This window comes from Lithobates pipiens, unplaced genomic scaffold (genome assembly GCF_037356315.1).
Source record: "Lithobates pipiens isolate NorthernLeopardFrog02 unplaced genomic scaffold, aLitPip1_a1.2 Scaffold_8, whole genome shotgun sequence".
NCBI lineage: Eukaryota > Metazoa > Chordata > Amphibia > Anura > Ranidae > Lithobates > Lithobates pipiens.
Window position 1 is genome coordinate 149482687 of NW_027507903.1, and position 71936 is coordinate 149554622.

General features: G+C 45.0%; 2 protein-coding genes across 4 annotated transcripts in view; both read left to right on the forward strand.

Annotated features, from left to right (window-relative positions):
• The first annotated feature begins 2054 nt into the window (after positions 1-2054).
• On the forward strand, positions 2055-29008 carry ATP5F1C (ATP synthase F1 subunit gamma). 3 transcript variants are annotated; one of them, XM_077472144.1, is made up of 10 exons: positions 2055-2188; positions 8920-8954; positions 9063-9194; positions 12084-12288; positions 17168-17311; positions 17411-17475; positions 23176-23331; positions 23620-23716; positions 25243-25280; positions 28884-29008. In XM_077472144.1, the coding sequence occupies exons 1-9, from the start codon at positions 2148-2150 to the stop codon at positions 25247-25249; spliced, it is 882 nt and encodes a 293-aa protein (XP_077328270.1). In that variant the 5' UTR covers positions 2055-2147; the 3' UTR covers positions 25250-25280; positions 28884-29008. The 3 variants fall into 3 exon arrangements, with proteins under 3 accessions (XP_077328270.1, XP_077328271.1, XP_077328269.1); XM_077472145.1 differs by lacking the exon at positions 25243-25280; XM_077472143.1 differs by lacking the exons at positions 2055-2188; positions 25243-25280; positions 28884-29008 and having other exon boundaries at positions 23620-23720.
• A 26011-nt stretch (positions 29009-55019) lies between these two features.
• TAF3 (TATA-box binding protein associated factor 3) overlaps positions 55020-71936 on the forward strand; it is a 155164-nt gene continuing 138247 nt past the window's right edge. The window contains exons 1-2 of the mRNA XM_077472061.1: positions 55020-55338; positions 61825-62067. Coding sequence (XP_077328187.1) covers positions 55173-55338; positions 61825-62067 — 409 coding nt within the window. The 5' untranslated portion in view covers positions 55020-55172. The remainder of the gene's footprint in view (positions 55339-61824; positions 62068-71936) is intronic.

The following is a 71936-nucleotide window of genomic DNA, read 5'->3' on the forward strand; positions in this document are numbered from 1 at the left end:
ATCGCAAAAAGTGGTCTGGTCTTTGACCAGCAAATTGGTCCGGTCTGAAAGTGGTTAAATAACAAACATATCATACTTGCCTCCACTGTGCAGCTCGCTTTGCACAGAGTGGGCCCAAACATCCTCTTCTGGGGTCCCCCGGCAGCTTTTGTGGCTCATCCCTGCATCAGATAAGCGCTCTTCCAAGGGGGTTACCTTGCGGACACGCTCCCGAGTCCGGACACGAATGTTGGCACCTGCATCATGGGATTTTATTAACAGCAGCGGGAGCCAAGGGCTGCCCTGCTATCAACCTATCCAATCAAGAGCCGGGACCCTGTGGAGAGAGTGTGTCCCCGCCAAAGAGATGAAAGGGCTCAGGTAAGTAAAACGCGGGGGGGGGCTGGGGGCCGGTGGCTGGTAGGTGTTTTTTCAACTTTATGCATAGGATGCATAAAGGTGAAAAAACACAAGGGTTTACAACCCCTTTAAAGCGGGAGTCCACCGGGACTCCGCGTTTTTTTTTTTTTTTAAAGCCAGCAGCTACAAATACTGCAGCTGCTGACTTTTAAAATAGTGACACTTACCTGTCCAGCGCGCCCGCGATGTCAGCACCCGAAGCCGATCGCTAGGTCGTCTGTCGGGTCCTGCCGCCACCATCTTGGGTATGGAAATCAGGAAATTGAGCCTTTCGGCTTCATTTCCCGGTTCCCTACTGCGCATGCGCGAGCCGCGCGGCGCAATCCGAACTGTGTGTTTCCCAGCAGGCAGCGGGGCACTTGCGCAAAGGGGCGGGCAGTTGCGGAAAGGGGCGTAATTTACGCCCCTTTCCGCAGACAGCTATCCCGGAAGTGGGTGCAGTTACCTGGATTATCTAGGTAACTGCACCCCCCTCCCCCCTGAAAGGTGCCAATTGTGGCGCCGGGGGGGGGGGGGGATTCCGATGAGCGGAGGTCCATTTTAGGGTGGACCTCCGCTTTAAGCTGAAAAACCTCCTGTGATGCAGCTGCCCCCCCCCAGAACCCCCCTTTTACTTACCCGAACCCGGTTTTTCCAGCGACGGGGATGAGCACACCAGCTCCAGCCACTGTCTCAAATCTTTATTGGATAGATTGATAGCAGCGCAGCCATTGGCTCCCGCTGTTGTCAATCAAATCCAATGACGTGGGAGCCGGGGGGCGGGGCTGAGTCCTACTGTCTGTGTCAATAGATGCAGCAGCAGGACACGAGAGCATGCCTGCATGAGTGCCCCCTTGAAATGCGTCTCTCCATTGGGGCACTTGAGAAGACTAGGAGCCAGAAGCGCAGCTGAGGGACCCCAGAAGAGGAGGATTGTGCAAAACCAACTGCACAGAGGAGATAAGTATCATATTTTTGTTTGATTTTACAAAAAAACAAAGCTTTAGATAGCCTTATAATTTTTTTTGTATAATTCTCTATGAAGGGGACGTGGCAGGGGGTGTGTGCTAAGTCTGCATACTTTTGCTAATAGGTGTCCGACGTTCCCATCTGAGAAAGTTGGTAGGTATGAATACTTTATTGATAATTTCAAATATTATATTTTATATTATTATTATTAGATTTTATTATAAATAATACTTTATTAATAATTCATAATTTATTGTAATTTCTTTTTAAACCAAAGACATGTAGCAGAATACATTTTGGTCAACATTTATGAACAAATTCGATTTTTGCATTTTTTTTTATTGGATATCATTTATAGCAGAAAGTACAAATAATTTATTTTTTCCCAAATTGGCGGTCTTTCTTCATTATTGCAAAAAAAAATAAAAAATCAGTGGTGATCGAATCCCACCAAAAGAAAGCTCAATTTGTGTGAAAAAAATTATAGAAATTTTGTTTGGATACAGCGTAATGCGCAATTGTCAGTTAAAGTAGTGCAGTGCCGAATAGCAAAAATAGTCTGGTCATGGAGTAAAATTTTCCATAGGGCAAGTGGTTAATCCAGAGGCTGTTCAAGAATTGATTTTCTTCTAGCTGTAATTTACGACACAATCTGTATATGCCCACACCAAAGATGGCGGCCCTGCACAGGAAGTGCCGCTGACAGACAGTTCCCGCGTAGTCTCCGCCCTCTGTCCTCTCTTCCAGTCCTCGAACTACGCATGCGCGCCCTGCGCTGACTGACCTTGCCTGTAGTCACCATGTTGTCCCGGAGCAGCGTCCTCATCTTCCAGCCACAATGGTGAGAAGGCGGCTAGCGCCACATTCCTGGAGACAGGAGGAAGGGAGGCGAGGGGGAGAATACTGCGAGGAGGATTCCGGCGTGTAGTCCTGAGCGGGGTGTCCTCAGTGAGGTGTGGGGGTGTACTAGGCCGCAGCCGGCTCCCTGCAAATGGAGGTGTCCCAGTCAATGAATGACACAGGGAAGTGTACACTCCATAGACTTCCCCTATACTGTGTACACTCCATAGACTTCCCCTATACTGGGTCCTGTCATTGTTTGTGTATGGCGGGGAGAAGGTGACCTGTGTCTGTATGGAGGACATGGAGGGGTCATGGCCGTGGGACCCCCTCTTGTCGCTCTGGAGACCCCTCACTGACCTTCACATTTCCACACTGAGAGATCCTTGTGTTTTAAAGCAGGATCCTGATTCCTGAAGCTTTATCCGGATACAAGGGTAAAGTCCACCCTCAATCCTCTCCTATCATGTCTTCTTTTCCCTGGGATTTCTCATTCTGTCCACACTATTTTGTGATCTGGTCACTTCTAGACAGACGCATGGGAGGGTGACACCAGTTAGATTAAAGCGGTGTCACCTTCATACCTGTTGATTGATCAATACTCTGCTCTCTCCTCCTGTCTGCGCACTCCCTGTTAGCACACTTACAATGCATGATCCTCTCCTAATGCTCTCCCTCACCCATCTCAGTGTCTGATTGTTGGTATGACCACAAAAGTACTTCTAAAGTCTTATGCCCCCATACACACGGTCGGACATTCCGACCACAAAATTTGTTAGATTTTTTTTTTTTTTTTAGACGGATTTTGAGCCAAACTTGTGCTGCATACACACGGTCGCACAAAGTTGTTGGAAAATCCAATCGTTCGGAATGAGGTGACGTCAAACACGTACGTCGGGAGTATAAACGGGCCAGTAGCTTTTGTCTCTTGGTTTATTCTGAGCATGCGTGGCACTTTGTCCGTCGGAATTGTCTACACACGTTCGGATTTTAGATCCAACTCTCAAACTTTGTGCGTTGGAAAATCCGACGGAAAAAGTCCGATAGAGTCCACACACGATCTAATTTTACGACAGCATAATCCGATTGGACTTTTTCCGTCTGAATTTCCGACCGTGTGTATGGGGCATTATTGTTTTCCACCTTCAACGCGTTGTCTGCATCAGCCCTGGTTCACACTGCCGCTACTTGAGAGTTCAAAGTTGCATGAAGAGTCGTGCCCCATTAACAGCAACAGAACCGTTCTATTCGGTTCGACTCGGAAAAAGGTTCCTGCGGTTTGACTTCAACATGACTTGCATTGACGTCGTATGCAAGTTGTGATGAAGTTTCACAGGGATGTCGGATTCAAAGGTGCGTGACTTTGCCCACAATGTGTGGCTTGTTATAACATGTATTGTATGAAACAAAATAAAAATAATTTTTTTTTTTAAAGTGCGTGACTTTGAAGCAGTGGCAACAAGGGCTTTAATTCTCAAGCTCTCCCATGATTGGCTGCTCCACACCTCAGCATGATTAGACATGCTTAAGTCATGCCGTGCCTTTCCTGTCAAAGCTACCATCCAGGAATCCTCCACCGGCGCCGGATGCGGATGACACAGTGATTGGGGGCCGTGAGCGCGCTCTGCTTCTGCTGTGTGCGCAGTACGGACTAATCTGTGCGCACTTGCGGCACGTGGAGTGTAGAGGTGGGCCGGGAGTCTTGTCTCATCACGACTCCGCCCACCGAGCGCCAGTAAAGAGACCCACCTATTCTGGAATTTTGAGGGGTTCCTACAGCTGAAGGGGGTTAGAGGAAAGGTAAGGGTACATGCAAAATCCTCAATGTCTGCACAGATTAATATTGTGCCATTAGTCACTGGGTGAGCGGTGGGTTTACATTCACTTTAAAAAGGTTTGCCTTTAGTTATACTTTATAGTTTTGGATAGAGTGGAGAGGGATTAGAACCCCCGTCAGTTTTTATATGTCTGTGTCCCTGTTAAGAAGGTTAATCCTCTTTGCTATTATTGTTGCAAGTGAACGTAAAAGAAAATCACAAATTTTTGGTTGTCCCCTGAAAAGTTATAGGGTGTAAATCTTCGAATGGGGACACCAGTTCTGGTGACCTGGGGGTCCCCTAGGAATTCCCTTAATTTGTAGGGATTTCCTCTCGTGTATTGTTTGGCTATGGGACAGGAAGTGAAGGGAATTTTCTGTAATGGGTCACAGATGGCAAAAAAATAAATCTGACGGGTTATAACCATTCCTTGCTCTATTCAAAATTTAAATGTTTATAGTTCTACTTTAAAGGCAAATTTCACCCTTTTATAAAACAAATACATGCACATCTTTTTGCAGATAAAAAAATATATATAAAGCATTGCAGCCGCTATCAGCTGTTCCACGGGGCAATGCCAGACAACTGCAGACTGTCAAGTTTCTGTCTGCCACCCAACTCCCGCATGAGCAGACATTTACTGAACTGCAGGAAGAATCTATGTACTATGAGAGCGCTCACCAGTGCCCTCTCAGTTCATTGAGAAATACAAGCTATCTTCATGGCGGCTGATGGTACTTCTAGTTCATTCATTTACAGGAAACTGTGAAAGAATGACATGTCTGTGTGGGCGGAGCCCTGCACGGCCATGTAATTTACAAATTGTGACAGTGGGTGTAGGGAGAAGATCCCTTGCCTGCTGTCATGAAGCGAGGAGCGCTGGCAGCAGGAGGTGGGTGTGTAGGACCATGTTACACCCTAAATATGGGTGTAACATGCTCCTAAAGGTGAACTTGGCCTTTAATATCACTTTAAACATTTCCTCCCGTTGCTCTTATGCTTGCTGCACAGAGTTTGTGAGTCTTTTTTTTTTTTTTTTTTTAATCCCCTTCCAGTTAGTCATGTGACTGCAGAGCTCTGGTGCGGGTGTCTGTGTGGCTGGTGGGCATGAACTGTTTTAGGGGCCACATTACCTTAGAGCAATGGATGCTGGTGAGATGACATCACTGCTCTACTCATGCTGCGCTAGTTTTGGGGTTGCACAGATGGGCACACCCGCTGGAGCTTTGTTGTCGCTTGAAAATAGATTAAAAAAGGGAATTCCCATTGAGATTTCCCACAAACTGTATGCAGCAAATATAGAGCAATGGGGAGGCAACAATTAGGCTGCGGGTTATAGTGGTCTTTCCTTCTTCTAAAAAGAAACATTGTCACCTTGCCCATGTAGGACAGAGTGACATTGAGGGGAAACTACTAAGACTGGAGCAGATGTGCTTGGCAACCAATCAGCCTCTGTTTCATATTTAAAGCTAAGACTCCTTTCACACTAGCAAAACTCCAAAGTTGCATGATTTCCAGTGCAACTTTGATGTGACTTTGATCTCTGGATCAAAGTTGGTCCAATTTGAAGGGCTGTCATTGAAAAGAATGGGCTGTGATTTGTCATGCAATTTTCATGTCCAAAGGCATCTTAAAAGTCGCACAAGTGTGAATGGAGCATTACCTGAACAAGCTGAGCCTAGAGCTAATTATTGTCATGCACAGCTGCTCCGGATTTAAAATAAATGATCTCCATTGCGTTTAAAATAGGCCCCCCCACCCCTATTAACTACTTGCCGTCCAGCCGCCGTCTTACTGTGGCAGGTTGGCATGATCCCACGAGCCGTTGTAGCTGTACGTCAGATCCTTAAAGCAGGACAGCAGGCGCACGCGTGCCGCACTGCGAGGGTGCTGATGCTCGTGACCAACGGTTGCGATAACCACTGGCCACGAGAGATCGCGGGCACGAGAGGCAGAACAAGGACGTGTGTGTGTAAACACACAAATCCCTGTTCTGAGAGGAGATGCAGATTGTGAGTTCCTAATAGATGGGTACCACAGTCTGTTATCTTCTGTAGTCAGTCCCCTCCCCCTACAGTTAGAATACACAGTCAGGGAACACAGGTAACCCCTTGATCGCCCACTAGTGTCAACCCCTTCCCTGCCAGTGATATTTATACAGTAATCTGTGCATTTTTTTAGCACTGATCGCTGTATAATTGTTAATCGTCCCAAAAATGTGTCAAAAGTGTCCGATGTGTCGCCATAATTTCAGTCACCATAAAAATCGCAGATCGCCACCATTACTAATAATAAAATAAAAAAATAATAAAAATGCCATAAATATATCCCCTATTTTGTAGACTATAACTTTTGCACAAACCAATCAATACGCTTATTGCGATTTAAATTTTTTTTTTTTTTTTTTTTTTTTTTTTTTACCAAAAATATGTAGAAGAATACATATTGGCCTAAACTGAGAAAAAATAGCAAAAAGTACAAAATATATATATTTTTATTTTTTCAAAATTGTCACTCGTTTTTTGTTTATAGTGCAAAAATTAAAAACGGCAGAGATGATCAAATACCACCAAAAGAAAGCGCTATTTGTGGGGAAAAAAATACGTAAATTTTGTTTGGGTATGGCGTTGCATGACCGTGCAATTGTCAGTTAAAACGACGCAGTGCCGTATTGCAAAAAGTGCTCTGGTCATTGAGCAGCCAAATCTTCCAGGGCTGAAGTGTTTAAACTGGCTATACATTATACTATTGAATTGTCCAATTTTCATTGAGGGTCAGTTCACACCACATGCAGTCCAGTGTGTGTGTTTTTTTTTTTTTTTTCCCCTTCTGCTTCAAAAACAAACTATTTGTATACAGTCAGACAGGCCTCTGCATTACATAGTTTAAGGTAAATCTGAAGGCGGTTGTACAGGAGTAGTACAAGAAAATTGTACAATGTATACCCAGCTTCATACTTTACCAGCCTCTCCTTTCTGCGATGCAGCCAGCGCTAAATTTGAGTTGAATGCTGTCACATGGTAATCCATATGCAGAAGCACTATTCTTTTTCTGTTCATTAGTCGTGAGGGAGTGGCTGTGAGATAAGTAGTACATCAGTAGTAGTAGTACAGGGCACTGTACAAACATTCGTACTTTGCTGTGGATGGGTGAGGTGTCTTTATTAGGGGCTTGTTTACACTTCTTGCTGGTAAAATGCTGTTTTATTACACAGAAGTCTCTGTTCTGACCAGAGGTACCTTCTTGCTTGTAAAAAGAAAAAAAAAGAGAAAAATATGGAAACGCCAATGTGGCATTTCATTCATACCGCTGCAGAGAATCCAAGCTGTAGGTGCTGCAGTGCAGGATGGGAAAATGTTATCATTTCTGCGGTGCACAGCAGCTCACCTGAAGGGCACATAGAAAACCAGTGTTTCTTGTTTGTCCTTGCGGAAACATCTGTACAAGTGTGAACATGCCCTTAAAGGGGTTGTAAACCCTCGTGTTTTTTTTTTTTTTTTCCCCCCAAATAACTTTGCTCCACTGTGCAGTTTTTGTACCTTGTGGCCCCGATCCTGGTCTTCTGGGGTCCCCCAACAGCGGCTCCTCCTCCCATCAGTAAACCCCCTAGGACAGTGATGGTGAACCTTGGCACCCCAGATGTTTTGGACTAAATTACCCATGATGCTCATGCACTCTGCAGTGTAGTTGAGCGTCATGGGAAATGTAGTTCCAAAACATCCTTGCCAAGGTTCGCCATCACTGCCCTAGGAGAAGCGCTCTCCCTGTGGGTTACCTTACGTGGGCGCTCCCGAGTCCAGCATTTGCATCCATAGACACAGAATGGACTCAGCCCTACCCCTGGCACCTGCGTCATTGGATTTGATTGACAGCAGTGGGAGCCAATGGCTGTGCTGCTATCAATCTATCCAATCAAGAGCCAAGAACCCCGGGCAGAGAGGTACAGCGCGTCTCTGCTGAGGGAATGTACAGGCTCAGATGAGTAAAATGGTGGGGGGCTGGGGGGGGCGCTGGTCAGTGTCAGAAGTTTTTTCACCTTAATGCATAGGATGCATTAAGGTGAAAAAAACATAAGGGTTTACAACCACTTTAAGACCTTGTTAACTCGGGGTGTACAAAAGCGTACACCCATGGAGGGCCGTATTTACTCACACGGGGATTCCCAGGTGTTCCATGCATCACTGTGTAGGAAGGCATTTGGGATAAAGCTGCTGCATGGACACAGCTGCTGCTCCCAATTTGACATCCATGGGGTTAAAGATGTGTCTCCCCGAATGCAGATTGTGTGAATTCAGGGACACGCACTCACAAATGTCAAATTGGGAACAGCCGCTGCGTCCCAATTGACATCGGTGAAACTACCTGCAAGGAATACATGCGCATCCCCGTGCAGGTAAACATGGCGCTCCTCGGAGTGTACTCTTTATTAGTGCAGTCCCATGTGGATGAGGCTTAAAGCTAATGTCCTAGATCAGTGATGGCGAACCTTGGCACCCCAGATGTTTTGGAACTACATTTCCCATGATGCTCTGGCACTCTGCAGTGTAGTGGAGCATCATGGGAAATGTAGTTCCAAAACATCTGGGGTGCCAAGGTTCGCCATCACTGTCCTAGATTAACAATAGCCGCTATGAGTTTGTGTCTATTTTAATGCAGAAATCTGGGCAGCTGTAAAGCCACTTCATCAGCCCTACAACTTTAGTAGAGAAAGTGGGAAACTTGATTGGTTTTCAGGTAATTCTATTATAGATACCATATAGAGACTATTGTTAATGGATTTATTTGGCTACTTTTAGTAATGCAGCTAAATCTGTGTTTTGTTTCATTGCTTCATTTTAAACCATTGCATTACCAAACTTCTATATGTCTTGCATCTCTATTTTTAAAATCTTGTTCTGTTCTTTTTCTCCTGAAGGGGTCAGGTCAGGAACATGGCAACTTTGAAGGACAGTAAGTATTTCTATTTTAAATACCATTGATTTTCAAGTCGGCCACATTTTGTTTTGCGTTTGTATGCAAATGTGCTTTATATTTCATTGCTGCTCAATTGTTTTACAGTTACACGACGTTTGAAATCCATCAAGAACATCCAGAAGATTACCAAATCTATGAAGATGGTGGCAGCAGCAAAGTATGCAAAAGCTGAGAGGGAGTTGAAACCAGCTAGAGTATATGGAACAGGGGCTCTAGGTACTTCTAGATAATTTTTGTCTTTTTTTATTTTATTTTATTTTTTTCCAGGTTTGGAGCAGAATCATAACTCTGAACTCCAGGATGCAAAAAAAAAAACAAACCCTTGTAATAGGCTGTTGTAATAGTTGCCTTAATTCTGGCATGAGCAGGCTCTGGCGCAATCCTCTTTTCTTCAAAGCTTAGGGTTGTAGGTGGTCCTGTGCCATTATCGCATATGATACTAGGCTACTGGTTCCTTCATTGAATGTAACATAGTGAGACCGGTAGTCGGAGCCCCGAAGAAAAGGGGCTTTGGGCGACTTGGCTCACAGCGTGGAGGAAACCTGCTGCAGAGAGGGATAGGGGGGGGGGCACTGCCAGGGTCTTTTTATCTTTCTTTTTTTTTTTTAAGTCTGTGTAGTGGGGCTTAGTCAGTGTTTGCTGTCAATAGTCTTTTAGGTGGAGTATTCTTTATAATGGTTTAGAAAAGTGGATAATTTAACGAAAACTTTTAATAGCACTTAACCTAGGGTTTGTTTTAGGACTGCAGATATGGTATTCCTTAAAGTGGTTGTAAAGGCAGAAGGCTTTTATTTTATCTTAAGGCTTTTTATCTTAATGCATATTATGCATTATGTGTGCAGCAGCTCCCCTCACACTTACCTGAGGTCCCTCTCTGTCCAGCGATGTCCACAAGTGTCTCAGCTGTCCAAGGTTCTCCTTCTGGCTGAGGCACAGCAGCAGTGCCATTGGCTGCTGTCAAAGTCAGCTAGCCAATCGGGAGAGGGGGCGGGGCTCAGGGAGCTGTGACTCGACTTGGGTGCCCCCCATAGCAATCCGCTTGCTGTTGGGACACTGCAGGATGGAGAAGCCAGGAGCAGAGAAGAGGAGGATCTGGGCTGCTCTGTGCAGTGGATTTGCACAGAGCAGCCCGGATCCTCACCTTCTCTGCTCCTAGCTTCTCCAGGTAAGTATAACGTGTTTGTTATTTTTATAGGGAAAAAAATGACTTTACAATCTCTTTAACCACTTCAGTCCCAGAAGGTTCTACCCCCTTCCTGACCAGAGCACTTTTTACAACTTGGCACTGCGTCTCTTTAACTGGTAATTATGCGGTCATGCAATGCCCAAGTTAAATGTGTGTCCTTTTTTTCCCTACAATTAGAGATTTCTTTTGGTGATATTTGATCACCTCTGCGGTTTTTATTTTTTGCGCTATACACAAAGCGACAATTTTGAAGAAAAACGATTTTTTTACTTTTTACTATAATATCCCCACATTTAAATAAATTTCTTCATCAGTTTAGGCCCATATATATTCTAATAGATATTTTTGGTTAAAAAATTGAAAAAAAGCGTATATTGATTGGTTTTGCACAAAAGTTATAGTGTCTACAAACTATGAGACAGATTTATGACATTTTTTATTTCTTACTAGTTATGTTGGTGATCTGCAATTTTTAGCGGTGTTGCGACGGACAGATCGGACATTTTTGGGACCGTTGACATTTATACAGCGTTTGGTGCTATAAAAATGCACTGATGTGTAAACTGGTGGGGAAGGGGTTAACAATGGGGGCTATCAAGGGGTTAAATGTGTGTTCCCTCAGTGTGGTCTAACTGTATGGGGATAGGACTGAGTAGGAGAGGAGACATCACTGTTCCTACTTAGTAGGAATGAACGTCGCTATTTTGACGCTAAATACTGTGGCTATGGCAGCAGCTAGCTGTCATAACCCCAGTATTTTCAGGAACGGTGTGTGTCTTTGGGATAAAAGTGGTTTCCATGGTGGATTTGCTGCAAGATTACGTTTCTTGGCGGTGGGAAAGGTGCCCTCCCCCTCGTGCGCAGGAGTGAACACATACGTGAGTAGTGCTCGCATATGAAATTTTATATATATATATATATATATATATATATATATATATATATATATATATATATATATATATATATATATATATATATATATAAAATTTCGACTTTTTTATTTATAGCACAAAAAATAAAAAACCCCAGTGGTTATCGAATACCACCAAAAGAAAGCTCTATTTGTGGGGAAAAAAACATAAAAATGTTTGGGTACAGTGTTGCATGACTGCGCAATTGCCATTCAAAATACAACAGCGTTGAAAGCTGAAAATTAGACTGGGCAGGAAGGGGGTGAAAGTGCCCATTAAAGTGGTTAAAATTCCTTTCTATACCAAAGCTTTAAAACTAATTAAAAAACTTGTGCTGAAGTGCTAAATCAAAATAAATAGACATGAGACTGCAGCTGCTGCACAAAGGTGCTAAAACCTTAAAGTGATAGAAAGTAAAAGACAAATAGGCTAGCAGCCTATATCAAACAATATACATCCTAGTGAATGGTGTTTTATACATCAATTTATTTGTAACACAAACAGAATAATATGCACAAAAACTGTAAAGTGCTTCTGTTTTGGAACACCATTGCACTTTTTACAGAAGCACCAAGCACTTTACAGTTTTTGTATATATTATTCTGTTGTTTTTTATGTTACAAATACATTGATGTATAAAGCACCATTCACTAGGATGTTTCATACATTGTATACTAAAGCTTGTCTGTTGATGGAAATCCATTATGTTTTCAACTGCATATACCCTAACAGTATTAGTGCACTTCTAAAAAATACTACAGCTGACTGTTGCTGACTCTAAACAAGTGCGCAGCAAGTGAGATGGGAAATTCTTGTTCTGAATACTGGTGCTGGTCAATATTAAAACCTCTGGATTGGTATAACAGTCAAGCAGTTGGCATTTACAGAAGAAGTTGGCAGTGGCAGTCTGTATCTCTTTCTTAGAACAGTTTTGTTAAGGTAAATTTTTCCAAACAAATTGTCAGTTGAAAGTGCTAAATAATTTCTTTTTCTTCCCTTTTTTAGCATTGTATGAGAAAGCTGAAATTAAGACTCCTGAAGACCAGAAAAAGCACCTCATTATCGGTGTGTCCTCTGATAGGGGTCTTTGTGGTGCTATTCATACATCTGTGGCTAAAGCTATTAAGAATGAAATTTCCTCGCTTGCTGGTAGTGGAAAAGAAGTTAAGGTGCTTGGAATTGGGGACAAGTTGAGAGGTATACTGCAAAGGTAAGTCTCATGTTTAAGGGCAGAGAAAGATTGTCAAACTCAGGCGATCATTTTTTTTTCACCAATCTAGGAGCCAAAGGACAATTTATGTTGGCCAGGCAACATATGCTTTCATTAACAAAGAGCTTATAGTGGGGTCAGCCAAAAAGGCTACACAGTGCAGTACATGTATATTTACCAGTAATATATTTCTGCAAAAAAAAAAAGTTGTAATAAACACTTTATATGAAATAGAAAACATATCAAATGTTTAAACTGAGAAAATCACTTTAAAATATTAACTGCTTGCTGCCTGCTCGCCGTCAAATGACAGCAGAGCGGTGCAACTCTCGTTCTGGGATGCTGTCATATGGTGGCGTCCCAGAATGACCACTCTCACGGGGCATGCAGTGCTGTGGTCGTGGCTGCGCCATGTTAATAGGATGCGGCGCGACCCCTAACTCCTTAAAGAGTCCGCAGCTCTTTAACCATGTTATCGTCTGGGTCCAATCACAGCCGGTCACGTGTAAACAAGGAGATGCCGGTAATCTGCTCTCCCTGCCTCACAGTGGCAGAGTGTGAGGAGAGCAAAGACTCTGCGGCATCTCCTCACAGGGGGGCATGTAGAAATGTAATCAGGGCAGTGATCATCAGTGCACTGATTACAATAAATAGTGGCACAAAACAGTGCCCACCACTGCCAGTCAGTGCTGCCTATCAGTGCCATCTATCAATGTCCATAAGTGCGGCATATTAGTGCCACCTCCTCAATGCCCACCAGTTCAGCCTATCGGTGCCGCCTCATCAGCACACATCAGTGAGGGTGAAAAATGACTTGGTTGCAAAATATACTGACAGAAAAAAAGTAAACTTATTTAAATTTTCAAAATTTTTGGTATTTAAAAAAAAAAAAACAGCAGTGATTAAATACCACCAAATGAAATCTCTATTTATGTTAAAAAAATTATTAAAAAAATAGTTTTCAGCATTGTGTAGCAGAACCGCGTAATTCAAAGTGTGACAGCGCTGAAAGCTGAAAAATAGCTTGGGCAGGAAGGGGGTGTAAGTGCCTGGTAGGCAAGTGGTTAAAAACAAGTTTTTTGCTGTCTTTAACCACTTGCTGAAGGTTAAATGCAGGTTTAAGAGCAACATATGCTCCCATCCTCTTTCATGGAAGGCCTTGTCATAGATGCAGTTATGACACTGTCCTGAAATATACAACAGAATCTTTTTAGTATAAGAATTTAGGTGCTTAACTGGCCTGCCTGCAGACAAGCACCTGAATTATTATTATCCTGCTGAAATATATAAGGCCTTCCCTGAAAATGAGGTCATCTGGATGTGAGCGTATGCTGCTATTAAACCTGGATTTACCCTTCAGCATTGATGGTGCCTTTCCAGATATGCAAGCTGCCCATTCCATACACACATTAAAAATATTTGGAGCATCTTGATACAAAACATAAGACAGACAACCCAGGACTGTTTAACAGTTAGAATCCTATATCGGGCAAGAATAGGACAACCTTCCTTTGCAAAACTCCAGCAACTGGTCTCCTCAGTTCCCAGATGTTTACAAAGTGTTAAAAGAAGGGGGGGGGGATGCTACTCCATGGTAAACCTAACCCATGGCCAACTTTTGTTGAGATGTGTTGCCGCCATCAACTTCAAAATTACCTTGTTTTGGTTTGTTTTCTCAGTTTAAACATTTAATGTGTATAATGATTTCTTTTGTGAACAAAATATGGGTTTATTAGATATGCAAATAATTGCATTCTGTTTTTATGAAGATTTTACACAGCAGCCTACCTTTATGATTGACGTTTATTATTTTTGGGAAACTGTTTTTGAGAGGAGGGATTAAGTTTGTTCCAGTTTTTTAATGCCTGTTTTGGAAAGTGATCTTTTCTTGGTGAGATGTACACGCAGTCAGAGAATCGTCAGTTTTGGTAGATAAAACCTGACTGAATAGGTTTTTGTTGTTGTTGTCAGCGTCAAGTATTGGGGTTTTCCACAAAACATTTGGCGCTGAACAGTGCCTAACCTAAACTCTAAAAGCAAACTCTAACCCTGACACTTAACTTCATCTGTCAAAATGGACCTCTCCTGAACATACTATTTAATTTTTTTCTGGTGTCAACATTTGCTGAGACACCGACTTGGAACAGGAATGTAGTATGTACAGTGTCTTGAAAAAGTATTCATACCCCTTGACATTTTCCACATTTTGTCATGTTAGAACCAAAAACTTTAAATGTGTATTTTATTGGGATTTTATGTGATGGACCAACACAAAATTACACATAATTGTGAAGTGGAAGGAAAATGATAAATGGTTTTCCAAAACTTTTACAAATATCTAAAAAGCGTGGCATGCGTTTATATTCAGCCCCCTTTACTCTGATACCCCTAACTAAAATCTAGTGGAACCAATTGCCTTCAGAAGTCTTCTAATTAGTAAATGGAGTCCACCTGTCTGTAATTTAATCTCAGTATAAATACAGCTGTTCTGTGAAGTCCTCAGAAAAAACTGCATCATGAAGGCCAAGGAACCCACCAGACAGATCAGGGATAAAGTTGTGGAGATGTGTAATGTAGGGTTAGGTTATTTAAAAAAATATCCCAAACGTCGAACAATTGACGGCGCACTGTTCAGTCCATCATCTGAAAATGGAAAATGTATGGCACAACTGCAACCCTATCAAGACATGGCCGTCGTCCTAAACTGATTCATGCTCCCCCTGCCCGTCTTGTCAGAGAAGCAGCCAAAAGGGCCATGGTAATTCTGGAGGAGCTGCAGAGATCAACAGCTCAGGTGGGAGAATCTGTCCACAGGACAACTATTGGCTGTGCACTCCACAAATCTGGCCTTTATGGAAGAGTGACGAGGAGAAATCCATAAGCCCCGCTTGCAGTTTGCAAGAAGCCATGTGGAGGGCATGGCAAATATGTGGAAGAAGGTGCTCTGGTCAGATGAGACCAAAATTGACCTTTTTGGCCTAAAAGCAAAACTTTTGTGGTGAAAAACTAACACTGTACATCACCCTGAAAGTGGTTGTAAACCCTTACAAACCACTTTGACCTACAGGTAAGCCTAGATTAAGGCTTACCTGTAGGTCCAAGAAATATCTCCCAAACCTATACGGTTTAGGAGATATTTGCCCGAAAATGGGCACCGCTATCTACGGCGCATGCGCCGTAGACAGCGGGGCATCGTCTATGACGGCAATGCCGCGAGTCTCGGCTCCCGTGCGCATGCGCGGGAGTGACTTCATCGCTGCTCCGGCGAATCACAGCGCCGGAGCAGCGAGACCCACGGAGACCCACCAAGAAGATGGACGCTCCGAACTACAGGGGACAGCGGTGACTTCGCTGGTTCCTGTGTCAGGTAAGTGACACATAATGGACTACTATGCGATGCATAGTAGTCCATTATGCTTTGCCTCTACAGGGAATGAAAGAGGAAGTAAACTCATCAGGGTTTACTTCCTCTTGAACACACCATTCCCACTGTGTAACATGGTGGTGGCAGCATCATGATGTGGGGTTGCTTTTCTTCGACAGGGAAGCTGGTCAGAGTTGACAGAGTTACAATGAAATGCAAGAGCAAAACATATTCATGTCTTACAATGGCCCAGTCAAATCCAATTGAGAATCTGTGGCAAGACTTGATAATTGCTGTTCATAGACACTCTCCCTCCAATCTGGCAGAGCTTGAGCAATTTTGTAAAGAAGAATGGTTAAAAATGTCACTCTCTAGATGTGCAAAGCTGATGGAGACATCCCCAAAAAGACTTGCAGCGAAAGGTGGTTGTACAAAGTGTTAAATCAATACAAATGCACGCCACACTTCACATATTTATTTGTAAACTAATATGAAAATCATTTTCCTTCCACTTCACAATTTGTGTCACTTTGTGTTGGTCTATCACATAAAATCACAATAAAATACATTTAAGTTTTTTTTGATTGTAACATTGCAAAATGTGTAACATTTCAAGGGATATGAATACTTTTTCATAGCACTGTAAAGTCTGAGCGCCTGATTGCTTTCTGTTGGTTTCAACTTTGTGATTTGAGTAGTATTGAAAATATTGGATAAGCATTGACTGGTAAGGGAACTAGCAATATCTGGAAAGCAATGGTGCCCCCCCCCCCCCTTTTCTTTTTTTTCCCAATTACCTTTAAGTTTAAAAAAAAAAAAAAAAAAAAAACCTTAACCCAGTTTGGCAAACATGCAAACATTACCAGCACCCAACCACCCAAAACACAAACTGTCTTGTATATCTTAGTGATTTACGTCTCTTTATAAAACATAACTTGTCTTAATGTGACTTCTTTTCGTATAAAAGTGGATGTAAATCCTCACACACATCCAGTGAAGTGAACAGCCTTAGATGATACACAGAGATTAAACAAATCTCCCTACATAAGTTTTACATGTATATCTGTCTTCTGCTTTATATACTGTTTAGAAAGTGCACATTGTGTTTAGATTTTCTCTTCCTGGTTAGCACTGCATTGAAGCCTGGGCAGACAGCTGATTGGAGGAAAGGTGCACACACCCCCTCTCCTCATAGGTAGAGACTTTCAGCTCTGTTTGCTAAATCATTCAGGGCTCTGCTAATTTATAGCATCCTCCCCAACACACAACTCAGGCTGCTTTTATCATATGTGATGGAGAATTTGTCAGAAGTTCTCAGGCTGATAACAGACAAATTAAGCAGAAGACAGCAAAGAGATTTGAAGAGAGATAACAAAACAATGCAGATATGTGCCCAGTTCAAATTTCATGAATCAAGTTTACATCCACTTTAAGTCTTTTTTGCAAGGTGTTTTTAGTAAATTCTCTATTAGAAAAGGTATTTTAAATGTTGACGCTGGTTTCCTATTATTTAAGGTCTCATGGTAGCCACTTCCTGTTCACCTTTAAAGATGTTGGTAGAAAGCCGCCTACTTTTGGTGATGCCTCTCTTATTGCATCTGAGCTGCTGAACTCTGGCTATGAGTTTGACCAAGGATCTGTGGTGTTCAATCGATTCAGGTATAAAAAGATTTCCCCTTCCCTTTTATTTATTTTTTTTCCCCTTCCTATTTTTTGTTTCATATGATTGAAAACAAATGTTGCCATGTATTGTTGCAGGTCTGTAATCTCCTACAGGACTGAAGAAAAGCCAATATTTTCTCTAGACACGGTTGCCAATTCTGGTAAGGGCTGACCTGTTTTGCTATAGAATTATTAATCTGTTCTTTATCATTTTTAAATTTTTTTTCTTTTAACCACTTGCTTACTGGGCACTTAAACCCCCCTCAGTCCCAGACCAATTTTCAGCTTTCAGCGCTGATGCACTTTGAGTGACAATTGCGCGGCCATACAACACTGTACCCAAATGAATTTTTTATCATTTTTTTCCCACAAATAGAGCTTTCTTTTGGTGGTATTTAGTTACAGCTCGGAGTTTTATTTTTTGCTAAACAAACAAAAAAAGATGCAAAAAAAAAAAAAAAAAAAATCATGTTTTAATAGTTTGTTATAAAATTTTGCAAACGGGTCATTTTTCTCCTTCATTGAAGTGCGCTGATTAGGCGGCACTGATAGGCTGCATTGGTGGGCACTGATAGGCTGCATTGGTGGGCACTGATGGGCTGCATTGGTGGGCACTGATGGGCTGCATTGGTGGGCACTGATAGGCTGCACTGGTGGGCACTGATAGGCATAGTTAAGGCGGCACTAATAGGCACAGATAAGGCGGCACCGATGGGCACAGATAAGGCGGCACTGATGGGCAAAGATGGGCACAGATAAGATGGCACGGATGGGTGGCACGGATAAGTGGCACGGATGGGTGGCACGGATGGGCACTGATAGGTACCACAGATAGATGGGACTGATGGGCACTGATAGGTGGCACTGATAGGTGGCTCTGATAGGTGGCACTGCTGGGCACTGATGGGCGGCACTGCTGGGCACTGATGGGCGGCACTGCTGGGCACTGATGGGCGGCACTGGGGTGCAGCACCTGAGGCAGATTTTGGGTGGCACTGTGGGTGGCACTGCTGGGTGGCACTGTGGGTGGCACTGTGGGCACTGCTGGGTGGCACTGTGGGCACTGCTGGGTGGCACTGTGGGCACTATGGGCACTGCTGGGTGGCACTGACAGGGGGGCACTTACTTTATTTCAGGATGGCACTGCGGGTGGCAGGTGGGCACTGGCAGGGGGCAGGTGTCCTTTTAAATTGCTGGCCGTGATCGGGACTGATGTCCCGAACACGGCCGCCGGCGATCGGCTTTTTTTTTTTCTCCTCGCGCTGTCAGCGCGAGGAGGAATACTAGCCGATTACCGGCTCCGTTTTATCACATGATCAGCTGTCATTGGCTGACAGCTGATCACGTGATAAGGGGTCGGGATCGACCCCTTACACGGATCGGTGATCAGGCGAGTCTCACGGACTCGCCGATCACAGAGCGCGCCGCGCGCGCCCCTCAGGGGGCGCGCAGGCCGCTCGTAACCGGGACTACGTCAATAGACGTAGTCCCGAAAATGTGGGTCCGCGCTATTGCCGTCATTTTGCAATAGCGCGGATCCCAAGTGGTTAATATATATTTTCTGTTCTCCATTAAGAAGGCTATTTAGCAGCTAGTAAGGGCAGCCACTAGACCTGATAAGGGCGTAAGCATCCCGCCATTGGGAAAGTAAGCTTAACCTTGCCTTTTGACTGACGGCAGAGGGGGTTATCGTTCGAAAAAGGTGTCTCCACTCAAGCTTTATCACCAATTCTGGTTTCCGCAAACAACCCAAAATTTTCAAAATCAAATTGTCAGTGACAGAAAGTGAGGTGAAAACTTCTGAACAGGGGCACAAACCACAAAACGTACGTTACAGGGATGTTATCCCTTTCCTGTGCTATCCAAAAAATGTAAAAATTATTTTTTCGGCTCGCGTAACACAAAATGTATCTGTACCAACTTGCATACAAATTCACCTTCAAAACAAACCTACAGATCTTATCAGGGATTGCCTGTAGTAGGCAGGAGTTCAGCTGCAAATTGCTAGCAAAGAAGTGATTTGCCGGCTACAGCTAAATGCCTTTGTTTTAGTCATTGGTCATACTGCCATAACATGCACTGTTGCTGTATCCTGTGGTACATGGTGTCAGAAGTTTTCTACTTGTGCTATATGATACATTTCTCTGCATTTTGGGATATGTAGTTCTACAGTATGAGGTCAAAAGTGGTGGTTTGTCAACTTACCTGTAATGTAAGCCTCTTGTGTAAGAAAAGAGCTGCTTTTTTATTTTTATTTATCTTAATAAACTTTAATACTGTTTGTAAGATGGACAAGCCCCTTATGTGATGGCATAGTGCACATAACAGCTGCTCTTTAACCACTTGCCGACCGCCGCACGACGATATACGTCGGCAGAATGGCACGGGCAGGCATAAGGGCGTATATGTAAGTCCCTGCCTTCCCGCGGGTGGGGGGCCCGATCGGGCCCCCCCCCCCCCCCCGTGCCTGCGGCGGTCGGCATTCGTTCGGGAGCGATCCCGGACGAGGGGACGGCCATTCATTCATGGCCACCCCCTCGCGATCGCTCCCGACGAATGAAAATCCTCCGTGACATCACTTCCTCTCCTGTAATGTAAACACAGGAGAGGAAGTGATGTATTCTCTCCTCCGTGTCGGTATTTTTCGTTCCGGCACCGAGGAGAGAGCATCGGTGAGTTGCACCAACACACCACACATACAGTAGAACATGCCAGGCACACCCACACCCCCCCTTTACCCCCCCGATTACCCCCCCAATTACCCCTGCCCCCCCAGTCACAGTGACACCAATTGCATTTTTTTTTTGCATTGGTGTCATTTGTGACTGTAATAACTGTTAGGGCAGTTAGGGTTAGCCCCCTTTAGTTCTAATGTACTCCCCTAACCCCCCCAATAAAGGTTTAACCCCGTGATCACCCCCCGTCGCCAGTGTCACTAAGGCTGGGTTCACATTGCAGCGGTTTGAGAACGGATGTGATTCGCACTGCAGTGCAAATCACATCCGATCTCTGTGCGATTCGAGTTCAGCCATACAGATAGTATGGCTGAATTCGTGTCGCACCCGCCGCACCCGCCGCAAACTCGCACGGGACCCTTTTTTTGGCCCGCAGCAGAATCGGATCGCATGGGTGTTCACACCATGCGATCCGAGTTTGCAGATCGCACTGCGATATGCGAACTGATCTGGGGGTGTCATTAACATTTCACTGACACTCCCAGCAGTTCGCATAGGGCAGTGTGAACTGCCGCCGGGAGGCATGCGATGCGGGAACCCGCCGCGGATTCGTGGCGTTCCTGCATCGCTCCAGTGTGAACCCAGCCTAATAAGCGATCATTTTTCTGATCGCTGTATTAGTGTCACAGGTGACGCTAGTTAGGCAGGTAGGTATTTAGGTTCGCCGCAGCTTTTTATAGCGCCAGGGACCCCCATATACTACCGCATAAAGCCCCCTGATTGCCCCCTAGTTAACCCTTTCACCAGTGATCACCATATAACGGTTACAGGTGACGCTGGTTGGTTAGTTATTTTTTTTATAGTTTCAGGGCACCGGCCATTTATTACCTAGTCCCACTAGTGTACCCCTAAATTTAGGGGTGTCTACTTTCCAAAATGGGGTCATTTGGGGGGGGGGGGGGGGTTTGTGCCATCTTGGCATTTTATGGCCTTCAAAACTGTAACGCCCTTAGAAAGCCTGAAGGCGGTGCTTGGTTTTCGGGGCCCCGTATGCGGCTAGGCTCCCAAAAAGTCCCACATATGTGGTATCCCCGTACTCAGGAGAAGCAGCAGAATTTATTTTGGGGTGTCATTTCACATATGCCCATGGCATGCGTGAGCAATATATCATTTAGTGACAACTTTGTGAAAAAATAAAATAAAAAAAAAAGTTTGTAATTTTCCCGCAACTTGGGGCAAAATATAAAATATTCCATGGACTCAACATGCCTCTCAGCAAATAGCTTGGGGTGTCTACTTTCTAAAATGGGGTCATTTGTGGGGGTTTTGTGCCATCTTGGCATTTTATGGCCTTCAAAACTGTAATAGGTAGTGAGGAGTGAAGTCAAATATTTACGCCCTTAGAAAACCTGAAGGCGGTTCTTGGCTTTCGGGGCCCCGTACGCGGCTAGGCTCCCAAAAAATCCCATACATATGGTATGCCCGTACTCAGGAGAAGCAGCAGAATTTATTTTGGGGTGTCATTTCACATATGCCCATAGCATGTGTGAGCAATATATCATTTAGTGACAACTTTGTGTAAAAAAAAAAAAAAAAAAAATTTTATTTTTGTCATTATTCAATCGCTTGAGGCAAAAAAATAAAATATTCAATGGGCTCAACATGCCACTTATCAATTTCCTTAGGGGGTCTACTTTCCAAAATGGGGTCATTTGGGGGGGTTTTGTACTGCCCTGCCATTTTAGCACCTCAAGAAATGAGATAGGCAGTCGTAAACTAAAAGCTGCGCAAATTCCAGAAAACGTACCTTAGTTTGTAGATGTGACAACTTTTGCGCAAACCAATAAATATACAGTTATTGACTTTTTTTTTACCAAAGACATGTGGCTGAATACATTTTGGCCTAAATGTATGACTAAAATTGAGTTTATTGGATTTTTCTAATAACAAAAAGTATAAAATATCATTTTTTTTCAAAATTTGCGGTCTTTTTCCATTTATATCGCAAAAAATAAAAATCGCAGAGGCAATCAAATACCATCAAAAGAAAGCTCTATTTGTGGGAAGAAAAGGACGCAAATTTTGTTTGGGTACAACATTGCATGACCGCGCAATTACCAGTTAAAGCAGCGCAGTGCCAAATTGTAAAAAGACCTCTGGTTATTTACCAGCAAAATGGTCCGGTCTGAAAGTGGTTAAGGAGATATCAGGGGTCTATTAGAACCCTATTGTCACCTCTTCATGCAGAATGTGCTTAATCAGCCTCTTCCCCAGCTAGGGTGGCCAGGGATAAACAGCCTGTGGGTCTGGAAGTGCTCAGATCTGATCACTTCCATGTTCATACTACACAGGGGAGATATGCTCCAATGTCTGAGAGTTTTACATGCATAACAGTGGTGAAAAAGTTTAAGAGCATTCTTGGGTCAACTCTTGCTGTCTGAACACTTGGTAAATCTGTGATTTGCTAAAGCAGTTGTAAACCCCGGTTGGTAATTTTTACCTACAGGTAAGCCTATAATAAGGCTTACCTGTAGGTAAAATAAATATCTCCTAAACGTGCATCTTTCAGGACATATTCATCCAGCACACCTTGTTGGAAACTTCAGAGCTTCTTCCTGGAACCAAGGTCTCCTGCGGGAATGCATGGGAGTGACTTTGCAGTTCCAGCCAGTCCCGCAGGTAGCATAGGAACCAAGAAGAAAAACTTGGGGTTGGGGGGAAATGTCAGCCACCTTAGTGGAGACATTACTGCATTGGAGGGATTTTTTCCAAGTTGAGTATTTCATAATGTGCTAGTATGCCATTGCCTTGCAGGTGTTGGGTTTTTTTTTTTTTTGCAACATCCGCAGTTTACAACCACTAAGTAGAAAACATTTTTACTGTGATTTTGTGCAGCTCGAAAGGTCACCAATGTAAAAATCAGAATAATGCCTGTAATCTGCCCAAAAAGAACCTCGCACTTTTTTGAGCTTCAGACGTTTTGTTTCAGGTGACAAAACGCTTAATGTGAACAAGTGCCATTGAAATGAATGGGATTTTACTTGGCAATTTTTGGGCATTTTGGTGTTTATACAAGTGTTTTACGAGCTGAAAATGCTCAGGTGTGAATGCAGCCTTATTGCCAAGTGTGGAGAAAATTTGTTTTAGAAACCAATGTCCATAGTTTATATTTCTGTTCCTTTCCAGACAGTATCACTGTTTATGATGACGTTGATGCCGATGTGCTGAGAAATTACCAGGAGTTTACTTTGGCAAATATCATCTATTACTCATTGAAGGAGAGCACTACAAGTGAGCAGAGTGCTAGGATGACTGCTATGGACAATGCCAGCAAGAATGCTTGTAAGTAGTTAAATGCTGAAAATGCAAGAAATGATCCTGCATGTAACTTTACTTTATGGATTTCTAGTATTACTGCAAAATTAGTGAGCATGTATTGTGGACTTTATCAGTCTTTCTCAGTCTGGGATTTATTGGGGACTTGAAAAGACCCAAAGAACATGCACATTTATCCACAACATAAGCTCAGAGGTGTGGGATTTGTTCAGCTATTTGGTTAGTGTAATTGTGAAACAAACGTTATTTTGTTAACTTGACTTTGATTATTTTATTTTTTTGTTTTCCTGTTAGCTGAAATAATTGACAAATTGACATTGACATACAACCGTACTCGTCAAGCTGTCATCACCAAGGAGCTTATCGAAATTATCTCTGGAGCAGCCGCCCTGTAAGTACAAGGAATTACTGCATGGCCCAGACTTTTGATATAGGGCAAGGGGGCCAACTGAGCTTGTGCACCTAAGAATCCTTGAGTACTTTGTTGTGTTTTATATTGCTCCTCCACTTCAGGAAATTCCAAGATTGTGGTAGTAAAGTCATTTTTTTAATTTGTAACTACAGGTAAGCTTAAAAGAGAAGTATGGCAGCATCTGTCCCTCAGCACCTCTACATTGAAAACCAAGCGGTCCAACACTGCTGATCACTCGGGTTTGAGAGCTCTGAGCAGAGAGCTGTAGACACAGCTCTCTGTTCATCTCCCTTCAAGCTCATTGGAGCACTGAGGCATGGAGGTGGCAGAGCAGACAGTCTCAGCGACTCTCCTGAAGAGCTTAAAGTCAGTCCAGGCACCAGCCGGATCAACACTTTATTATTGTGGTGCCTGGATTGATATTCGTGACATCAGCAGAGAGAGCGGACCTTAGCCCGCTCTCTGCTGAAAGTGGGTCACAGGAGTGCAAAACGAATTGCACTCCTGTGATCCATAGAAGCCCAGCCAAACAAGCTTTGGCTGGACTTTTCCTTTTTAAAATAAAGCTTACCTGTAGGTTCCAGAAATATCTCCTAAATGTGCACTGCACTCTGAAAGGATGGCATACTGAGTGGCATCACTTTAGAGGGCTGTGCCACAATTGTGGCTTCTGTGCACATGCACAAGAGTGAAGTCATCGCAGCTCAATCAACCATAGCCTGCAAACCGGGAAGGAAAACCAAGTAAAGATAGAAGCCCTGTCAGCGGTGCCAGTGTGCCACTGGCAAGCTTAGTTTTGGGGTAAGGCTCTTATGTACTAGTATGCATCTTGCAAGTTTTTTTTTTTTTTTTTTTTAACACAGCCTATAACACCAAAGAATGTAATTGTGTGTGTATGTATGTATGTATGTATGTATGTATGTATGTATGTGTGTGTGTGTGTGTGTGTGTGTGTGTGTGTATGTATGTGTGTGTGTGTGTATATATATATATATATATATATATATATATATATATTACACTGTAGCTGCTAACTTTTTAATATAAGGACACTTGCCTGTCCAGGGTTCCTGAGCCCCTTCATCTCCTCGGCAGGGAAGAGCTGTCCCTCCCTCCACAGGGTCTCGACTCTTAATTGGATAGATTGATAGCAGTGCAGCCATTGGGTCCCGCTGCTCTCAATCAAATCCAGGGCCGAGTCTGGCACTCGTCTCTGTAGATGCAAATGCTGGACTCGGGAGCGTGCCCACAAGTAACCCCCCCGGGAGAGCACTTCTCATAGGGGGTTATCAGATGTGGGGAGGAGCAGTGAGAGACGCTGGGGGACCCCAGAAGAGGATGTTTGGGGCCACTCTGTGCAAAACAGCGGCGGTAAGTATATGTTTGTTTTAAAAAAAAAAAATTAAAAACGTTCCTTTATGATCACTTTAACGATGCACGTTCTTATATTGTGTGCATTTTGCATGGTGTGTTTTAACTTGTTCTTTTTCTAACACTATTACCAGGGGATGAAATGGTCGAAAATAAGAATCGTTGTCACCAGGTAACATGTTTTTTCAGTTTTATTGTGTCAACAGTGAATTGTAGAAAAAATTTTTTTGTACTTTACCACTTTCTGACGCCGATGGGAAACAAGGATTTTGTCTGTTATGGTTTGGTTTGATGCTTACAAGCAGTTTACCAGCTTGTAAAGCATTTGATCAGATGCATTCAGGGCAGAGAAGATATGTGATCTAATAGACCCCAGAGCTCACCATAAAGAGGACCTGTCATGCCTATTTCCTATCTCAAGGAATGTTGTTCATTCCTTGTGATGGCAATAAAGTTGATAAAATGAGAGAGACGGTGTAAGTTAAACAAAAAAAAATTGACAGTGCCCTCGTTGCCTAATGGTCATGCAAAAACACATATGTCAGTCATCACGCAAATGTAAACTATAACTACACGTGAGGTATTGCAACGAACATTCGAGTGAGAGCAATTATTCCAGCACCAGACCTCCTGAGTAACTCTAAACTGGTAAGGCTTTTAAAGCGTCGCCTATAGAGATTTTTAGGTACTGTATTTTGTCGCTGTTCTATGGCCGTACATAATGACATGTCGGGGATCTATTTAATTGGTGTAACATTTTTTTTTTTTATTTTACAGAAAAATTGGGTAATTCAATGTTTGTGTGCACTAAAATTAGTTATTTTTATTTTTCCTAAAAGTTTGCATTTAAAAAAATGGTTGCGTAAATATTGTGCAGCATAAACTGCAAATACACCATTTTATTTTCTGGGGTCTCTGCTTTCAAAAAAATATATAATTTTTTGGGGGGGGTTTAAAAAAAATAAAAATCTACCAAAAGAATGCTGGTTTTCTTTTTACATGTATGTGAGAAATGTCAGAATTGACCTGAGGGTAAAGTGGCTTTGTTTACTTTTTTAAATTGCCACATTAGGTTGAAGGTACAGCCATGGCCAAAAGTTTGAGAAAGACAAATATGAATTTTCACAAAGTTTACTGCTTCTGTGTTTTTAGATCTTTTTGTCAGATGTTACTATGTTATACAGAAGTATAATTACAAGTATTTTATAAGTGTCAAAGGATTTTATTGACAATTACCTTTAAGTTGTTTTTTTTTTTTTTTTTTATTTGCGATATTGAACCTTCTTTTTTCCAGACCTCTGCAATTCTCCCTGGCATGCTGTGAATCAACTTCAGGGTCCCCTCCTGACAGATGGTAGCCCATTCTTGCATAATCCAATGCTTGGAGTTTGTCAGAACTTGTGAGGGTCTTTTTTTGTTCACACGCCTCTTGCGGATTGACCACAAGTTTTCAATGGTATAACTCCTGGGGAGTTTCCTAGGCCATGGACCCATCCACTTGGTTGTCACTTTTGCCATATGGCAAGGTGCTCCATCATGCTGCAGAAGGCATTGTTCATCACCAAACTGTTCTTGGGTAGTTGGGAGAAGTTGCTCTCGTGGCTGTGTTCTTAAGAAAAACTGAGTGAGCCCACACCCATGGTTGAGAAGCAAACCCACTCATGAATGGTCTCGGGGTGCTTTACTTTTGGCATGGCACCGGACTGATTGGTAGAGCTCAACTTTTCTTCTCCAGACAAGGTTTTTTCCAGATGCCTCAAACAATCTGAAAGGGGATTCATCAGAGAAAATGACTTTCTCCCAGTCCTCAGCAGTCCAATCCCTGTACCTTTTGCAGAATGTCAGTCTGTTCCTGATGTTTGTTTTTCATGGAGAGAAGTGGCTACTTTGCTGCCCTTTGACACCAAGCCATCCTCCCAAGAGTCTTCTCCTCACTATGCATGCAGATGTACTCACACCTGCCTGCTGCCATTCCTGAGCAAGCTCTGCATTGGTGGTCCCCTGATACCACAGCTTAATCCACTGTAGGAGACAGTCCTGGAGCTTGCTGGACTTTCTGGGGTGCCCTGAAGCCTTCACAAATGCAGTGGAAATGTTTTTTTATGGGATCAAGTTAATTTTTGTGGCAAAGAGGGACTTTGCAAGTAATTGCACTTCATCCGGTCACTCTTCATAACATTCTGAAGTATATGCAAATTGCCATCATAAAAACTGAGGCAGCAGATTTTGTGAAAAAATATTTGTCATTCCCAAAACTTCTAGCCCCGGCTGTAGTCTGGATTGAGGGATTTAGAAAATTGTGGATCTTTCATGGCACAAGTATGCAACCCGTCAGGGGGAATGAAAAAACTCTTGATCCACATACTTGTTCTGTGTTGGGATTTTAAGTGTTCAATCCTTAGGATCAGCATAACAGGCAATCTGACTTTTTCGTGAGAAGAGTGAAGCAGTGGCAGCCTGTGTATTTTCTTAGCACTGGTTTCCTAGAAGTATTTTATGTCAAATTCATTTTAGGAGTAGTTCTCCAAGCTTTAAACTCCAGGAACACTAGCTTTTTATTTATTTTTTCCCAAACTAAAATAAAAATGCTGGTAGCAGCATTGGCGTTTTTGCAGTACAAGAGGGGGGGAAAAGCCAATAAATTGAGAGAGTTTCTGCTGGAAAATCGCTAAAAGAAACTACACAAACATTTTTTCTGCTCCTAGATGCTGAAGCTCAAACGCTAAAGCCGGGTTAACATATATGTGCAGCCGCGGGTTTGTGCCTGGGGTCCGGGGCGCGTCTGTTCACAGGTTCAGGTCTGAATTTTTGCCTGAGTTCGCACCTGAGTGCTCTCGCCACCATGGGTCTGTGTGAACATGCTCCATTGAGAGCTGGTCACACAAGCATGTCGTGCAAATTTTGGATGCGGGGAAACCCTCGTTCTTATTCGAATATATGTAAACCCAGCCTAATGGCCTAAAGCAGTTGTGCATGGACACATAGGATAACACTACATAGTTAGCTTGTAGGAGCAGAAAAAAATAGTTTGCATGGAGCCTAAAGCTTTAGGAGCTCGACTATCTTTGATCTTTCTTTTTTTTTTTTTTTTTTTTTTTTTGTCCAAAGAATGTTCTGAGACATTTGACAATGGACTTGTAAGACACCTGCCTGTTCTTGATAACAACACTGTTATTACCTGACTGGTCAGTGTAAAGCTGGCCATAGACTATTACAGCTATTATGACTGAATGAAAAGTAAATCTGAAGATTCCTCAATCCTTGCTACATAGTATGGATGGCCAAATCCCCCTGCTGGGCCCCTGGTTGTCAGAATACCTGAACAGTGGCTGCTTCTGATTGGATGTATATTTTTCACAAATAGTTTTCTGCCTGACAGCGAGGGAAGCTTTGCACAGACTGATCCTTTGGCTTTAAAAATTGGTCTGTGTATGACTAAACAGTCTGCTTTCATCCTGAGCAATTATTTATCTAGGCTACTTACAAGACCAAAAGTATCTCAATTTACCAGTATTTTGTAAGACCTTTTCACAAATTTTACACTAAGTAGGCCAAAGAAAAGCTTCAGAACCTCCACTCCAGGGGGATTTGAATGCAAATATCTGAGATTTAGTCTGTAGAAAACACAACTTTACACTTTTTTTTTTTTTTTATTTATTTTTTAATTCAGTAAATAGTTTGAAATATTGTCATCAGTAGCGTACCTTTTTGTTTAAAGAAAAAAAATATTGTTTTGTATTTTCATACCATTATAATATATCCCTTTCCTTTTCAGATAATGTAATTGGGCTTACCTGGATGTTTGTGGATCTTTACATCTGAGAAAGAGAGTTGGTTCATTTTATGAAGAAAACCAATATTTGTAAATTATATTACAATAAACACCTTACGTGAACATTGCTTTGTCTTTTAAGTCCTTGATGTTATTCTTTTAGAAACCATGTAATACTTGGGATATGTGCATATATGTACCTGTAAGTTGCTGGCTTGCTTCCAGGTTTGGGGCATGTATGAGCGCCCGCTGTGCTGACTTGTGCTGTGATAGGACACAGCATGAGTTTGGCAGCTGATTTCAGCCAAAGTCAGTTGATCGGCTGTGTCCAATCATGCCCACAGTTGTGTGTACAAACACAGAACTCTGTACTGTGAACAGTGATCTGGCTGTTCCCCCCCCCCCCCCCCCCCCTAAAAGCAGGGAGAAAAAAACAGGCAGATACTAGTAAAAGTGGCACACATTTCACATTGTTTGGCACAGTTAACTCCTTGATTGTCCCTTAATGTTAATACTGTACACTGCCTGGGAAAGGGTTATCACTGTAGTAGTGTCACTAGTGATGTCAGTACCCTCCCCATATAGCGTCTGTTAGTCGAAAAAATAACTCCTGCGCTTAGGTGTTGTGCTTAAGTGGGGGGAGCGTATCTTACTCCTTATAAATGCCTAGAGCTCTCTTGGGACCATGGGTATCCAGGGTGCCAGATTACCCACCAACCTATCAGTCACACATGACATAAGACGCTGATCACCAACATTCCAGTATACTGTCTATAGCTGCATGAATTCCAGTATACTGTATATACCAGGGGTACTGAATTAAAATTCATGGGGGGCTGGTCAGTGAAATTTTTTTTCCAGCGGAAGTCCGAGTGTCATATTGGTGATGACTCGGATCCTTCACATCACAGCCTCCCGTGCACGTTTATGAGAGTTTTCTATTGCCCTTGTAGATACCTTTTTTGTTTTTCTAGGGCAGAAAAACATAGATCTCTGCACAAGTGTGAACAAGCCCTTACATCAGTGCCCTGAGCCCCCCCCCCCCCCCCCCTTCACAGCAAATCCCTCCCTTTTATATCAGTCGCCCCATCAGAGACTGACCCATCAGAGAGCCCCCAATCCATTACAGACTGCCCCATCACAGCGTGTCCCTTTTTAAAGACCCTCCACCACACGTAAAAAAAAAGTTGGGAAAAGTGCAGCACTAACAAATGAACGATTTCAGAGCTAAACTAAAATCGAATAAGGTATACTAATTACATAAACTCAATATACAAAAAAGTGTGCCTTGGGGACAGAGAAAAGTACTTGGAAGCGAAAAGAACAAATATATGGTCCAATAGGATTAGTGACAGTCAGTTGGATCATAGATGTATCAAAAATGGTTATGTGAATTGAGAGATCCACCAGCAGAAGCATTAATTGCTTACCAGAGGGCTTGAACTCCTATAGGTGTACACCTAGTGAGTCAATCAAGCTTTGTGAAGATGATTCAGGCTCACTGTATGGACACAACATCTAGAGGGATGTTCAAGACGGTGGATGTCAGCAGATTAGTTAAAAACAGGCAATCGGCCCAACCATTTAGATAAAGAAGAAGGAGGGCACATAGCGTAATTCCGTAAGAAATAATGAATATTTAATATATAAACGAGAAATGCACTCACATTTCCATGGTATAAAAAGCGCTTATAAGTGGACAGTCGGTGGAATCGGCATGGCATCCCAACATGTTTCGCCTCATAAGGCATCATCTGGGGTGCTGATCCACTGTAGTTAACATCCATAGGTAATGAATAAACCCTTGATGAACAGCAGCTGTCTCACACCGATTCTAAAGTCACCCATGGGAGAATTGAGAACCTGCGCCTATTTTTTTGCTGGCAGGAATTCGGCCAGATAAATTTCCGATGGAGCCTACACATGGTCGCATTTTCCGATAAAAAGCTCTCGTTGGTCTTTTGCTGGCCAAAATTACGATCGTGTGTACGTGACATTAGGTGGCTTAGACCTAAATGTTTCTTCTGCAAAATAATCTAGCCTATTCACTCTCATGTCCTCCTCTCTTGTCTGGGAGTTTCCTGTCTGTCAGCTGCTGCAGGAAAGGTGTCGTCAGTGGGTAACCCTCTTCAAGGCCGTCCCTCTTCTCCAGTCTCTTTTCAGACCATCTCCGCTCTTCATTCTGTTGTCCCTGGGACAAGTTGGTTGAGTTTCTGAGCAGAGCACCCCTGAGAGACAGTTCATGGCCAGATGAATCAGTTTCTCTTATATTCACTGACCGACACAGCTCCTCTCTTAGCTATTGGGTTGTTACCCTTATCACTAGGAGAATACTAGGCATTAGTTGTAAAACAACACTCAGAACTCTTAGTTCCACCCAAGGGGCGGTCCCCTGGGTAACAACCCTCCTGTCTGCAGACAGACCTCAGTTTTATTTTGCCTAGTGAAGAAGGATCTAGGAACCCTGCAAAAGCTTGGCTTTTTGCGCTAGATGAATGATCCTGTGATCTATGAACAGCCGGCTGGGTGACAGGCTGCATACCCTTATCATTGTGGTCTCCCCAGTCCGGCCATCGAGAGTGTGCAGGCCGCAGCTACGCGCTCGGCAGGCCACGCCGAAACCTCCAGAGGTGGTCGGTGAGCTTTTATGCTCTGGTGCATACATATGACCGGGCTACTGATGTCTGTCACAGTATGCCGGGCCAGCAGCTACAATGTACTTATCAGTGAGTAGTTCTGCAATGGAATGTCTCCCAGCTCTTCAGGACTGGTAAGTACAGCTCTCCCTGCCTTGGTGGGGAAGAGCAGCTGGCCATTCCCTGTGAGGTCGATTCGGGCGTCCCTCATCTCCCTCTCTTCTCTCCCCTGTCCCCATTTCCCCCCTCCCCTCCCTGGGGGGATGCTGCATGTGGCTGCTGAGCGGTGTATGTGTGCATATACAGGGGATCTATGGGGGGGCTGGCTGGCGGTGTCCTGGGTCCTGTGTTTTATGCCTCTGAAAGGTGCCCGTGAGGGTCTGGTGCGGCGCTGTCTCTGCCATCGTTTTTCTTTCTGTACCTCATGTACCTGCTGGCAGCCATTTTAGGTGTGTGCGAGGGCAGCATGCCTTCCTGGGTTTCAGCGGCCATTTTCCAAGTGATCTCCTATTCAGGACACTGAAGCCTGAGCACATTTCTAGAACGTTTTAGTGCTCATTCCGGCGGATCCCCCGAAATCCAGGCAAATGCAACCGGGTCACCTGCGGACTGCGCAGTGCCCATGGACATGGAGGCTGTGTGTGGGAAGAAAGGTGCATTACAGAGGCCCCTGCCCCGTCCTCTGGGGAGAGCTCTGACAGACTCGGGTCCTGCTGAGGCTGGTGACCTCTGACCAGGACTGTTTGGACAGTGAGGATGAGTCCCCGTCCGGGTCCAGGCGCGACAAAGCGCTTGTTGGAGCACTTATCACAGCTGTGCGTGATACCCTGAAGATTCAGGAGCCAGCTGATCCCTCTGCTGATGTACCTGTCCCTTTTGGGTCCCACAAGCCAGCATGTTCACCTTAGGTGTTCCCGTATCTGACTTATTTTGACAAGTTCATTTACAAGGAATGGGGTCACCCGCAACTGACCTTTTTGGTCCCCAAATACATGGCCGTGCGTTACCCTTTTGAGGAGAGCCTTCTCAAAAAATGGTCGGCTCCCCCGGTCGTGGACCCCCCAGTATCCAGGTTAAAGTAACCACGATCCCAGTTGAGGGGACTCCTGCATTCAAGGATCCCACGGACAGGAAGGCCGAGGCAGTGGCTCGATCCCTGTTTACGGCTGTGGGGTCTGCTGTGCGACCAGTACTGGCAACCGCACTGGTGTCGCAGACACTGACTGAGTGGGCAAAACTTTTGCACCGCGAATTGGGAGAGCAACAGGCTTTTCTCTACGTGGAACTAGCAGACCAACTAATGCAAGGCCTTAAGTAAGTCTGTGACTCTTTGGAGCCTCTTTGGATGACATTATTAAAAATGCCACCGGTGGTAAGAGTACCTTACTCCCAAAGGCCAGGAAGGCTAAGGAGTCACACCATAGGCAAGGGCCCTCTTTTTCCGCTCACAAACTGCTTTTTCGTCCGCCCGGAGCTTAAACAAAACGTCCCCAGCCCGACAGGACATCCACGGACAGTCAAAAATGTCCCTGGAACTGCAAGCCTGCGAATAAAAGTGCTACCGCATGAAGGTTTGCCCCCACCCATGTCTCTCGTGGGGGGTCGCCTTCGGGAGTTTGCAGTCGGGTGGTCCTCCCGGTTATACGACCAATGGGTCTGCGATCGGATTTCCACAGGCTACGAGAGTTTTTCTCATGGCCGCCAAACGGATTCTTCCCCTCCAGCATACCCGTATCCCTGGCTCGCTGGGAGGCCCTCTTGGGGGCTGTAAGGGACTTGCTGAATCGCAGGGTGATTGTACCCATTCCGGAATCGGAACGCTTCCAGGGATTCTACTCAAATCTCGTACCTAGGCTTGATGCTGGACTCCATGGAAGCGAGAGTGTTTCTCCCTTCAGACAAGCTGCAAACTCTCAGATCCACAGTAAAACTGCTGATGAACCGCAAGTGGTCGTCGCTCCGCTTTTGCATGCGAGTACTGGGCCTCATGGTAGCCTCCTTCGAGGCAGTTCCTTATGCCCAGTTCCACACCAGAGTCCTGCAGAAGGAGATTTTGACAAAATGGGACAAATCTCAGTTGGAGATTGGAGGATGTGGCGATCACCATGCAGACCCTGCAGGAATTTGGGTGGCTGTTGAACCTGAATAAGTCAGTGATTGTACCGACTCACCGTTTGGAGTACCTAGGCTTACTGCTGAACTCCATGGAAGCGAGAGTTTCTCTCCCTTCCGACAAGCTGCAGACTCTCAGAGCCGCGGTAAACCTGTTGATGAACCGCAGGTGGTCGTGGCTACACTTCTGCATGCGAGTTCTGGGACTCATCCTTCCAGGCGGGTACCGTATGCCCAGTTTCACACCAGAGTCCTGCAGAAGGAGATTTTGACAAAATGGGACAAATCTCCATTGTCCCTGGATCGGCAGATTCAGGTGAGCCAGTTAGTCAGGTATTCCCTGCTCTGGTGGCTGAGGTCCCGGTCACTTTGGTCCGGGAAGTCGTTCCTACCTCTGAAATGGACAGTGATCACAACAGACGCCAGCCTAACCGGCTGGGGTGGAGTAATGGGAGTTCAGTTGACCCAGGGCCTCTGGTCGGTGGAGGAATCCAAGTTGCTGATCAATCTGCTCGAGCTGAGAGCGATCAGGCTATGCCTCTCCACATGGTCGATAAGACTTCGAGGGCGTCTGATCAGGATCCAGTCAGACAATGCCACGGTGGTGGCATACGTCAACCACCAAGGAGGAACAAGAAGCTCGGCCACTGCACGGGAGGTCCCTCACATCCTTCAGTGGGCAGAGTGACGTGTACCGGCCCTGTTGGCCATTTACATCCTGGGAGTGGAGAACTAGCAGGTGGACTTTATAAGTCGCCAGATGCTAGATCCAGGAGAATGGGCGTTGCATCCGGAGGTGTTCAGGCTACTGCGCCTGCGATAGGGCGCACCAGACGTGGATCTTCTGGCCTCCCGTCTAAATCGTAAGGTGCCGAGGTTCGTGCAACCCCTGGCGTCTCACTCTCTAGTGAGCACTTTTGTTCAAGGGGTCCACCGTTACCCCCATGGGATCTGAACCTGGTGAAACTGCCATTTGAAAATATTAGAGAGATTTATTGACTCTTTGCCAGAAAGTGGTCTTTCTAGTGGCCATTACTTCGGCCAGGAGGGTTTAGGAACTGGCGGCCTTGTCTTGCAAGTCGCCCTATCTGGTTAGCCACAAGGATAAGGTGGTGTTGGGTCCGCAACCTTCTTTTCTGCCGAAGGTGGTTTCGGCGTTCCACATCAGTGAAGAAAGACATTGTGTAACCATCTCTGTGTCTGAAGCCGACGCATCCTAAGGAGGTGGCCCTTCACTCCCTGGACATGGTTCGGGCTCTGAGGGTGTATTTGTCTGCTACGGCTCCCTTTCGGAAGTCAGACTCCTTGTTTGTTTCGGTGGCTGGTCCGAAAAAAGGCATGGTGGCCTCGTTGGCCACCATTTCCAGGTGGATCAGACAGATTGTAGTACAGGACTACGCCTTGAAGGGGCAGGTGCCCCACTTTACAGTCACGGCCCACTCCACAAGGGCAATCGGGAACGTCTTGGGCCTTCCGACATCAAGCGCCTGTCGCTCAAGTGTGTAAACGGCGACTTGGTCGTCTGTTCACACTTTTACAAAATTCTACAAGGTAGATGTTCGTGCATCGGCTGATGCCTGTTTTGGCCACAAAGTTTTGCAGGCGGCTGTATAATTGCAATTGCACATCCATTTTTTTTCCCCTGTTTTTTTGTTAAAAATGCAGTACTTTTAAGCATTTGCTTTTGTTACTTGCATTTGTTACTGCAGTTCTGGTGTGGTTTGAAGGTAGTGCCTCTCTGTTGCGTTTTTGTGGGTAAAGTTTATACTAGTTCCCACATACCCATGGTGGGTGAAGTTTTATGCTGTTTTCCCACCGCTCGTTTTGGCACTGCTTGGGGACGTTCCAATGGTCTAAGAGAGGAGCTGTGTCAGTCGGTGAATATAAGAGAAAATAGGATTTTTTGTACTCACCGTAAAATCCTTTTCTCTGTAATTCACAGACTGACACAGCACCCACCACTCCTATTTTCTCTACGTTATACTGCTTGTTGATGTACTGAAGCTGCAAGGCAGGCTGTGGGGTTGTTACCTAAGCGACCGCCCCTTGGGCAGAACTAGAAAGTTCTAGTTTTTATATTACATGTTAACATGTCATGCTCAGTCCTCTCCTGAAGGTGGCGTAACAACCCAATGGTCTGAGAGGAGCTATGTCAGTCGGTGAATTACAGAGAAAAGGATTTTACGGTGAGTACAAAAAAATCCTATTTTTGCCGCCCCCATTGGCTTCACTCCTGACTCCACCCCCTTTGGCCTGCCCATGTGACAGGAGGCAGCGCTATACAGGAAGCATCGGCTCTCCTTCCTCTAGTGCTGGCTCCATTGCTGCACTGCGCCTTTAATTACACTACCAGTCGGACGGAGCAGCTGCCTGAGACTAGTTACATGCTGCAGCCTGCAGAACATGCAGACTCGTAAGAAAACCAGTGGTCGGGCACCCCTAGGCAGCAGTGTGCCCTAGGCGGTTGCCTAGTGGTAGAATCAGCCCTGTGCTCAAGTGTGGTCAATTGGAGGGCCAGGCTTTCCTGGACAAAGTGGTCCATAAACGTGTGCATTTAGGACCTGCGTTGCAGTTTGGATAACGCTGGATATGGGTTCTCTGATTTTCTTGTTCAACTGTATGCTGAACAGATTTTGTTTCTAGGTGCAGAAATGCTCTGGGGACAGCAAGAAATGACCTGGCGACTCTGTGGTATTTACACCCTTTTTGGTGATCTTCCTTGCTCTGGACTACCCAGACAAACAATATTTATTGCTGGCCTGGTATGGTTCCTGACGATTGTTCTGTTTAGTTTGACCCGTCATTGGATTTGGGGGAATAGAGAGCATTGCTAAATCTGTGACTCTTATGATACTTAAGGATAGCTATTACAGTCCAGCAAGGTTTATCATGGGGTGTTTATTTTTTTTATTTTTGCGTATAGGAGGGATATAAGTTTGCTCTCGACACTTTCAAGTGTGCATTCTATTGTTTTTGATTGGGAATGCTAATCTTCTACCTCATGCCTATCCTTGTATTGGAAATTTCCATGCACTTAAGCCCATGTGTCCTTTGTAACTGTATGAGATCAAACTTAGTGCCTTATGCTTCTTCAGGATCTGGTGTTTGGACTCCTTAGAGTTGTGTGCCCCCCCCCCCCCACCAAGTTCCGTCCTTGTGTTGGCCACAATTTGAACTGTTAGGGAATACCTGTTGGTTGTCTGAATCCCAGAGAAGTAAGTCGCATGACTGCCTGCAGACTTAAAAAAAAAACAATACACTATATTACCAAAATTATTGGGACGCCTGCCTTTTACATGAACTTTAATGGCATCCCAGTCTTAGTCCGTAGGGTTCAATGTTGAGTTGACCCACCCTTTGCAGTTCTAACAGCTTCAACTCTTCTGGGAAGGCTGTCAAGGTTTAGGAGTGTGTCTATGGGAATGTTTGACCATTCTTCCAGAAATGCATTTGTAAGGTTGGGTACTGATGTTGGAGAGGAGGACTGGCTTGCAGTCTGGACTCTAGTTTATCACAAAGGTGTTCTGTCAGGTTGAGGCCAGGACTCTTTGCAGGCCAGTCAAGTTCTTCCACCCCAAACTCACTCATCCATGTCTTTTTGTGGACATTGCTTTGTGCACTGGTCCAAATCTTTTAGTGGAAGGGGGAGTTATGGTGTGGGTTTGTTCTTCAGGGGTTGGGCTTGGTCCCTTAGTTGCAGTGAAGTGAACTATTATAGCGTCAGCATACCAAGACATTTTGGACTATTTCACAGACTCAACTTTGTGGGAACAGTTTGGGGTTTGCCCTTCCTGTTTTAACATGACTATGCACCAGTACACAAAGCAAGATCCATAAAGACATGAATGAGCAAGTTTTGGATGGAGGAACTTGACTGGCCTGCACAGTCCTGACCTCAACCTGATAGAACACCTTTGGGATGAATTAGAAAGCAGACTGTGAGCCAGGCCTTCTCTCCAAAATCAGTGCCTGACCTCACAAATGTGCATGTCCCAATACTTTTGGTAATATAGTGTATATCCTTACTATTGGGGGCTAGAGTTGGGCATTAGGCTTTTTGCCTCTATTAGTCTGTAATTGAGCAGGTGGTTATAAAGAGAAGCTTTTTTGCATTAGTGTTCTATTTGCACATCCTGAATGTCCACATGCAGTAGTTTTGCACATAAACCGTTTTTTTCCACAAATTGCATATTTCCACACTAATTTATGGACCTGACTTTTTCCATTCACCAATTTTCAAAGATTGTTCCTATTTTGCGATCAGAAGTTCTATACTTTGTGTTAAGCTCAACATTTAGAGGTAAAAAATTTTGTTTTCATCATATGCGGCAATAAAACAATGGGTTATACCCAATTAACACTGAGTGAACAAGGAGAGTGGGTATCAAGTAAGCAAATGAATACATGACAGAGCAACCTTGTAGTGAGAAGAAACAGCCATGTCACTGACATTAGCATTACGTGATAAAATTATAAAACAGACAAGGTATAAGATCATGCATGGTTAAAGAAGAGGAGAGAGGAAAGTATGATCAAGAAAGGGATAAAGACCTAGAGCGACCTAAAAAAAAAAAAAAAAAAGAGGAAGAGAGTAGGATAAAAAGGGTTTCAAGCTCCCCCATGGCCAGACAATAATGAGGTAGAGAATTTTTTTTTCATAGTTATAATTAATCTATTAGAATATATCCCTAACATGTCTTTAAGTGCAGTAGAAGTAGAGAAGTCAAGACACACACACACACCAAAAGGTTTTGAACTTCTTAAAGGTATCATTATGCAGTGCAGGCATCTCCTCCATTCGCATAATATGCATAGAAGGGATTAATTGTTTTGCTGCAGAAAGGAGACTAGGACGAGATCGAGCTCGTAAGTATTGACAAAAGTGCTATTTCTGGGGTTGGTGTCAGGGAGTCCTGGTAGACTTTATTATGAATGGCAAAGACTTTGGACCAAAAGGGGTGTAGCCCACTCCATTCCCACCAGATATGTAAGTAATTGCCTTCTGTCGAGCCGCATCTCCAACAGGGGGCTAGCGTCTCTGGGAACATTCTACGTAGTGAAATTGTGTCCCTGTACCATCTGGAGAGGATTTCAATTTTTTTTTTTCTTGTGCATAAGACATTGTGTACTTGTGTGTAAAATGAAAGGAGGTTTGCCAATCTTTATTCGTAATCTTTCCCAGAGCTGTGGACCATGTTCGAGTATATGACGGAAGTCCATTATGCATTAATGCGTGAAGTAACTTATAAATCAAGGAAAGGAGATGTCTGGGTGTCTCAGAGAGGGAGCACAGCCGCTCATACTCAGTCAAAGGGTGGTGTATACAGGTGGAAATAGTCTCTTGCAGAAGGAGACAAGAGGATGGCCATGAGCCAATCATCATTATCAGCAGGGATAACAGTTTGTTCACCACAGAATGAACAAAGGAATGCACTTCTGACCAGACAGATCCTGACAGCCCTCTCAGTATGGGAGTTTGCATTCCCTGGAGGAAAGTAGGGTTGTCTAACAGCGTAGTTAGGGGGATCTGAGGACAGGAGAGTCTGAAGGCCGTTTTTATACCACAGGTGTAGGGCAGCGAGGGTCAGGAGAGAGACTAAAATTGAAGCCTGTGAAAGTCTCGCTTGTAACCCCAAAGAAGAGCCCTACGCCTGATAGACTCTGCCCTATCATCATAGAAGCTGAGCCATTGATCACTACTGATGCCGAGGGCCGGGAGTATAAAGACATAGGCCTTGGCACCTTTGAGGAAAAAGTTATCTGCAACAGAGATGAATGTAAAAATTGCCAATTAACCTGGTCAAATGCTTTTTTGGCGTCAAAAGAAAGTAAACAAGCCTTCAGTTTATGCTGCTGGATATATGAGATGAGGTGAATATTCTTTGTGTTGTTATCCCTAGCCTCACGACCAGGGACAAAACCCGCTTGATCGTTGTGGATCAGCATAGGTAAAAGAGGGGATAATCGATTGACTAGAACTTTTGCAAAGAGTTTAATGTCCAAATTCAACAGGAAAATTGGCCTATAGCTACTACAATGGGATGGGTCTTTTCCGGGTTTGGGAAGAATGGAAATGTTAGCAGAGATAGCTTTCACCTCCCATCCAAGGATTTGTTATCAATGGCTTTACAGGTCCTAGGAAATGAGGTTGCAAGCTGTGGGGCAAAAATGTTATAAAATCTGGGGGAGAAACCGTCAGGCCCAGGGCATTTGCCCGATTTAAAACCTTTAATGGCATTCAGTAACTGAGTTTGTCAAGGGCTTATCCAGGGTCTGTCACTGCATCCAGTTTAATAGTTGGCAAGGCAGATTCAGTGATCTAGAATTGCATGTCAGGAGGTGAAGAGGTAGTGTGCTCCTGTCTGGGTCTCTGGTGTAAATCGTAGAGCTGAGAGTAGAATTGTCCAAAAGTATGTTTAATGCCTGGAGGACGGCAGGTGGAGGACTCTGGCTAAGTGTTGACCACACTTATTAGCAAGGGAATAATGAAAATTGCAGGCCTTGTCACGCGTGATAACAGTGTGAGTGAAGTGATAGAAGTAGATCACGGCGAGCATTGGAGAGTTCCATGCAATTGAGTCTAGATTCTGTTTGTGTACCCTCTAAGGAGGTTATGAGAGAGAGTAAATGTTTGATCTCTAATGTGCAGGCCTTTTTTTTTAGTCGGGAGCCATGTTTGATTGGTAAGCTCAATAATTAGGTCTTCAGCTAGTTTGATCTCAACAAAAAAATTGGGCAGTAAGCTCCAACCTTTCTTCACCTCCATATTCCCATACCTCATAAACGTCTAATTTTTGCTCCTTTGTAAACTGCCCATTTGCGCCATTACAATCAAGTGCTACTAAATCTCAGGTGGACATCATCAAGCATATTTTTGATAAACAACAGGAAAGAGAAATGAATGGGACTTTGTGTGAGGCATGTCACTGAATGGATACCTTATTCATATCTTTCCTAGAATTATTTATTAGTTACAGATAATGGTATAAAAAGTGTCAATCTGTGATACAGGACAATATACTATGCTACACTTCTATGAATATATAGTTATACAAAAGAAAATACAACATTAGCAGTACAGTTACTTAAAAACACTCATCCATTCATGGTGAGCCAAACTTGTCTGGGCATCAGTTCGATGTATATTCGACACACGATTCATGGCTCATGCCAATCATCAGGAGTAAAATGCTCTGAAATTAAATCAGTGATCTGTATAATACAATAGTGGGGACCTGCCCCTTACTGGGTATATAAGCTGCTTGGCCTGGCCAGCTGACCATTTCACAATGTTTTACTCACGTTTCTGGGACACAGTTAACCTTTCACGTGACTATATGGTCCTGCCTAGACTTTGCCTACTTACCGGAGTGGCCTGCATGAAATCCACCTCCAACTATGCCATTTGTGGCCCTCGATCACTGTAATAAATGCCTTATTGAGTTATAGCACATATGCAATAACTCAAATAAGGTTGATGCTGTGGGGTTGATTTACTAATACTGGTGCACCCAGAATCTGATGCATCTGTGCATAGTAACCAATCAGTTTCTAACTTCAGCTTGTTCAATTAAGCTTTGAAAATAAAACCTGGAAGCTCATTGGATTATTGAAATAATTATAGTTTTTGGATGATGGACTTTTTAGGCATTATCTCAATAATCCAACTATCGGGACGCAGCAAATTATATCTAAGTGTCGTATCCATAGTACCACTCTGTGGAGATACAAATTTTTAATCGCGCTGGAAGCTCATTGGTTTCTATGCAGAGCTACACCTAATTCTGTGTGTACCAGTTTTGGTACGGCTGGGTTCACATTGGTACAACACGACTGTTGTACTACTGTCTTCCTACTTTGCCCTGCTACATCGGTCCTACTTCCGTCCGACTTGAATGAACAAGATAAGATTTTGCTCTGACTTTAAGATAGTCTGACTTATCCTTTGACCAATCAAAACAATCCCAGTGTGACAAATCCCCTTTACTGCTACTGTAATTACCATGTTGGATGGTTAGGATAAGGATCCGACTTAAGTGATATTCAATGGGCTGAAGTAGGACCAAAGTCGTGCAGGAACCTTTTCCAAAGGCGGACCGACTTGGGTTGGACCAGTTAAGACAGGTCTTATAGGGAATCTTTGATTTCACACACATCATGCGACATGTGCTCCCAAACTCGGAGCGTACAGTGCCTTGCAAAAGTATTCACCCCCCCCCCCCCCGGCATTTTTCGTGTTTTGTTGCCTCACAACCTGGAATTAACATGGATTGTTTGAGGATTTGCATCTAATTTACAGAATATGCCCACAACTTTGAAGATTTTTTTTTTATTATTGTGAAGCAAACAACAAATAGGGCAAAATAACAGAAAAAGTCAATGTACATAACTATTCACCCCCCTAAAGTCAATACTTTGTAGAGCCACCTTTTGCGGCTATCACAGCTCTAAGTCGCTTTGGATAAGTCTCTATAAGCTTGCCACATCTTACCACTGGGATTTTTGCCCATTTCTGCTTGCAAAACTACTCCAGCTCCTTCAATTTGGATGGTTTGCGCTTGTAAACAGCAATCTTTAAGTCTGACCACAGATTTTCTATTGGCTTGAGGTCTGGGCTTTGACTAGGCCATTCCAACACATTTACATGTTTCCCCTTAAACCACTCAAGTGCTGCTTTAGCAGTGTGTTTGGGGTCATTGTCCTGCTGGAAGGTGAACCTCCACCCTAGCCTCAAATCACACACAGAGATGTACAGGTTTTGCTCAAGAATATCCCTATATTTAGCACCATCCATCTTTCCCTCAACTCTGACCAGTTTCCCAGTCCCGACTGCTGAAAAACATCCTCACAGTATAATGCTGCCACCACCATGTTTCAGTGTGGGGATGGTGTTCTTTGGGTGATGTGTTGGGTTTGTGCCAGACATAGCATTTTCCTTGATGAACAAAAAGTTAAATTTTAGTCTCATTAGACCAGAGCACCTTCCTCCATACATTTTGAGAGTCTCCCACATGCCTTTTTGCAAACTCAAAACGTGCAATTTAGTTTTTTGCTGAAAGTAATGGCTTTCTTCTAGCCACTCTGCCATAAAGCCCAAAACTATGGAGTGTACGGCTTATTGGCGTCCTATGTACAGATACTCCAGTCTCTGCTGTGGAACTCTGCAGCTCCTCCTGGGTTACCTTAGATCTCTGTGCTGCCTCTCTGATTAATGCCCTCCTTGCCCGTGAGTTTTGGTGTGTGGCCGTCTCTTGGCAGGTTTGCTGCTGTTCCATGTTCTTTCCCTTTGGTTATTATAGATTTTATGGTGTTCCTAGGGATCATCAACGATTTGTATTTTTTTTTTTTTTATAACCTAACCCTGACTTGTACTTTTCAACAACATTGTCCCTTACTTGTTTGGAGAGTTCCTTGGTCTTCATGGCAGTGTTTGGTAAGTGGTGCTTCTTGCTTAGGCATTGCAGCCTCTGGGGCCTTTCAAAAAGGTGTGTATATGTAATGACAGATCATGTAACACTTATATTGCACACAGGTGGACATCATTTCACAAATTATGTGACTTCTGAAGGTAGTTGGTCGCACCAGAGCTTTTTATGTGCTTCATAACAAAGGGGGTGAATGCATACGCACATTCCAATTATCAGTTTATATTTCTGAAAAATAGGTTTTATGTATATATTTTTCTAATTTCACTTCACTAACTCAGATTATTGTGTTCTGATCCATCACATATAATTCAGATTAAAAAAATGTAACTAAATGCTGTAATATAAAATAGGTAACAAGCCAATGGGGGGGGAATACATTTGCAAGGTACTGTATGTAGTACCAGTGTGAACCTGGCCTGCAGCTGGGTTCACACTTTTTACGACGAACGCTCCAACATTGGGAGCACATGTCACATGACGTGTGAAAAATCAATGTTTCCCTATGAGAGCCGTCTTAACTGGTCCGACACAAGTCGGTCTGACTTTGAAAACGCTCCCTGCACTACTTTGGTCTGACTTTGATCCTGCTTCAGCCCATTGAATATCATTGAAGTCGGATCAAAGTAGGATCCTTGTCCTAACCATCTGATATGGTGATTACAGCAGCAGTAAAATTAATTAATGTCACACTGGGATTGTTTTGATTGGTCAAAGGACAAGTCATACTATCACAAAGTCGGATCAAGTATCCTGTTCATTCAAGTCGGATGGATGTGGGACCAATGTAGGACTGATGTCGCAGAGCAAAATAGGATGACAGTCATATGACTGTTGTGTAGTATCACTGCGAACCCAGCCTAAATCTCCACCTGTGATGAAGCATTTTCAGGACTGATGCCCAAGATACGGGATTGTTCTCGGACAAATTCGGAATCTACTGTATGTATGATGTTTATGATACACAGTGCTTGAGAAAAATAAATGTTATCCAGTTATGGTTTACATGGATTTTAATCAATGTATGGTTTTGGTGGTAAGCATTTTGTTCTGGACTGCCTAGGTAGTCAAGTAAGACTTAGTTCACACCTATGCAATTTTTAGTGCGTTTTAGTTTTGCAGAAACATACTACAGTCCATTTAACATGGTTTATTATAGATGTAGTTCACATCTGTGCATTTTATGGAAAGGGCCAAGGACTTTTTTCTAGTTTTTGGTTCCATAGACTTCAATGGATCAAAAGTATGTATTTAAAAATGCACCTGCAAACTGTAACCTGCATAGGTGTGAATCAGGCCTAAGGCTTGATTCAAATCAATGCACATTGCTTTTGAGCATTTCTGCAGTGCTTTTTGTTGTGCTCTCTGCGTTTTTATTGCAATTTGTGTTTTGTGTGGTTGTTTTTTTTTTTTTTACATTCACTATATATAGCTGGTTGCTAAGAAGCGGGTCGGGAAGCCATCCTCTGTGTCCTTAACAACTGATGAGTCATCCACTGACTCAGCGAACGTCCCCACTGACAGCTGAATGTAAAAAAAATTAAAATTGCTGGCTAAAAAAATTTCACAGAAAAAAAACGGTGTGGGGTCCACCCAAACTCCATACCAGACCCTTATCCAAGCATGCAGCCCAGCAGCACCCACAAGCACCTTGCCCTCATGTTGATGGGGACAAGGGCTTCTTCCTGACAACACAAGGGGTGGGCTCTCCAGGTGATGTCATTGGATGGCTACAATAAAAGATGTCAGACAGTGGGTGACATCACAACGGAGGAAGACAGCATCAGGACAAGAGAGGACTTTTTTTGTTTTTAGCTGGTAACCGGTGGTGAGGAAGAAGACAGTGGCGCACGTCCCTTCCCTTTCCTGCCGGGCTGCATGCTGGGATAAGGATCTGGTATGGATTTTGGGGGAGACCCCACACAATTAGTTTTTTTTTTTTACTTTTGCCATTTGGATGTCCCCTCCAAATCCACATCAGACCAAAGGGCCTGGTATGGACTGGGAGGGGGACTCCAAACCGTTTTTTTTTTTTGGTGATTTTTTTTAACCATCAATTTTTTAACATTTTTTTCTTTACATTGAGCTGTCAATGGGGAAGTCTGCTGACAGCTGATGACTCATCCTTTGCTAAGGACATGGTGGTTGGCTTCCTGACCTGCTCCTTAGCAACCAGCTATATACAGTGAATGTGAAAAAAAAAAGATGCAAATGGTGGTAAAAACGCAGTACTTACGTTTTGGATGTGGGTCCATTGAAGTCAATTACATGTAAAATGCTGCATTTTGCAGAGAAAAAAGGCTGACTCTTTTCAAAAATGCAAAGGCCCAAAAATGCATTCATGTGAACGTGTTCCATAGGAACCCGCTTTAAACAAAAAAAAAATCCCTGCATTTCTGCAAAAAGCATCAAAAAACCCATTAGTGTGAATCAAGCCTAAGGGTCAGTATGACTGCACCGAATCCTACACCCTCACACACAAATCCACATATAGCTTCTATTCTGAAAGGTTTCATTGAAAGATTCAATTAAAAGTGTATCCATAGCCAAAAAATGTTTTGCTGTCTACCACTGGAAAAGTTCCCCTTCAATTCCTGTCCCAGAGAAGCAACAAGAAGTTATAGGAATTCTCCCAAAGGGAGAGTAAACGTTTACCCTAAAACTAAAATCTGTAAATCTACTTGCACCCACAATCTAAAGCATCATACACACGATTGGACTTTAAACAAACTTTCCCATGGATTTCTGTACAAAGGGCGTTGGCCGTGAACTTGTTAAGCATACTCACCATCTGACTTTTTCAGCCAACTTTCACCAAATTGCGTTGTTTTTCTGCTCTTCACTGCCACCTTTGGTCAGCTTCTGTATTGTTGTCTGATCTTTTGCATTGGTTCTCAGCATACGTGTTTGTAAAGTCAGATGGTTTTCTGTACACACGATCAGACTTTGCTCCATCGGACTTATGTTATCGAAAAAGCGGAGTTAGACTTAATGGTAACTCCTTTTCTGAGAGTCTTCCAGGACAGCCCATGAGACCTAGGGCTCCTACCAGGACAGGAAACAGGTTACCCCCACCAGATAAAAGGGCGGTCCTCCAGGCCCCATGTCAGTCTTCTCAAGAACCGTAGGAAGTCCCTGCAAAACATATGCATAATACACATAACTTCAGACAAAACCGGGTGGGAATCCGGCTGTCCTGGAAGACTCTCAGAAAAGGAGTTACCGGTAAGTCTAACTCAGCTTTTCTCCAAGCGTCTTCCAGGAAAGCCCATGAGACAATGAGCCAGAACTTACCCTTCTAGGGAGGGACAACTGCCTGTAGGACCTTACGACCAAACGCCTGCTCCTGAGCTGATAGGAGATCCAGGCGACAATGTTTAATGAAGGTCGAGTAACTGGACCATGTGGCAGCTCTGCAAATTTGTTCTGGTGAGGCACCAGCCCTCTCAGCCCAAGACGTAGATAAGGCTCTAGTAGAGTGCACAGTAACAAAAGGCAGAGGAGTCTCCCTAATTTTGTAAGCTTCAGAGATAGCTTGCTTTATCCACCTGGCTAATGTGGCTTTAGATGCACTATTTACCTTATGAGTGCCTGAAAAGAGGACAAACAAGTCATCAGTTTTTCTAAAGGTCTTGGTGACCTCAAGATAGACGAGGAGGATCCTCCTTACGTCCAAGAAACTAAACTTTCTTTCTTGGTCACCCTGTGGTGAACTACAAAAGGATGGCACTACAATGTCCCGAGTTCAGTGGAATGTACTGGCCACCTTGGGCAAAAAACCTGGATCAGTTCTCAAAACAACTCGATCCAGCTCGTCAGGAAAGGCTCCCTTACTGATAGGGCCTCTGCAACTCACTTCCCCTACGAGTTGAGGTAATAGCTACAAGAAAAACAGCTTTTAATGTAAGTTAACTGAAATATCCTTGAGGGGCTCAAAAGGAAATTCAACTAGAATTTGAAGCACCAGGCACAGGTCCCAAGATGGACAACTTCTCACCACTACTGGTCTGGCCCTAGAAATTGATTTGAAAAATCTGGCTATAGTGGGATTTTCCAGGAGAGAAAACTGGAGGAAAACACAGACAGCTGCCGCCTGTACCTTTAAGGTACTAACAGAAAGACCCTTGTCGACACCTTCTTGAAAAAAATCCAAAATTGAAGGAATATCATGAGTTAATTTTTGATTCTCAGATAACCATGAGTTAAACTCTTTCCAAACCTTGTTATATATGGCTCTGGTGACTGGTTTTATGCAGTTTACCAGAGTCTTGACTACATTGTCAGAGAACCCTTGGGCGCTCAGTATCTTCTCTTCAGATACCAAGCCGCCAAGCTTAAGGAAACCACCTGGGGGTGTGACACTGGACCCTGCAACAGTAAATCCTCTCTTTGGAAGACTCAGTGGAGGCTCTGAAATTAGTCTGTCCTCTTGAGCCAAAACGGGGTGATTAGAATCAGGTCCGTTTCTTCTAGAAGAAACTTCGGGAATAAGTCTGATCGGCGGGAAGGCATAACACAGGCCAAATGGCCACGGATTCACCAGAGCATAGATCTCCAATGATTGGTCTGCTGGGTTCATGGAAAAGAACCTCTCTGTCTTGCGGTTGTTCTGATTTGGGATATTCGGGATATCCCCATCTGCTGGTGAGATCCGTAAAGACTTCGGAATGAAGGGACCAGTTGTCTCGATCTACCCGGTAGCATCCCCTTCAGATGCACAGCTAAAATTTAAGCTAGATTCCCTTCTGCCCATGATAAGATCTCCTGGGCAACTGATTGAAGTAGCCGGCTTCTCGTGCCCCCCTGTGTGTTGAGGTACGCGACTTTTGTGATATTGTCTGATAGAATTTGGAGATTGTGACCCCTGATCTCCATCTGAAATGACTGCAAGGCTCTCTGAACTGCTAGCAGCTCTCTTTGATTGGATAAAGCCTTTGCTTCCCTTGAGGACCACTCTCCCTGTGCCACTGCATTGCTGAGGTGGGCCCCCCATCCCCAGGAACTCACATCCATAGTGATTCTTCGGGATATAGGAATGGACCATGGAAGACCTCCTGCTAGGTGCTGGCCTGTTCACCACCACCATCTTCTTTTTACTGTGGCGGGAAGCCTTTACTCCAGAGACCTTGCGTCTCCATTCCAGTTTAATAGAAACAGTTGTAATGGACATTGATGAAATCTTGCCCATGGTACTGCGGGAAAGCATGAGGTCATCAGACCCACTGCTCTCATAACATGTCAGCGAGATCGCCTGGTTGGTCTGTAATGCTGACATCGTTTGGATCACTTTTGTAATCTTCTCCTGTGGAAGAAATTTTTTTTGGTCTACTGAGCAAAAGTCGTAACCCAGATATGTCACTTTCTGGGCCGGAATTAAGGATGACTTCTCTATGTTTATCAACCAGCCTAGGGATTGTAGGAAGTCTTGTACAGCCTAGAGATCAGCTAACTACTTCTGGTATGACCCTGCCACCACAAGGAGGTCATCCAGGTAAGGGATAATAGTGATCGCCTTTAACCTTAGTGGAGCCAGCGCTTCCCCCAATACTTTTATAAAAATGCATGGGGCTGAGGATAGATCAAAGGGGAGGGCTTGAAATTGAAAGTGTTGAGTCTCTGTACCCATCTTGACTGCTAATCTCAAGAATCTCTGGTAGGCTGGATGGATAGGGATGTGAAGGTAGGCATCCCTCAAATCCAAAGTGGCCATGAAGCAGTTTGGGTAGAGCAGGTTTTTGATCGTGAATACTGTCTCCATACGGAAATGTTTGTATCTGATTGAATGGTTTTAAGTTTGGAGGTTCAGGATAAGTCAAAACTTTCCTGATGGCTTTTTGACAACAAATACATGGGGATAAAACCCCTTGACCCGATCTGACAGGGGAACAGGGATCAGGACCTTTTGATCCAATAAGTCTACAATTTGTAGACACAGAGCCTTCTCTTTCTCTCGATCTTGGGGACGAAAGGCGACCAATAACCGCTCTGGTGGTTGTGGGCAAATTCCAGGCTGTACCCTTTGGTCACTAGGTCCAGGATGAAGTGACTCGAAGTGACTGCTGCCCACTGTGGGAGAAAAGCACTCAATCTTCCGACTGGGAAACACGAGTCACTGCGGCTTGGCGGGCTGTTGAGGATGATTAAACAGGACCCCCTTTACCCCTTGCCCTGTCCAATGTTTTTTAGGCCTTCTATCCTTTTCTCTAGGACCTTGCTGCCTGCCTTGGCCACGAAAAACCTTTCTGGCTGTCGGTTTCTCTTTTTCTCTGGAAACGCCTTTTTCCTATTGGCTGTGCATTCCAGTGCCTCCTGCAGTCCTAGGCCAAAAAGATGATCGCCTCTTAAGGGAAGCCTACAAAGGCGCCTGACCAGGTTTAAGCCATAGGCTTCTCCTGGCCGAATTCACTAAGGCCGAAGTCCTGGCTGTCATTCTTAACGACTCTGCGGAAGAATCCGCCAAAAACCCCACTGCCCGAAAAAGGAGAGTAAAAGACTTCAAAATTGGCTCTTTGGTGGTACCTGCTGACAGATGTGTCTAAATTTTTGACAACCATTCCTCCAGATTTCTGGCCACACATGTGGAGGCCAGAGCTGGTTTGAGGTTCCCAACAGCTGAGTCCCAGGCTCTATGGAGGAGGATATCTCTTCTCTTGTCCATTGGGGCCTTAAGCGTGCCCATATCATCGAACGCTAGGTCCGAGTTTTTTGAAGCTTTTGAAAGGGGTGCGTCTTATTCCATGGCTGCACTGTGTCCTCATCAAAAGGAAACCTCCTTTTAAGGTTACCAGAGAAGAAAGGTTTTCTCTCAGGATTATCCCATTCCAGTTTGATAGTATCAATCAAGGAACTATGTACTGGAAAAACTCTAGATTTTTTTCTTATGCAAACCTTTATACATAAGATCATGTTTAGATAATTGAACCTCCTCCTCATTCAATTCAAGTGTAGTATAGATAGCTTTCAATAAGTCATCCACATCTTCTAAAGATAACTTAAACCTTGAGCCCCAAGTGGATTCTCTATCCCTGGGCTCTATATCTGACCCTGATTCTTCCAGAGAAGAACGGGTAGATCTGACTTCAGCCTCTGAGTCTTCACTCTCCGCCTGCTGAAGAGTGCTACTGACTGAAGCCTTAACTGAAGACAGACCCTCAGCTGGAGTCTGGAGCTTGTCAATTAGTTTTAAATGAGCTAAAGGTAGACACAAGCTACTCTCTAAGCCCACGTACACACGGTCGGAGATTTTTCCAACCAAATCCGTCGGATTTTGCCCGTCGGATTTAGTCCGACGGATTGTGTCCGAAACTGTTGCATACACACGGTCGGGCCAAGTTGGCAAAAAATCCGATCTTTCAGAACGTGATGACGTAATTTCGTTACAATGGGACTACATTCAGGCTAGTAGCCAATAGCTTTGATGTAGGAATTTGATCTGAGCATGCGTGGCACTTGGTCCGATGAAAATTCTCTACACATGATCAGATTAGGTCCGTCCGGCCCAGTTGGCCAGGAAATATTTCCAACATGTTGGAAAATTGGGTCGGACGGAGATTCGGACAGAATCAGTCCGATGCATACCACACACAGTCGGATTATCTGACGACACGGTCCGATAAGACTCATTCCGACAGATTCTCCGACAGTGTGTACAAGGGCTAAGAGATGTTAGCATCTTCTGACAAGAGGCTACCGGGTCAGCCTTTACTAGGCCTTCTATACAGCTGCGACAATTCGCTTTGCTCCATGAGGAGCTCAATTTGTTTGTGCAAACTGCACATTTCCTTTTAGGTGGCTGCACTTGAGCCTTGTCCTGGGTCTTGGTCTGTAAGACAAAATAAATGACCCATAATGAGACTATCAGCCATCCCAACACTCCAAAACAGCACGTGCAGGAGGGAAGAAATGTGTCCCCTTACACCCACTACTACAGAGAGGGGAGGGGAAGGGTACACTCATAGGGACAGCGAGTGGGTGACAACAACCCAGGCTTACCTGTAAGGTGCTGGTGTTGGCGATCGTATCCACTGCCTGTGCAGGAACTGCCGAAGGATCCATTCTGCTCCACTTTGTTGTCCACAGCCTCGCTGCTTTACCAACAAAACACCAGCAGCCAGTGTCTACAATTTGCACCGTTTGTTAAGACTGGAACCGGCATCTTTGGCGCCCGGAGATGTTGTCATCTGCCCCGGAAGTAAGCTCTCTAGGTACTTCCTGTGGGCCAGCTTGGATCGCAGTAGCTCCGCCCCCTCGAACGCCGCGGCTTGCTCTTTCTCCTGCATGAGTCTGCCACTCTGTTAGTGGGGAAAGGCAGCACAGCTGCCATTTTAAGTGCACTTAACCGTGCTGATGGGAGCTGACATCACCCCAGTCCTGGCCCTCTGCAGGCACTGAAAACATGGAACAGCAGCTCAGCCAACTTCCCCAGTGGAGTGCTGCTTCTGGCAGAGGAGGAAGGTTAGTTATATGCCCCCAGACGGCCATTTCAGAGCCCCTGCTCATGAGACCTAGGGGACCAGGTTCCAGGAACATGTCACCCCGTCCAGAAGAAACACTAATAACTGACATGGGGCCTGGAGGACCGCCCTTTTCTATGGTGGGGGTAACGTGTTTCCTGTACTGGTAGGAGGAGCCCTAGGTCTCATGGGCTGTCCTGGAAAATGCTTGGAGAAAGTTTGTTCGCACAGCCAACATCTGTCCAATGAAAAACGAAAAAGTTTGTCTGATGTTGCCTTAAAACAGCTAATTTGCATGTTTGTTGTCAAAAAGTCTCATCGTGTGTGCGGGCCTTAAGATTAACCTATCTAGCTCTGTGAAGTAAAAATCGCTATACCTAACTTTTCTGCACCGGTGGAAGCTCTGGGTAGGAGACAGCCGACAACGACTGTGAAATGCCTGGGAAGTGATGTCACCCATAGAGTTCCTATGGAGCGTTCAACGTCGGATCCTTCCTCTGCACCTGCCTCCACACAGAAGCCAACGCTGACAGCTCAGCGTGGTACCAGACCAGAGTGGCTGCAGAAAGGTTTGTATAATGGTTTTTGCTTCGTAGGGTGAGATAGGTTAGGCTTCGATTGTGGCTGCAAGTAGATTTAGAGATTTTAGTTTTAGGGTGAACTTCTACTTTAGGCTGGATTCACACCTCTGCATTTTGTTGTGCTTTTTGCATCTTGCAGATTTGGACTACAAAATGTGTTGCATAGGAAACAATGTTAAATGGACTGTAGTGCAAATCTGCAAAAAAAAAAAGTGTGAATCCAGTCTTAAAGCTGGCCACAAGATCGAAATTCGGTCATTTCAGGAGGGACTGGCCAAATGTCATTCCATCTATGGGCAGGCTGATTACACCCAAGTCGATCCATCCAGACTGTCGGATTTTTCAACATGGGATTACTGCATTGCACGTTTTTGATGCATTCTGGTGCGTTCTTTCCCCTCTTTTTTTTTTCTTTCTTCATCTCAATTGAGGACGTGTGTTTTTGCTATCAAAGCAACCTTGGCTTCCATAACAACTCAGCAGAGTCACAGGCTGATCATCTCTATGCAACATCAACAAAAGAAGGTAATTGGCGCACGAATGAATAGTCCCTTTGTAGAAAACGCTTATCCATATAGTAGGATACTCGTTATTTAGGAAGATGTCCTGTGGTTGGTCTCAATGTGCAGCTGCTAACCCACTTTGGACTTGGTGGGAAAAAAGTGCAGAAAATAAACAATCAAAAAACAGCGCGTCAAAGAAACTCGTGGTGTAGTATGAAAAAAACACTTAAAAAGTAATTTATTGAATATAAAAAACAAAGACATCCGATCCTCCTGGGATCTGAAAAGCATAAAATCCATCAATCATAAAAAATTTAAAATGACAGATGCTTGGTGATGAGTTCCCCTCGGGTTTTTCAATTGTGACTTTGAGATGATAAGAACAAAAACAAGGCTGCACTGCTAACAGTCAACTGCACATAGTAACTTGGTGACTGTGAACAATCCTCTCTCAAAAGAAGGGGGAAACAAGAAAGTTTATAAGCCAGTGCAAATAGATGGAACTGTGTTCCAGAAGTCACTCACTATATAGATGGATGAACTGTTGGACTGGGGCGCCGCCGTACTGAGCCTGTGGAGTGGAGGGGAGGTGTTCAATCCTGCTCCGTGTGATGTGTTGGGCTCTGGGGCGGAGGTGCAGTGCACGCTGGATGGTATGTATCCGAATTGGACACAAGGTGGCGTCCGCCTGGCGTGATAGGAGGCTTGGAGCGCACCGCACTGCGTGTGATGCTGCTTTTCCGAGCGGCTGTTTGTCACTTGGAGGGCTCCGAGGTGGGGAGGGTTGCCATGCCGACTGTCCTGCTTACATGTTTCGCGCGCATGTGCTTTGTCAAAGCTCGGAAAAAATTATATATATATTTTTTAGCAGAGACCCTAGGGAATAAAATAGCGGTTGTTGCAATATTTTATGTGACGCGGTATTTGCGCAGAGGTCTTTCAAACGCAAGTTAGCCCTTTTTTTTTTCATCCAAAAGTTTTGAGTACCTGTTTTTGTGTATTTAATAAATATATATATATTTTTTAATCTAAATTATACATACAAGTGAACTGATTGGAGGTTTGTTTTGTTTAATAAATGTGTAAGAAATTTTCTACATCACTTATTAAGGCTGCTTTCACACTGGATCGGGCAGTTTTAGCAGCGATTTACCGTCATTTTAGCCCCGCTATTCGGCTGCTAGCGGGGCAGTGAAGCACTGCTGCAAAATCGCATTGCATGTGCTTCAGCAGTGGTGACCATAAATTTCTATGGGCAGGAGTGGTGGAGGAGCAGTTTACACCGCTCCAAAGATGCTGCTTGCAGGATTTTTTTTTTTTTAACGTCCTGCCAGCGCATCTCCTCATTGTGAAAGCACTCGGGCTTTCACACAGACTGCAGGGGAGCCGTTTTGAAGGCAATTTACAGGCGCTATTTTTACCCTAAAATCGTCTGAAAAACGCCCCAGTGTGAAAGGTGTCCAACTTAGATTTTATGAGATGAAGGGGAAAAAAAAATAAAAAGGAAAAAAATAATAAAAAATCGGGCTAACATATCGGCAGAAAAAAAACGGCATCATATATCAGCCATCAGCCGCCACAATTTCTAAATATCGGCATCGGCCAGAGAAAAACCCATATCGGTCGACCTCTAGTCCCTGTCCGCTGATGCACACACAGCCTGCTTTCCTCTTTGGGGGGTTTGGATGTGAATGGACCGCCTTTCTGTTTACACCCAACTGCCATCTGAACCAATCAATGGATGGGGAACGGATCCCCATCTGTCTGGTTTTAGCGGACAGGATAGGTTGTCAGTGTGTGTCATCGGACACATGTCCATTGACACCGGCCGCTCCATAGAAGAGACACGATTAGTCCGCCCGCGTGAAAGGGCTCTAAGGGAAACATTTTACTGGTTAAAAAAAAAAAGCTTGGTCTGTCTAAAAAAAAAAAAACTATTTGGATTCAGAGTCGCACGACTGAGTAATTGTTTTGTCAAACTATCACAGCTCTGAGAAGTGGGCTGGTAATGAAGAGGGATTACAGACCGGGACACAAGTAGTTAAGCTTTGAAAATGAAACCTAGGAGCTGATTGGTTAGTGTGCACATCTGCTCCAGTTCTGGTGTTATCAGGTCACTTCAGCTTATGTATGTGAAAATGGAAATAAGTGTCTGTCAGGGAGAGGGTTAAGCCACGCTCTCCGCCCCCCGTATGACTCCCCTGACTAGCAGCGCACCTTCTACCGTATGAGCCTCTGTAATACAGGGAACCCGCGACACTCCCTCCCCGCCACTCTCTCTGTAGAATGAAGCCATGGCCGAGAAGAACGCAGCGCTTCTCCTCATCATCCAATCACCTCTCTATAACCCCGCCTTCCGCTGGAAATGGCTGATCGCCGAGCTCGAAATCATAACCGGAAGTAGCCCGATCGAGCCGCTCTGCGATGGATTGGTGCGTCCTGCAGCTTCAGCTCAGCGACGAGGGGAGGGAAGGCCAAGATGGCGGTAGGAGTGAGAGCGCGGAAGGGGCCGTGCGGATAATCGAGGTAGAAGTGGAGATCCCGAGGCGCCTGGACGTGTGATGGGAGCGGGATAAATCGGGATGTGTGAGAGCTACTCGCGCTCGCTGCTGCGGGTGTCGGTGGCGCAGATCTGCCAGGCTCTGGGCTGGGATTCCGTGCAGGTGACCGCCTGCGACCTGCTCACCGATGTGCTGCACCGGTACCTGCAGCAGCTGTGCCGGGGGGCCCACCGCTACTCCGAGCTGTGTGAGTATCCACCGGGCCGGGGCTCTAGGGGGAGGAAGGGGAGAGATCATGGGCGACCTGGACACCCTCCATGCGGATCTGTGTGACAGCTGTGATCACAGAACCGGCGCCTGGACCCGGAAAGGGGGAGAAACCTGGGGCTCACCGGGGAGAGAGCAGTATGCAGGCCGGGCGGATGTCAACAAACACACGTGTGTGTGGGAGAGAGGAGGGAGGATGGGTTGTGTCATCTCCATCCATCAGATCTCCTCAAGAGACACATCTGATATAGATCTCTGATGTCCTATTGGAGACTGTGTGTGTGTGTGTCATTTCCATCCATCTGATCCAGATCTCTGATAAATGTCCTATACTACACAGTACTGTGATCGGATACCTTTCTTGGGCTGGTTGTCATCTCCATCCATCAGATCCCCTCCTCAGGACACACATCTGATATCTCCGAGAAGTCTGTCCTATTGGAGGCTGTGTGTGTCCTTCCTCATTGGATAACCTCCTTAGCGCACACACACCTTATGTATGTATCTGATAGTCTGGTCCTATTAGATCATCAACGGTGTATTGGGAGCCCTGTGATCACTTTCCTGCCCCCTGGTCTGCAGAGCTTGCTGTTTAAGGAGAAGCATGACCTAAGCCTTTTTGGGGCATATTTGTGGGTCACATGGGTGTACTTACTTTTGCTTTACTGTAACCCAAAATCAAATGACAGTGAGCTATTTCTCACTATCAGCTGGCATCACATGGCTTCTCCGGACTATGGAAGGATCCCAATCATGTTGTCAGAATCCACCCAGCTGCCTGATTGACCATTGGCTCCGGATCTCAGTGCGCTTCACCCACTGCCTCTCCAGCCTGGCGCTTCTGTGACCACTGGAGGAGCAGAGTGGAGAACAGTGAAGGTTATCTTATCACTCAGCTCTAAGTCCTAGGATAGGTTCGCACATGCATGGGTGGTTGCAGCACAGCCTACAAACTGCATCTGTTCCTGCAACCCCAACCACCTGCAGCTAAACTGCATTGCTTCTATGCATGGGGTTGCCATTCATTCTTAATGGCAGCCCCAGGCTTCCGAAACCGCTATCCTTCTCTTTTATTATTATTATTTTTTGGGCAATGGAAATTGTACGGGGGGGAAAAGCAGCATGCGATTACCCTCTGGCTGCATTTTAAAAAAGGCACAGGAAATTATATATATATATATATATATATATATATATATATATATATATATATATATATATATATATATATATATATATATATATATATGTATGTATGTGTGTGTGTGTGTGTTTTTTTTTTTATCTTTTATATATATTATATATATATATATATATATATATATATATATATATATATATATATATATATATATATATATATATATATATATCCCAAACTTTGTTAAAATTTACAACAGAGATGCTCTAAGTTAGTGCTGTTTGACTTAGCTAGTACAGAGGGCCACAAATGGCAAGAGTACAAGATTGAGAGGCGAGATTGAGTGAACACTTCAAAAGCCAGTCAGGCAGAAGCCTAATGTTACTCCTGGCTCTTGATAATTATGACAACAGGAATTGGCAGTGACAGCTAAGGCTCTGTGCTCGGAGCATGCTATGCAGTGCACTTCCAGCACTTGCACAGCTGTGTATATGTGCACCACCTCAGAAACGGGGCCCACCTCCGTGATGCTGCCATTAACAGGTTAGTCTAAGTTTATATAGAAACAGAAAAATCAACACAAGGGACATACGTTACTGTTAGTATGATGTGTCCCTTGTACTAATTCTTATCTTCATCTGTCCTACAGCTTCTATGAATGACACAGGATCTGTGAATGGAGGAGGGGTGGATGCATGATAGATGGCATCCTCATTGGCTGTAAAGGATAGGAGGGTTTCATTCTGCTTTAGGGATAGTTTACACTTGCTGTAAAACGAGGCTTCGGACACACTTTGTTAAAGCTCTCTGAGTGCCAGTAAAAAGCTCCTGTCACTAAACAAAATGGTTAGCTTGCAGTCCAGTTTACACTTTGTTTTTGTTTTGGGCTTCAGTGGTGCTTCGATGGGACTTCAACCGAGCTTTGCCGTAGACTTCTGAAGCACCACTGAAGTGACGTGGGGTACAGTTTTTGAAGCAAAAGCAAGGTGTAAATGGGACTGAAAGCTGACCATTTTATTTAGTGACAGGAGCTTTGACTGGCGTTTTGAGAGCTTTAACAAAGCGTGTTTGAAGTAAGTGTAAACTAGCCGTTAATGTGTGTTGAAGCCGAAGCAAATGATATGAGCATAGATTAAGGATGCACCAATACCATTTTTTCTTTTTTTTCTTTTTTTCTTTTGTGCTTGCCGATACCAATTAGACCCCTTTCACTCTGCCAGCGTTTTTCAGGTGCTACAATGCTAAAAATAGCACCTGAAAAAAGCTTGCTTTCACACTGGAGCGATGCGCTGGCAGGTTGTCACAAAAAGTCCTGCCAGCAGCTTGTTTGGCATGGTGAAGGAGTAGTGAACTCACTGCTGCTCCCCATTGAAATCGATGGGGCAGCGCTGCAATACCGCAAAACGCCGCCAGATAAGCGGATTTAACCCCTTTTCGGCTGCTAGTGGGGGATTAAAACCGTCCCGTTAGTGCCCGTGGTTCAGCATGAAAGGGGCCTTACCGATGCCTACCGCAACTGTTTTGTTTCAACTTCAGCTGTCAGCAATGGTACAAAGCATTGAAAAAAAAAATTATTTACAGATGAAATAAATTGATTTTTAATTTAGTGCTTTTTCAATGTGAAGTGTGTAAATATATATATATATATATATATATATATATATATATATATATATATATATATATATATATATAATTAACAAAGCAAAAAAAAAAAAAGTTTTAATTGTTTATCGTCTATAAAATAGATGTGAAAAAAAGCAGGAAAATAATTAAATAGGGAGTTAATTAAGGCTGATTACAGTAAATGAAGGGTTATTAATGGGTTAAATACAGGAACATTTGTTCATTACTTTCTTTCGCAGATGAAGAAACAGAAATATATAAAAAAAAAACAATGTTTCTTTTTCTTTTAGGCCGCGTACACACGGGCGGACTGTTCGCCCAACCTTGTTCGGCAAACAGTTTCATCAAACAGTCCGCTCAAAATTTGCATGAGCGGACTTGCCCACACACGAGCGGACTGTTTGACGAACAAGGTTGGGCAAACAGTTCGCTCAACTTTTGAAATGAACGGACTCGCCCACGTAAGGCGGAGGCAAATCCGCCCATTTCGAGCGCGTGTACAGGTAGGCGGGGCCCGCGAAGGAGACGTCGCGGGCTCCGCCGCCTGGAATGGGCTTAAAGGGGAACCCCAACGCCGAAAAAAATCGGCGTGGGGGTTCCCCCCAAGTCCACACCAGACCCTTGTCCGAGCACGCTACCCGGCCGGCCAGGAAAGGGGGGCGAGCGAGCGCGCCCCCCCTCCTGAGCCGTACCAGGCCGCGTGCCCTCAACATGGGGGGTGCCTTGGGGAAGGGGGGGCCGCGCGGCCCCCCCACCCCAAAGCACCTTGTCCCCATGTTGATGAGGACAAGGGCCTCTTCCCGACAACCCTGGCCGTTGGTTGTCGGGGTCTGCGGGCGGGGGGCTTATCGGAATCCGGGAGCCCCCTTTAAGAAGGGGGCCCCCGGATACCGGCCCCCCACCCTATGTGAATGAGTATGGGGTACAATTACCCCTACCCATTCACCTGTGAACTAAAGTACAATAAAAAACACAACACAGAGAAAAAATATTTTATTGCACAGCTCCGGGGGTCTTCCGTCTTCGGGGGTCTTCTCGCCGGACTCCTCCGCTATGTGTGTGTAGCTCTTTTGCTAGCGGAGGAGTCCGGCTTTCTTCCTCCCCGCCGCCGGCCTCTTCTCCCGACTTCGGGGGTCTTGTCCCCCTCTTCGGTTCTTCTGCCGGGCCACCGCGCCTGGTCCGGTGGCCCGGTCTTCTGTCGCCGTCTTCCGTTCTTCTGTCGCCGCCTTCGGTTCTTCTGCCGGGCCACCGCGCCTTCTTGTAGCTCTTTTACAGGCGGTGGCCCGGTCTTCTGTCGCCGCCGCCGCCTTCCGTTCTTGTTCTTCTTCTTGTTCTTCTTCTTCTCCTGGAGATGTTGACTCGACGAGCTCTCCGGCCGGAATGCCAGAGCCGCGCTGTGCGGTCACTTATATAGTGACAATGGGGCGGTGTCACATGGTATATGTCACATGGGTTGGTCACATGGGTTGATGTCACATGGGGACTATGACATCGTAAGGGGGCGGGGACACCATGTGACCAACCCATGTGACATATACCATGTGACACCGCCCCATTGTCACTATATAAGTGACCGCACAGCGCGGCTCTGGCATTCCGGCCGGAGAGCTCGTCGAGTCAACATCTCCAGGAGAAGAAGAAGAACAAGAAGAAGAACAAGAACGGAAGGCGGCGACAGAAGACGGGGCCACCGCCTGTAAAAGAGCTACAAGAAGGCGCGGTGGCCCGGCAGAAGAACCGAAGGCGGCGACAGAAGAACGGAAGACGGCGACAGAAGACCGGGCCACCGGACCAGGCGCGGTGGCCCGGCAGAAGAACCGAAGAGGGGGACAAGACCCCCGAAGTCGGGAGAAGAGGCCGGCGGCGGGGAGGAAGAAAGCCGGACTCCTCCGCTAGCAAAAGAGCTACACACACATAGCGGAGGAGTCCGGCGAGAAGACCCCCGAAGACGGAAGACCCCCGGAGCTGTGCAATAAAATATTTTTTCTCTGTGTTGTGTTTTTTATTGTACTTTAGTTCACAGGTGAATGGGTAGGGGTACATTGTACCCCATACTCATTCACATAGGGTGGGGGGCCGGTATCCGGGGGCCCCCTTCTTAAAGGGGGCTCCCGGATTCCGATAAGCCCCCCGCCCGCAGACCCCGACAACCAACGGCCAGGGTTGTCGGGAAGAGGCCCTTGTCCTCATCAACATGGGGACAAGGTGCTTTGGGGTGGGGGGGCCGCGCGGCCCCCCCTTCCCCAAGGCACCCCCCATGTTGAGGGCACGCGGCCTGGTACGGCTCAGGAGGGGGGGCGCGCTCGCTCGCCCCCCTTTCCTGGCCGGCCGGGTAGCGTGCTCGGACAAGGGTCTGGTGTGGACTTGGGGGGAACCCCCACGCCGATTTTTTTCGGCGTTGGGGTTCCCCTTTAAGCCCATTCCAGGCGGCGGAGCCCGCGACGTCTCCTTCGCGGGCCCCGCCTACCTGTACACGCGCTCGAAATGGGCGGACTTTCCGAGCGGGAACAGTCCGCTCATTTCGAAAGTACAGCGGACAAGCCCACACACGGGCGGACTGTTCGCTCAAACACAGTTTCAGCGGACAGTTTTTCGGAATTTCCGAAAGACTTTGTCCGTCCAACTGTCCGCTGAATCTGTCCGCTGAAAGCCCACACACGAGCGGACTGTCCGCCCAAACACTGTTCAGCGGACAAGGTTGGGCGAACAGTCCGCCCGTGTGTACGCGGCCTAAGTGTTTCAGGGCTGAGCAATGTTGGTAATAGACAGTTTAAAGAACCGAGCCTGAAAGTATCGGTTTCAGGGATCGGTGCATTTTCACGAGGACCAATACTAATATTGGTGCAACCCTAGCATGGATTCAACAAGTTGTTGGAAACATTCCTCAGAAATGTTGGTCCACATTAACATGATGGCATCACATGGTTGCTGCAGATTTGTCAGCTGCACATCCATGATGCCAATCTCCCATTTCACCACATCCCAAAGGTGCTCTATTGGATTGAGATCTGGTGACAGTGGAGGCCATTGGAGTACAGTGACCTCATCGTCATGTTCAAGAAGCCGGTGGTGAGATCATTTTGAGCTTTGTGACATGGTGCATTATCCTGCTGAAAGTAGCCATCAGAACATAGGTAGACTGTAGTCATAAAGGGATGGACATGGTCAGCACCAATACTCAGGCCGGGGCATTTAAACGATGCTCAGTTGGTACTAAGGAGCCCAAAGTGTGCCAAGAAAATATCCCCCACAAGATTACACCACCACAGCCAGCCTGAACCGTTGATACAAGGCAGGATGGATCCATGCTTTCATGTTGTTTATGCCAAACTCTGACTGTACCATCTGAATGTCACAGGTGAAATCGAGACTCGTCAGACCAGGCAACGTTTTTCCAATCTCCTATTGTCTAATTTTGGTGACCCTCAGTTTACTGCTGGGTGGATATAAATCGGTGATTTTTAAGAAAAAAAAAATCAAATTGTTTTGATTTAAATCTATTATTTTGAGGAGACAGCAAATTTGCAATTATACAAGCTGTACACTCATTACTTTACATTGCAGCAAAGTGTAATTTCTTCAGTGTTGTCACATGAAACGATGTAATATATGTATATATTCTCTCCTCAGTTGTCGTTAAACAACCCCAAAGTTAGCTTTTGTATAACCATAGTCCATTGATCCCTTTTTGTATTGTAGATGGACGGACAGACCCCGTTTTGGATGATGTAGGCCAAGCCTTCAAACTAATGGGAGTGAATCTCCATGAACTGGAAGATTATATTCATAACATTGAACCAGTCACGTTCCCTAATCAGATCCCAGCTTTTCCTGTCAGCAAAAATAATGTGCTGCAGTTCCCTCCTCCCGGAAGCAAAGATGTTGAGGACCGAAAGGAATACATACCCGACTACTTACCACTCATCGTCTCGTCACAGGAAGGTACAGTGTATAGCCTAGCTTTCTCCCTTCATTTTCATTTCAATCTGTTAAGCTGTTTGTTTTTTTTTGTAACATATTTTTTCTTTTATTTGAATCATTATATTGATCCCTGTAACCAGAACATCGACTTGGCTTATTTTTCCCATATAGCTTAAAAATCTATACAGTGTCCCATTCTAGGGGAGCACAGGAAGTGACTGAGGTAATGTGTTTTTATTAGAATACCATATCCCATGGTGTACACAACCTGAGCATCAATCCATGGAACAGTGCTGTTAAAAATAAGCAATGTAGAAAGAGTTTCCTCCCTCTGTATAGTAAGAGATTTTATGAGGTTTTCATGTAACCATTGTAGCTAAGTAGGGTGTGGCAGTTATAAATCTCTGGGTGAAGGTGGAAGACTTTTGGGAAGAGATTTCCCAAATAAATGAAAATGGTTCAGGCTAGTCTTCACTAAGTTATACTGGTGGATTAGTTGACTTCCCCCTTGCTGGATCTTTTCAGAAGAAATGCCTGCCTGGCTGGGAGACTTTATAGTAGAAGTTCAGAGGTGGTCTGGCAGCAACGTGGACCTTTGGGGTAGGGAATTTTTTAAGGGAAGAGAGGAGTCCATTAAAGTGGATGTAAACCTGATTCATGAAATTTGACCTGGGCACATATATCTGCAGTTTTATCACACTGCACATGCCACAGATGTTGCAAGTTGTGAAGGAGCGTGCAGTTGGTATGCTGACTACAGGAATGTCCACCAGAGCTGTTGCCCTTGAATTGAATGTTCATTTCTCTATCATTATCCCCTCACCAAACCCGTTTCAGAGAATTTTGGCAGTACGTTCAACCAGCCTCATGACCGCAGACCATGTGTAACCAAACCAGCCCAGGACCTCCACAACCAGCATCTTCGCCTCCAAGATGGTCTGAGACCAGCCACCTGGACAGCTGCGGCAACAGTTGGTTTGAATAACCAAAGAATTTCTGCACAAACTGTCAGAAACCGTCTCAGGGAAGCTCATCTGGGTCACAACCTGACTGCAGTTTGTTCTCGTAACCCAGGGCTTGACAAATTTGCTTGGAATCTAGGAGCCAGCTTAAAAAGTTAGGAGCCAGGTCGGTAACGGCGATCCGGACCTGTCCCTGGCCTGACATGGAGACGAGTGAGGGGAAGATAGCGCAGCAGCCCCCCCCCCCCCCCTTTTTTTTCCTTAACCACTTGCCGACCGCCTCACGCCGATGTACGTCGGCAGAATGGCACGGGCAGGCATAAGCACGTACATGTACGTGATTTGCCTCCCGCGGGTCGGGGGCCCGATCGGGCCCCCGCCCGGTGCCTGCGGCGGTCGGTTTTCGTTCGGGAGCGATCCCGGACGAGGGGACGGCCATTCATTCATGGCCACCCCCTCGCGATCGCTCCCGACGAATGGAAATCCCCGGTGACATCACTTCCTCTCCTGTAATGTAAACACAGGAGAGGAAGTGATGTATTCTCTCCTCCGTGTCGGTATTTTTCGTTCCGACACGGAGGAGAGCGGATCAGTGAGTTGCACCAACACATCCCACACACAGTAGAACATGCCAGGCACACTCACACCCCCCCTTTACCCCCCGATCACCCCCCCAATTACCCCTGCCCCCCCAGTCACAGTGACACCAATGTCATTTTTTTTTTTTTTTTTTTTTTTTTTGCATTGGTGTCATTTGTGACTGTAATAACTGTTAGGGCAGTTAGGGTTAGCCCCCTTTAGTTCTAATGTACCCCCCTAACCCCCCCAATAAAGGTTTAACCCCGTGATCACCCCCCGTCGCCAGTGTCACTAAGGCTGGGTTCACATTGCAGCGGTTTATGAGAACGAATGTGATTCGCACCGCACTGCAGTGCAAATCACATCCGATCTCTGTGCGATTCGAGTTCAGCCATTCGCCGCACCCGCCGCACCCGCCACACCCGCCGCACCCGCCGCAAATTCGCACGGGACCCTTTTTTTGGCCCGCAGCAGAATCGGATCGCATGGGTGTTCACACCATGCGATCCGAGTTTGCAGATCGCACTGCGATATGCGAACTGATCTGGGGGTGTCAGTAACATTTCACTGACACTCCCAGCAGTTCGCATAGGGCAGTGTGAACTGCCGCCGGGAGGCATGCGATGCGGGAACCCGCCGCGGATTCGCGGCGTTTCCGCATCGCTCCAGTGTGAACCCAGCCTAATAAGCGATCATTTTTCTGATCGCCGTATTAGTGTCACAGGTGACGCTAGTTAGGCAGGTAGGTATTTAGGTTCGCCGCAGCTTTTTATAGCGCTAGGGACCCCCATATACTACCGCATAAAGCCCCCTGATTGCCCCCTAGTTAACCCTTTCACCAGTGATCACCATATAACTGTTACAGGTGACGCTGGTTGGTTAGTTATTTTTTTATAGTTTCAGGGCACCCGCCATTTATTACCTAATAAAGGTTTAACCCCCTGATCACCCGGCAGGTGTCATTTGTGACTAATAACTGTTAGGGCAGTTAGGGTTAGCCCCCTTTAGTTCTAAGGTACCCCCCTAACCCCCCCAATAAAGGTTTAACCCCGTGATCACCCCCCGTCGCCAGTGTCACTAAGGCTGGGTTCACATTGCAGCGGTTTATGAGAACGGATGTGATTCGCACCGCACTGCAGTGCAAATCACATCCGATCTCTGTGCGATTCGAGTTCAGCTATACAGATAGTATGGCTGAATTCGTGTCGCACCCGCCGCACCCGCCGCAAACTCGCACGGGACCCTTTTTTTGGTCCGCAGCAGAATCGGATCGCATGGGTGTTCACACCATGCGATCCAAGTTTGCAGATCGCACTGCGATATGCGAACTGATCTGGGGGTGTCATTAACATTTCACTGACACTCCCAGCAGTTCGCATAGGGCAGTGTGAACTGCCGCCGGGAGGCATGCGATGCGGGAACCCGCCGCGCATTCGTGGCGTTCCCGCATCGCTCCAGTGTGAACCCAGCCTAATAAGCGATCGTTTTTCTGATCGCTGTATTAGTGTCACAGGTGACGCTAGTTAGGCAGGTAGGTATTTAGGTTCGCCGCAGCTTTTTATAGCGCCAGGGACCCCCATATACTACCGCATAAAGCCCCCTGATTGCCCCCTAGTTAACCCTTTCACCAGTGATCACCATATAACTGTTACAGGTGACGCTGGTTGGTTAGTTATTTTTTTATAGTTTCAGGGCACCCGCCATTTATTACCTAGTCTCACTAGTGTACCCCTAAATTTAGGGGTGTCTACTTTCTAAAATGGGGTCATTTGGGGGGGGGGGTTTGTGCCATCTTGGCATTTTATGGCCTTCAAAACTGTAACGCCCTTAGAAAGCCTGAAGGCGGTGCTTGGTTTTTGGGGCCCCGTACGCGGCTAGGCTCCCAAAAAGTCCCACATATGTGGTATCCCCGTACTCAGGAGAAGCAGCAGAATTTATTTTGGGGTGTCATTTCACATATGCCCATGGCATGCGTGAGCAATATATCATTTAGTGACAACTTTGTGAAAAAAAAAAAAAGTTTGTAATTTTCCCGCAACTTGTGGCAAAATATAAAATATTCCATGGACTCAACATGCCTCTCAGCAAATAGCTTGGGGTGTCTACTTTCTAAAATGGGGTCATTTGTGGGGGTTTTGTGCCATCTTGGCATTTTATGGCCTTCAAAACTGTAATAGGTAGTGAGAAGTGAACTCAAAAAATTACGCCCTTAGAAAGCCTGAAGGCGGTGCTTGGTTTTCGGGGCCCCGTACGCGGCTAGGCTCCCAAAAAGTCCCACATATGTGGTATCCCCGTACTCAGGAGAAGCAGCAGAATTTATTTTGGGGTGTCATTTCACATATGCCCATGGCATGCATGAGCAATATATCATTTAGTGACAACTTTGTGAAAAAAAAAAAAAAAAAAAAAAAAGTTTGTAATTTTCCCGCAACTTGTGGCAAAATATAAAATATTCCATGGACTCAACATGCCTCTCAGCAAATAGCTTGGGGTGTCTACTTTCTAAAATGGGGTCATTTGTGGGGGTTTTGTGCCATCTTGGCATTTTATGGCCTTCAAAACTGTAATAGGTAGTGAGGCGTGAAATCAAAAATTTACGCCCTTAGAAAGCCTGAAGGCGGTGCTTGGTTTTCGGGGCCCTGTACGCGGCTAGGCTCCCAAAAAGTCCCACATATGTGGTATCCCCGTACTCAGGAGAAGCAGCAGAATTTATTTTGGGGTGTCATTTCACATACGCCCATAGCATGTGTGAGCAATATATCATTTAGTGACAACTTTGTGTAAAAAAAAAAAAAAAAAATTTTTTTTTGTCATTATTCAATCGCTTGAGGCAAAAAAATAAAATATTCAATGGGCTCAACATGCCTCTTATCAATTTCCTTAGGGGGTCTACTTTCCAAAATGGGGTCATTTGGGGGGGTTTTGTACTGCCCTGTCATTTTAGCACCTCAAGAAATGAGATAGGCAGTCGTAAACTAAAAGCTGCGTAAATTCCAGAAAACGTACCTTAGTTTGTAGATGTGACAACTTTTGCGCAAACCAATAAATATACAATTATTGACTTTTTTTTTACCAAAGACATGTGGCTGAATACATTTTGGCCTAAATGTATGACTAAAATTGAGTTTATTGGATTTTTCTAATAACAAAAAGTAGAAAATATCATTTTTTTTCAAAATTTGCGGTCTTTTTACGTTTATATCGCAAAAAATAAAAATCGCAGAGGCAATCAAATACCATCAAAAGAAAGCTCTATTTGTGGGAAGAAAAGGACGCAAATTTTGTTTGGGTACAACATTGCATGACCGCGCAATTAACGGTTAAAGCAGCGCAGTGCCAAAGTGTAAAAAGACCTCTGGTCATTTACCAGCAAAATGGTCCGGTCTGAAAGTGGTTAATTAAAATAATTTTTTTTTTTTACTTTTTACAAAAAAAAAAAAAAAAAAAAATTATTTATATATATATATATATATATATATATATATATATATTATAGAGGAGCCATTTACCAGCCACCACACTCACCGTTGGGCAAAAGGCGCCAGATGACGCCCGCAATCACTTCCTTCTCTTCACTTTGGGAAGGAAATGGGCGGGCAGTGAAAAACAGGCAGGGGAGCTTCACTCCATTAGGAATTAGCATTATTGGAATAGGGTGTAATTTCTACATCCACCACAAGATGGCGCCAGACTACCGAAAGATTTCAGAAGGCCGCAAAGCCGCGGCCTCAATTACTGGCCGGCGCGGCCCGATGCAATTGCGCGGCGGAGTTCGGGGTCCAAATGGAGACGGGATACCCCAGCAGCGTTGCCCCAGTCGCCAGGACACGAATTCTAGGCGCAAATGCGACCAGGCGCCCGGGGTTTGTCGAGCCCTGTTGTAACCGACTTGAGTGGGCAAATGCTCATTATTCTTCACAAATCCCGGTTTTCACTGTACAGGGCAGATGGCAGACAGTGTGTGTGTGTGCGCACGCGGTTTGCTTATGTCAACGCTGTGGATCGAGTGGCCCATAGTGGGGGTGGGGTTGTGGTATGGGCAGGCATATGCTATGGACAACAAACACGGATGCATTTTATTGATGGTATTTTGAATGCACAAAGATACCGTGACGAGATCCTGAAGCCCATTGTTGTGCCATTCATCCACGACCATCACCTCATGTTGCAGCATGATGATGCATGGCCCCATGTTCCAAGGATCTGTACAAAATTCTGGGAAGCTGAAAACCCAGTTCTTGCATGGCCAGCATACTCACCGGGCATGTCACCCATTGAGCATGTTTGGGATGCTCTGGATCGGCGTATAAGACAGCGTGTTCCAGTTCCTGCCTATATACAGCAACTTTGCACAGCCTTTGAAGAGGAATGGACCAACATTCCACAGGCCACAATCGGCAACCTGATCAACTCAATGCGAAGGAGATGTGCTGCACTGTGTGAGGCAAATGAGGGTCACACCAGATACTGACTGGTTTTCAGATCTCCCAATAAAGTAAAACTGCACATTTTAGAGAGGCTTTTTCTTGTGGCCAGCCTAAGGCACACCTGTGAGGTGGATGGATTATCTCGGCAAAGGAGAAATGCTCACTAACACAGATTAATCTTTCGTTCACATTGATACGATGTGACATGCGATTTGAAATGTCAAATCGGCAGCAATTGCCGAGAATGGTACCATCCTAATTGGTGCACTGCTGCAGTTGCGGCGCAGCACCGATTTCACACAGTAGTTTCTGTACTACTTTGTGTTTTTGGGCTGTGATTTACCTGCACAGATGTCTCTGAACTCGTGGCTGACATGCGGGAGTGAAATCCTGTGCTTTCAGCTGAACTCACACGGCTTCATTCCCACAGCTCAGTGTGAACCTGGGCTTAGACAGGTTTGTGAACGATATTTGAGAGAAATAGGCCTTTTGTGTACATAGAAAAAGTTGTAGATCTTTGCATTCAGCTCATGGTAAATAAGGGCAAACACAAAAGTGTTGCGTTTTATAATATTCCTAAGTGTATAAAGATGAAGACAGCCGATAATATACAGTGCCTTGCGAAAGTATTTGGCCCCCTTGAACTTTTCAACCTTTTGCCACATTTCAGGCTTCAAACATAAAGATATAACATTTTTATTTTTTGTGAAGAATCACCAACAAGTGGGACACAATTGTGAAGTGGAACGAAATCTATTGGATTTTTGAAACTTTTTAAACTAATAAAATAATGAAAAGTGGGGCGTGCAAAATTATTCGGCCCCCTTGCGTTAATACTTTGTAGAGCCACCTTTTGCTGCGATTACAGCTGCAAGTCGCTTGGGGTATGTCTCTATCAGTTTTGCACATCGAGAGACTGAAATTCTTGCCCATTCTTCCTTGCAAAACAGCTCGAGCTCAGTGAGGTTGGATGGAGAGCGTTTGAACAGCAGTTATCAGCTCTTTCCACAGATTCTCGATTGGATTCAGGTCTGGATTTTGACTTGGCCATTCTAACACCTGGATACGTTTATTTGTGAACCATTCCTTTGTAGATTTTGCTGTATGTTTGGGATCATTGTCTTGTTGGAAGATAAATCTCTGTCCCAGTTTCAGGTCTTTTGCAGACTCCAACAGGTTTAGATCCAGAATGGTCCTGTATTTGGCTGCATCCATCTTCCCCTCAATTTTAACCATCTTCCCTGTCCCTGCTGAAGAAAAGCAGGCCCAAACCATGATGCTGCCACCACCATGTTTGACAGTGGGGATGGTGTGTTGAGGGCGATGAGCTGTGTTGCTTTTACGCCAAACATATCGTTTTGCATTGTGGGCAAAATGTTCGATTTTGGTTTCATCTGACCAGAGCACCTTCTTCCACATGTTTGGTGTGTCTCCCAGGTGGCTTGCGGCAAACTTTAGACGAGACTTTTTATGGATATCTTTGAGAAATGGCTTTCTTCTTGCCACTCTTCCATAAAGGCCAGATTTGTGCAGTGTACGACTGATTGTTGTCCTATGGACAGACTCTCCCACCTCAGCTGTAGTTCTCTGCAGTTCATCCAGAGTGATCATGGGCCTCTTGGCTGCATCTCTGATCAGTCTTCTCCTTGTCTGAGCTGAAAGTTTAGAGGGACGGCCAGGTCTTGGTAGATTTGCAGTGGTCTGATACTCCTTCCATTTCAAAATGATCGTTTGCACAGTGCTCCTTGGGATGTTTAAAGCTTGGAAAATCTTTTTGTATCCATATCCGGCTTTAAACTTCTCCACAACAGTAGTACGGACCTGCCTGGTGTGTTCCTTGGTCTTCATGATGCTCTCTGCGCTTTCAACAGAACCCTGAGACTATCACAGAGCAGGTGCATTTATACAGAGACTTGATTACACACAGGTGGATTCTATTTATCACCATCAGTCATTTAGGACAACATTGGATCATTCAGAGATCCTCGCTGAACTTCTGGAGTGAGTTTGCTGCACTGAAAGTAAAGGGGCCGAATTTTGCACGCACCACTTTTCAGTTTTTTATTTGCTAAAAAAAGTTTAAAATATCCAATAGATTTCGTTCCACTTCACAATTGTGTCCCACTTGTTGGTGATTCTTCACAAAAAATTAAAATGTTATATCTTTATGTTTGAAGCCTGAAATGTGGCAAAAGGTTGAAAAGTTCAAGGGGTCGAATACTTTCGCAAGGCACTGTACATGTAAAACTTATGTAGGCAGATTTGTTTCATCCCTGTGTATCATCTGAGGCTGTTCACATCACTGGGTATATTTGAGGGTTTACATCCACTTTAACCAATTGCCAGCCGCCTAACTGTAAATATACGTCAGTACTTTGATGCTAAATAGTTAGCTGCTGCCATAACCCTGGTATCTTTATTTACGACTGACAGCCGGCTTTCCAATTTTAAAAGTGGTCCCAGCAGCACATTCGCCGCAGGATAACTTTTTATAGGCGCCAGGAGAGGTGCCTCCCCTCCTACCGCTTCTCAGTGTCTTCTGGGTTTACCGGAGCCGCCGGTAAACCCGGAAGCGAGACAATCAGTGGCTGAGCAGGAAGTCAAGTGAAAGCAAGATGGCTCTGTACTTCTGGAGATAACTACTGTCAATTTTGGAAAAAAATGAGGCCAATATGTATTCTTCTACATGTTTTTTGGTAAAAAAAAAATAAAAAAAAAAACTTTGCTGAATCACAATATCTCTTTCCCTTTCTGATGGATCTGCCGTTTGCCTAGTTTACGCAAGCAGATTGCTGATCCGTCTCTCCTGTGAATGATCGACAGGTCGCGGTGGCCCTCGTACCAACCAGACCCGCTGATTGGCTCCTGCTCTGTCCAATCACACAGGGAGGGCCGTGTGCCCCCTAAACAGTGTCCACAAAATCATGTACAGGTACATAGGACTGCCCTGCCGCAGTAAATGTACATGGGGCAGTCCGGACCCCCACTAACCCTTGATCCCCCCCCCCCCCCCGCTCTGACAGCTAGCGGGGATCATCCCCCCCCGGTAGCTGTCAAAAGTGAAGAAAAAAAAATGCAGGGTCTGTTCACCCAGTCGCGTCACTCATTCACAGCGCTCTGTGAATGGGAAAACCTATAAGTCTTAAAGAGGAAGTAAAGCCTCAGCAATTAAAAAAAAAAAAAAAAAAAAAAGCATACTAGCTCATTATGAATTACTTGCCTGAGATCGAAGCGATCCTCGTTCCCCTCCTCCAATGCTGCCATCTATCCTGTAGTTACTTCTGGGTATCGCGGCTCTGATTCTGTGACTGGCTGGAGACACAATGACGTCACTAACTGCATGATCTGTCAGATATGGCATACTCAGTACGGCTGTGCCCGATGTCTACAGCGCATGTGCCGTAGACATCGGTGCTGCTATTTCTGCAAATATGTCCTAAACCATTTAGGTTTGGGAGATATTTCTTGCACCTACAGGTAAGCCGGGGGGGGGGGGGGGGATCCGCTGCCGAGACAACTTTTATGTGAAAGTGGACCGGCGACCGTTTAATAATATACCGAATTTATGGCAGCTGTCTGCTGTTATAGCCCTGGTATTTAACGTCAAACTAGCGACATATATCCACGGTGGGCGGTCCAGATGTGGTTACGCAATTTTCCTGTGCTTCACTGATAACAGTGTGCCCAGAAGCCGAACGTGGCTGCTCACAGGCACTTCCTGGTACCACTGTTGGTGTCTGTAAGCGGCACAGTATAGCCCAGCACCGTCTAGCCCTTAATGTTCGTGCCCCACTGGCTAGGTATTCGAGGAAATGGTACTCCCACCAGCCACCCTGCTCAGTCTTTATGGTGATGTGACGCCATTTGTTTTTTTTACAGAAAAAAGTAAACTCCAACATCTTTTAAACATTTTAGACCTAAC

Excerpts from the sequence above, each read along its gene's own strand:
- ATP5F1C (XM_077472144.1), top strand. The coding sequence starts at position 2,148 with ATGTTGTCCCGGAGCAGCGTCCTCATCTTCCAGCCACAATG. Across the intron at positions 9,195-12,083 it reads ATATGGAACAGGGGCTCTAG|CATTGTATGAGAAAGCTGAA; the intron begins GTACTTCTAGAT and ends TCCCTTTTTTAG. Across the intron at positions 12,289-17,167 it reads TTGAGAGGTATACTGCAAAG|GTCTCATGGTAGCCACTTCC; the intron begins GTAAGTCTCATG and ends CTATTATTTAAG.